The sequence below is a fragment of the Eucyclogobius newberryi genome, unplaced genomic scaffold (assembly GCF_026437365.1).
Source record: "Eucyclogobius newberryi isolate DKJ021-1_F unplaced genomic scaffold, fEucNew1.0.hap1 SCAF_10, whole genome shotgun sequence".
Taxonomy (NCBI): Eukaryota; Metazoa; Chordata; class Actinopteri; order Gobiiformes; family Gobiidae; genus Eucyclogobius; species Eucyclogobius newberryi.
This window is the reverse complement of record NW_027315724.1, coordinates 38,422,556-38,490,059: the sequence shown is the minus strand read 5'-3', so window position 1 is coordinate 38,490,059 and position 67,504 is coordinate 38,422,556. Positions and strand designations below refer to the sequence as shown.

At 49.4% G+C, this 67,504-nt stretch overlaps 1 protein-coding gene across 1 annotated transcript; it reads right to left on the bottom strand.

The window, feature by feature from the left end:
- Window positions 1-18,970: 18,970 nt before the first annotated feature.
- On the bottom strand, window positions 18,971-38,358 carry akap1b (A kinase (PRKA) anchor protein 1b). Its single transcript, XM_072456434.1, has 11 exons — window positions 38,224-38,358; window positions 26,951-28,230; window positions 25,319-25,425; window positions 24,902-25,028; window positions 22,952-23,079; window positions 22,633-22,810; window positions 22,259-22,409; window positions 21,747-21,814; window positions 21,481-21,554; window positions 20,796-20,861; window positions 18,971-20,121 (listed from the first exon to the last, which is right to left on the bottom strand). Exons 2-11 carry the CDS (start codon window positions 28,203-28,205, stop codon window positions 20,059-20,061), a joined length of 2,217 nt encoding a protein of 738 aa, XP_072312535.1. The 5' UTR covers window positions 28,206-28,230; window positions 38,224-38,358; the 3' UTR covers window positions 18,971-20,058.
- Window positions 38,359-67,504: the final 29,146 nt, after the last annotated feature.

The following is a 67,504-nucleotide window of genomic DNA, read 5'->3' as shown; positions in this document are numbered from 1 at the left end:
ATGTCCTAGAGAGTCCCCTGTCCTCAGACACATGTCCCAGAGCACCCCCTGTCCTCAGACACATGTCCCAGAGCGTCCCCTGTCCTCAGACACGTGTCCCAGAGCGCCCCCTGTCCTCAGACACATGTCCTAGAGAGTCCCCTGTCCTCAGACACATGTCCCAGAGCGTCCCCTGTCCTCAGACACATGTCCCAGAGCGTCCCCTGTCCTCAGACACATGTCCCAGAGCGCCCCCTGTCCTCAGACACATGTCCTAGAGAGTCCCCTGTCCTCAGACACATGTCCCAGAGCGTCCCCTGTCCTCAGACACATGTCCCAGAGCGTCCCCTGTCCTCAAACACATGTCCCAGAGCGCCCCCTGTCCTCAGACACATGTCCTAGAGAGTCCCCTGTCCTCAGACACATGTCCCAGAGCGTCCCCTGTCCTCAGACACGTGTCCCAGAGCGCCCCCTGTCCTCAGACACATGTCCTAGAGAGTCCCCTGTCCTCAGACACATGTCCCAGAGCGTCCCATGTCCTCTGACACATGTCCCAGAGCGCCCCCTGTCCTCAGACACATGTCCCAGAGCGTCCCCTGTCCTCAGACACGTGTCCCAGAGCACCCCCTGTCCTCAGACAAATGTCCTAGAGATTCCCCTGGCCTCAGACACATGTCCCAGAGCACCCCCTGTCCTCAGACACATGTCCCAGAGCGTCCCCTGTCCTCAGACACGTGTCCCAGAGCGCCCCCTGTCCTCAGACACATGTCCTAGAGAGTCCCCTGTCCTCAGACACATGTCCCAGAGCGTCCCCTGTCCTCAGACACATGTCCCAGAGCGTCCCCTGTCCTCAGACACATGTCCCAGAGCGTCCCCTGTCCTCAGACAAATGTCCTAGAGAGTCCCCTGTCCTCAGACACATGTCCCAGAGCACCCCCTGTCCTCAGACACATGTCCCAGAGCGTCCCCTGTCCTCAGACACGTGTCCCAGAGCGCCCCCTGTCCTCAGACACATGTCCTAGAGAGTCCCCTGTCCTCAGACACATGTCCCAGAGCGTCCCCTGTCCTCAGACACATGTCCCAGAGCGTCCCCTGTCCTCAGACACATGTCCCAGAGCGCCCCCTGTCCTCAGACACATGTCCTAGAGAGTCCCCTGTCCTCAGACACATGTCCCAGAGCGTCCCCTGTCCTCAGACACATGTCCCAGAGCGTCCCCTGTCCTCAGACACATGTCCCAGAGCGTCCCCTGTCCTCAGACACATGTCCTAGAGAGTCCCCTGTCCTCAGACATTGAAACTTCTCTTGATAATAGATATAGATAATCATGATTATTCACTCGACTCAAATAAAAATATAGCACGATATGAACAAAGCATTTGATGTAAATTGACAATGAAAAGTGATTGAAAAATGGGTCAAATGCAGATTTCCTCAATAAAGGATCAACTTTATTCACCTTTACGCACCGTAACATTTACTGGCTCAGGCCATGTTACAGGTCAGATCTGTGGAAAGGGGACCTTGCTCACAGTGATTCATGTTTTTTCACGAGCAGGTGGTGGACGCTCTTCTAGAATGTTCCATAGTGCACCTTTATGCGTGGAGAATGCTGAATGCCTGAGGGGCGTGGCCCGTCACGGCTCCGTTAATCTGGCTCCTGCTGCAGAGGAAGACAAGTCTCACCTGTGGAAACCTCCGTGAACATTAGTTTTATTAATGAACGCGGCAGTGAAAAGACTTTTATTTGTGCATTAGACCCCAGAGTGCACTCAAGTCACGTATGATGGAGAGAGACCCGGATGCCCTGCAGCCAAACCCGCGGTGATGGCGTTACGTTTCAACATCCAACACAGAATTATTATAGTCAGAATGTTCATTTCAGGCTGGCTCAGAGTGTCCTCTGCACGGGCGGGGACGTGGAGGACAAGCTCCTGTTTACATCTGGTTTAAACGAGTCACATTTCGAGACACGCCCAGCTTTTCATTTCATGGATCATGGATAAATCATATCTCGTCCAGAAACTGTGTGTCCTCTGTGTGTGTCCTCTGTGTGTGTCCTCTGTGTGTGTCCTCTGCGTGTGTCCTCTGTGTGTGTCCTCTGCGTGTGTCCTCTGCGTGTGTCCTCTGCGTGTGTCCTCTGTGTGTGTCCTCTGCGTGTCCTCTGTGTGTGTCCTCTGCGTGTGTCCTCTGCGTGTGTCCTCTGCGTGTGTCCTCTGCGTTTCCTCTGTGTGTGTCCTCTGCGTGTCCTCTGTGTGTCCTCTGCGTGTCCTCTGTGTGTGTCCTCTGTGTGTATCCTCTGTGTGTCCTCTGTGTGTCCTCTGTGTGTGTCCTCTGTGTGTCCTCTGCGTGTTCTCCGTGTGTGTCCTCTGCGTGTCCTCTGTGTGTGTCCTCTGTGTGTGTCCTCTGTGTGTCCTCTGTGTGTCCTCTGTGTGTGTCCTCTGTGTGTCCTCTGCGTGTTCTCTGTGTGTCCTCTCCGTGTCCTCTGTGTGTGTCCTCTGCGTGTGTCCTCTGTGTGTGTCCTCTGTGTGTCCTCTGTGTGTCCTCTGTGTTTGTCCTCTGTGTGTGTCCTCTGTGTGTCCTCTGTGTGTTCTCTGCGTGTCCTCTGTGTGTCCTCTGTGTGTCCTCTGCGTGTCCTCTGTGTGTGTCCTCTGCGTGTCCTCTGTGTGTGTCCTCTGCGTGTATCCTCTGTGTGTGTCCTCTGTGTGTGTCCTCTGTGTGTGTCCTCTGTGTGTCCTCTGCGTGTCCTCTGTGTGTGTCCTCTGCGTGTGTCCTCTGCGTGTGTCCTCTGTGTGTGTCCTCTGCGTGTCCTCTGTGTGTGTCCTCTGTGTGTCCTCTGTGTGTGTCCTTTGTGTGTGTCCTCTGCGTGTCCTCTGCGTGTTCCTCTGCGTGTATCCTCTGTGTGTCCTCTGTGTGTGTCCTCTGTGTGTGTCCTCTGCGTGTCCTCTGTGTGTGTCCTCTGTGTGTGTCCTCTGGGTCTGTCCTCTGGGTGTGTCCTCTGCGTGTCCTCTGTGTGTGTCCTCTGCGTGTGTCCTCTGCGTGTGTCCTCTGTGTGTGTCCTCTGCGTGTGTCCTCTGCGTGTGTCCTCTGCGTGTGTCCTCTGCGTGTCCTCTGTGTGTGTCCTCTGTGTGTGTCCTCTGCTTGTCCTCTGTGTGTCCTCTGCGTGTCCTCTGTGTGTGTCCTCTGTGTGTATCCTCTGTGTGTCCTCTGTGTGTGTCCTCTGCGTGTCCTCTGTGTGTCCTCTGTGTGTGTCCTCTGTGTGTCCTCTGCGTGTCCTCTGTGTGTGTCCTCTGTGTGTCCTCTGTGTGTCCTCTGCGTGTCATCTGTGTGTGTCCTCTGTGTGTCCTCTGTGTGTCCTCTGCGTGTTCTCCGTGTGTGTCCTCTGCGTGTCCTCTGTGTGTGTCCTCTGTGTGTGTCCTCTGTGTGTCCTCTGTGTGTCCTCTGTGTGTGTCCTCTGTGTGTCCTCTGCGTGTCCTCTGTGTGTCCTCTCCGTGTCCTCTGTGTGTGTCCTCTGCGTGTCCTCTGTGTGTGTCCTCTGTGTGTCCTCTGCGTGTCCTCTGTGTGTGTCCTCTGTGTGTGTCCTCTGTGTGTCCTCTGTGTGTCCTCTGTGTGTCCTCTGTGTGTGTCCTCTGTGTGTCCTCTGTGTGTCCTCTGCGTGTCCTCTGTGTGTGTTCTCTGCGTGTCCTCTGTGTGTGTCCTCTGCGTGTATCCTCTGTGTGTGTCCTCTGTGTGTGTCCTCTGTGTGTCCTCTGCGTGTCCTCTGTGTGTCCTCTGTGTGTGTCCTCTGCGTGTTCCTCTGCGTGTATCCTCTGTGTGTCCTCTGCGTGTGTCCTCTGTGTGTGTCCTCTGCGTGTGTCCTCTGCGTGTGTCCTCTGCGTGTGTCCTCTGTGTGTGTCCTCTGCGTGTCCTCTGTGTGTGTCCTCTGTGTGTGTCCTCTGCTCGTCCTCTGTGTGTCCTCTGCGTGTCCTCTGTGTGTGTCCTCTGTGTGTATCCTCTGTGTGTCCTCTGTGTGTGTCCTCTGCGTGTCCTCTGTGTGTCCTCTGTGTGTGTCCTCTGTGTGTCCTCTGCGTGTCCTCTGTGTGTGTCCTCTGTGTGTCCTCTGTGTGTCCTCTGCGTGTCATCTGTGTGTGTCCTCTGTGTGTCCTCTGTGTGTCCTCTGCGTGTCCTCTGTGTGTCCTCTGCGTGTTCTCCGTGTGTGTCCTCTGCGTGTCCTCTGTGTGTGTCCTCTGTGTGTGTCCTCTGTGTGTCCTCTGTGTGTCCTCTGTGTGTGTCCTCTGTGTGTCCTCTGCGTGTCCTCTGTGTGTCCTCTCCGTGTCCTCTGTGTGTGTCCTCTGCGTGTCCTCTGTGTGTGTCCTCTGTGTGTCCTCTGCGTGTCCTCTGTGTGTGTCCTCTGTGTGTGTCCTCTGTGTGTCCTCTGTGTGTCCTCTGTGTGTCCTCTGTGTGTGTCCTCTGTGTGTCCTCTGCGTGTTCTCCGTGTGTGTCCTCTGCGTGTCCTCTGTGTGTGTCCTCTGTGTGTGTCCTCTGTGTGTCCTCTGTGTGTCCTCTGTGTGTGTCCTCTGTGTGTCCTCTGCGTGTCCTCTGTGTGTCCTCTCCGTGTCCTCTGTGTGTGTCCTCTGCGTGTGTCCTCTGTGTGTGTCCTCTGTGTGTCCTCTGTGTGTCCTCTGTGTTTGTCCTCTGTGTGTGTCCTCTGTGTGTTCTCTGCGTGTCCTCTGTGTGTCCTCTGTGTGTCCTCTGCGTGTCCTCTGTGTGTGTCCTCTGCGTGTCCTCTGTGTGTGTCCTCTGCGTGTATCCTCTGTGTGTGTCCTCTGTGTGTGTCCTCTGTGTGTGTCCTCTGTGTGTCCTCTGCGTGTCCTCTGTGTGTGTCCTCTGCGTGTGTCCTCTGCGTGTGTCCTCTGTGTGTGTCCTCTGCGTGTCCTCTGTGTGTGTCCTCTGTGTGTCCTCTGTGTGTGTCCTTTGTGTGTGTCCTCTGCGTGTCCTCTGCGTGTTCCTCTGCGTGTATCCTCTGTGTGTCCTCTGTGTGTGTCCTCTGTGTGTGTCCTCTGCGTGTCCTCTGTGTGTGTCCTCTGTGTGTGTCCTCTGGGTCTGTCCTCTGGGTGTGTCCTCTGCGTGTCCTCTGTGTGTGTCCTCTGCGTGTGTCCTCTGCGTGTGTCCTCTGTGTGTGTCCTCTGCGTGTGTCCTCTGCGTGTGTCCTCTGCGTGTGTCCTCTGTGTGTGTCCTCTGCGTGTCCTCTGTGTGTGTCCTCTGTGTGTGTCCTCTGCTTGTCCTCTGTGTGTCCTCTGCGTGTCCTCTGTGTGTGTCCTCTGTGTGTATCCTCTGTGTGTCCTCTGTGTGTGTCCTCTGCGTGTCCTCTGTGTGTCCTCTGTGCGTGTCCTCTGCGTGTCCTCTGTGTGTGTCCTCTGTGTGTCCTCTGTGTGTGTCCTCTGTGTGTGTCCTCTGCGTGTGTCCTCTGTGTGTGTCCTCTGTGTGTGTCCTCTACGTGTGTCCTCTGCGTGTGTCCTCTGCGTGTCCTCTGTGTGTGTCCTCTGCGTGTCCTCTGCGTGTGTCCTCTGTGTGTGTCCTCTGCGTGTGTCCTCTGTGTGTGTCCTCTGTGTGTGTCCTCTGTGTGTGTCCTCTGCGTGTGTCCTCTATGTGTGTCCTCTGCGTGTGTCCTCTGTGTGTCCTCTGTGTGTGTCCTCTGCGTGTCCTCTGTGTGTGTCCTCTGTGTGTCCTCTGTGTGTGTCCTCTGCGTGTGTCCTCTGTGTGTGTCCTCTGTGTGTGTCCTCTGTGTGTCCTCTGTGTGTGTCCTCTGTGTGTGTCCTCTGTGTGTCCTCTGTGTGTGTCCTCTGTGTGTGTCCTCTGCGTGTCCTCTGTGTGTGTCCTCTGTGTGTCCTCTGTGTGTGTCCTCTGTGTGTGTCCTCTGCGTGTCCTCTGTGTGTGTCCTTTGTGTGTCCTCTGTGTGTGTCCTCTGTGTGTGTCCTCTGTGTGTCCTCTGTGTGTGTCCTCTGTGTGTGTCCTCTGTGTGTCCTCTGTGTGTGTCCTCTGTGTGTGTCCTCTGTGTGTCCTCTGTGTGTGTCCTCTGTGTGTCCTCTACGTGTCCTCTGTGTGTGTCCTCTGCGTGTGTCCTCTGTGTGTGTCCTCTGTGTGTGTCCTCTGCGTGTGTCCTCTGCGTGTCCTCTGTGTGTGTCCTCTGTGTGTCCTCTGCGTGTCCTCTGTGTGTCCTCTGCGTTTCCTCTGTGTGTGTCCTTTGTGTGTCCTCTGTGTGTGTCCTCTGTGTGTGTCCTCTGCGTGTCCTCTGTGTGTGTCCTTTGTGTGTCCTCTGTGTGTGTCCTCTGTGTGTGTCCTCTGTGTGTCCTCTGTGTGTCCTCTGTGTGTCCTCTGTGTGTGTCCTCTGCGTGTGTCCTCTGCGTGTGTCCTCTGTGTGTGTCCTCTGTGTGTCCTCTGTGTGTGTCCTCTGCGTGTGTCCTCTGTGTGTGTCCTCTGCGTGTCCTCTGTGTGTCCTCTGTGTGTGTCCTCTGCGTGTGTCCTCTGTGTGTGTCCTCTGTGTGTGTCCTCTGTGTGTCCTCTGTGTGTGTCCTCTGTGTGTGTCCTCTGTGTGTCCTCTGTGTGTGTCCTCTGCGTGTCCTCTCTGTGTGTCCTCTGTGTGTCCTCTGTGTGTGTCCTCTGTGTGTGTCCTCTGCGTGTCCTCTGTGTGTGTCCTTTGTGTGTCCTCTGTGTGTGTCCTCTGTGTGTGTCCTCTGTGTGTCCTCTGTGTGTGTCCTCTGTGTGTCCTCTGTGTGTGTCCTCTGTGTGTGTCCTCTGTGTGTCCTCTGTGTGTGTCCTCTGTGTGTGTCCTCTGTGTGTCCTCTGTGTGTGTCCTCTGTGTGTCCTCTACGTGTCCTCTGTGTGTGTCCTCTGCGTGTTCTCCGTGTGTGTCCTCTGCGTGTCCTCTGTGTGTCCTCTGCGTGTCCTCTGTGTGTGTCCTCTGTGTGTGTCCTCTGTGTGTCCTCTGTGTGTGTCCTCTGTGTGTGTCCTCTGCGTGTCCTCTGTGTGTGTCCTCTGTGTGTCCTCTGTGTTTGTCCTCTGTGTGTGTCCTCTGCGTGTCCTCTGTGTGTGTCCTTTGTGTGTCCTCTGTGTGTGTCCTCTGTGTGTGTCCTCTGTGTGTCCTCTGTGTGTGTCCTCTGTGTGTCCTCTGTGTGTGTCCTCTGTGTGTGTCCTCTGTGTGTCCTCTGTGTGTGTCCTCTGTGTGTGTCCTCTGTGTGTCCTCTGTGTGTGTCCTCTGTGTGTCCTCTACGTGTCCTCTGTGTGTGTCCTCTGCGTGTGTCCTCTGTGTGTGTCCTCTGTGTGTGTCCTCTGCGTGTGTCCTCTGCGTGTCCTCTGTGTGTGTCCTCTGTGTGTCCTCTGCGTGTCCTCTGTGTGTCCTCTGCGTTTCCTCTGTGTGTGTCCTTTGTGTGTCCTCTGTGTGTGTCCTCTGTGTGTGTCCTCTGCGTGTCCTCTGTGTGTGTCCTTTGTGTGTCCTCTGTGTGTGTCCTCTGTGTGTGTCCTCTGTGTGTCCTCTGTGTGTCCTCTGTGTGTGTCCTCTGTGTGTGTCCTCTGTGTGTGTCCTCTGCGTGTGTCCTCTGTGTGTGTCCTCTGTGTGTGTCCTCTGTGTGTCCTCTGTGTGTGTCCTCTGCGTGTGTCCTCTGTGTGTGTCCTCTGCGTGTCCTCTGTGTGTGTCCTCTGTGTGTCCTCTGTGTGTGTCCTCTGCGTGTGTCCTCTGTGTGTGTCCTCTGTGTGTGTCCTCTGTGTGTCCTCTGTGTGTGTCCTCTGTGTGTGTCCTCTGTGTGTCCTCTGTGTGTGTCCTCTGCGTGTCCTCTGTGTGTGTCCTCTGTGTGTCCTCTGTGTGTGTCCTCTGTGTGTGTCCTCTGCGTGTCCTCTGTGTGTGTCCTTTGTGTGTCCTCTGTGTGTGTCCTCTGTGTGTGTCCTCTGTGTGTCCTCTGTGTGTGTCCTCTGTGTGTGTCCTCTGTGTGTCCTCTGTGTGTGTCCTCTGTGTGTGTCCTCTGTGTGTCCTCTGTGTGTGTCCTCTGTGTGTCCTCTGTGTGTGTCCTCTGTGTGTCCTCTGTGTGTGTCCTCTGTGTGTGTCCTCTGTGTGTCCTCTGTGTGTGTCCTCTGTGTGTGTCCTCTGTGTGTCCTCTGTGTGTGTCCTCTGTGTGTCCTCTGCGTGTGTCCTCTGTGTGTGTCCTCTGCGTGTCCTCTGTGTGTGTCCTCTGCGTGTGTCCTCTGTGTGTGTCCTCTGTGTGTGTCCTCTGTGTGTGTCCTCTGCGTGTGTCCTCTGTGTGTGTCCTCTGCGTGTGTCCTCTGCGTGTGTCCTCTGCGTGTCCTCTGTGTGTGTCCTCTGCGTGTGTCCTCTGCGTGTGTCCTCTGCGTGTGTCCTCTGCGTTTCCTCTGTGTGTGTCCTCTGCGTGTCCTCTGTGTGTCCTCTGCGTGTCCTCTGTGTGTGTCCTCTGTGTGTATCCTCTGTGTGTCCTCTGTGTGTCCTCTGTGTGTGTCCTCTGTGTGTCCTCTGCGTGTTCTCCGTGTGTGTCCTCTGCGTGTCCTCTGTGTGTGTCCTCTGTGTGTGTCCTCTGTGTGTCCTCTGTGTGTCCTCTGTGTGTGTCCTCTGTGTGTCCTCTGCGTGTCCTCTGTGTGTCCTCTCCGTGTCCTCTGTGTGTGTCCTCTGCGTGTGTCCTCTGTGTGTGTCCTCTGTGTGTCCTCTGTGTGTCCTCTGTGTTTGTCCTCTGTGTGTGTCCTCTGTGTGTTCTCTGCGTGTCCTCTGTGTGTCCTCTGTGTGTCCTCTGCGTGTCCTCTGTGTGTGTCCTCTGCGTGTCCTCTGTGTGTGTCCTCTGCGTGTATCCTCTGTGTGTGTCCTCTGTGTGTGTCCTCTGTGTGTGTCCTCTGTGTGTCCTCTGCGTGTCCTCTGTGTGTGTCCTCTGCGTGTGTCCTCTGCGTGTGTCCTCTGTGTGTGTCCTCTGCGTGTCCTCTGTGTGTGTCCTCTGTGTGTCCTCTGTGTGTGTCCTTTGTGTGTGTCCTCTGCGTGTCCTCTGCGTGTTCCTCTGCGTGTATCCTCTGTGTGTCCTCTGTGTGTGTCCTCTGTGTGTGTCCTCTGCGTGTCCTCTGTGTGTGTCCTCTGTGTGTGTCCTCTGGGTCTGTCCTCTGGGTGTGTCCTCTGCGTGTCCTCTGTGTGTGTCCTCTGCGTGTGTCCTCTGCGTGTGTCCTCTGTGTGTGTCCTCTGCGTGTGTCCTCTGCGTGTGTCCTCTGCGTGTGTCCTCTGTGTGTGTCCTCTGCGTGTCCTCTGTGTGTGTCCTCTGTGTGTGTCCTCTGCTTGTCCTCTGTGTGTCCTCTGCGTGTCCTCTGTGTGTGTCCTCTGTGTGTATCCTCTGTGTGTCCTCTGTGTGTGTCCTCTGCGTGTCCTCTGTGTGTCCTCTGTGCGTGTCCTCTGCGTGTCCTCTGTGTGTGTCCTCTGTGTGTCCTCTGTGTGTGTCCTCTGTGTGTGTCCTCTGCGTGTGTCCTCTGTGTGTGTCCTCTGTGTGTGTCCTCTACGTGTGTCCTCTGCGTGTGTCCTCTGCGTGTCCTCTGTGTGTGTCCTCTGCGTGTCCTCTGCGTGTGTCCTCTGTGTGTGTCCTCTGCGTGTGTCCTCTGTGTGTGTCCTCTGTGTGTGTCCTCTGTGTGTGTCCTCTGCGTGTGTCCTCTATGTGTGTCCTCTGCGTGTGTCCTCTGTGTGTCCTCTGTGTGTGTCCTCTGCGTGTCCTCTGTGTGTGTCCTCTGTGTGTCCTCTGTGTGTGTCCTCTGCGTGTGTCCTCTGTGTGTGTCCTCTGTGTGTGTCCTCTGTGTGTCCTCTGTGTGTGTCCTCTGTGTGTGTCCTCTGTGTGTCCTCTGTGTGTGTCCTCTGTGTGTGTCCTCTGCGTGTCCTCTGTGTGTGTCCTCTGTGTGTCCTCTGTGTGTGTCCTCTGTGTGTGTCCTCTGCGTGTCCTCTGTGTGTGTCCTTTGTGTGTCCTCTGTGTGTGTCCTCTGTGTGTGTCCTCTGTGTGTCCTCTGTGTGTGTCCTCTGTGTGTGTCCTCTGTGTGTCCTCTGTGTGTGTCCTCTGTGTGTGTCCTCTGTGTGTCCTCTGTGTGTGTCCTCTGTGTGTCCTCTACATGTCCTCTGTGTGTGTCCTCTGCGTGTGTCCTCTGTGTGTGTCCTCTGTGTGTGTCCTCTGCGTGTGTCCTCTGCGTGTCCTCTGTGTGTGTCCTCTGTGTGTCCTCTGCGTGTCCTCTGTGTGTCCTCTGCGTTTCCTCTGTGTGTGTCCTTTGTGTGTCCTCTGTGTGTGTCCTCTGTGTGTGTCCTCTGCGTGTCCTCTGTGTGTGTCCTTTGTGTGTCCTCTGTGTGTGTCCTCTGTGTGTGTCCTCTGTGTGTCCTCTGTGTGTCCTCTGTGTGTCCTCTGTGTGTGTCCTCTGCGTGTGTCCTCTGCGTGTGTCCTCTGTGTGTGTCCTCTGTGTGTCCTCTGTGTGTGTCCTCTGCGTGTGTCCTCTGTGTGTGTCCTCTGCGTGTCCTCTGTGTGTGTCCTCTGCGTGTGTCCTCTGTGTGTGTCCTCTGTGTGTGTCCTCTGTGTGTCCTCTGTGTGTGTCCTCTGTGTGTGTCCTCTGTGTGTCCTCTGTGTGTGTCCTCTGCGTGTCCTCTGTGTGTGTCCTCTGTGTGTCCTCTGTGTGTGTCCTCTGTGTGTGTCCTCTGCGTGTCCTCTGTGTGTGTCCTTTGTGTGTCCTCTGTGTGTGTCCTCTGTGTGTGTCCTCTGTGTGTCCTCTGTGTGTGTCCTCTGTGTGTCCTCTGTGTGTGTCCTCTGTGTGTGTCCTCTGTGTGTCCTCTGTGTGTGTCCTCTGTGTGTGTCCTCTGTGTGTCCTCTGTGTGTGTCCTCTGTGTGTCCTCTACGTGTCCTCTGTGTGTGTCCTCTGCGTGTGTCCTCTGTGTGTGTCCTCTGTGTGTGTCCTCTGCGTGTGTCCTCTGCGTGTCCTCTGTGTGTGTCCTCTGTGTGTCCTCTGCGTGTCCTCTGTGTGTCCTCTGCGCTTCCTCTGTGTGTGTCCTTTGTGTGTCCTCTGTGTGTGTCCTCTGTGTGTGTCCTCTGCGTGTCCTCTGTGTGTGTCCTTTGTGTGTCCTCTGTGTGTGTCCTCTGTGTGTGTCCTCTGTGTGTCCTCTGTGTGTCCTCTGTGTGTGTCCTCTGTGTGTGTCCTCTGCGTGTGTCCTCTGTGTGTGTCCTCTGTGTGTGTCCTCTGTGTGTCCTCTGTGTGTGTCCTCTGCGTGTGTCCTCTGTGTGTGTCCTCTGCGTGTCCTCTGTGTGTGTCCTCTGTGTGTCCTCTGTGTGTGTCCTCTGCGTGTGTCCTCTGTGTGTGTCCTCTGTGTGTGTCCTCTGTGTGTCCTCTGTGTGTGTCCTCTGTGTGTGTCCTCTGTGTGTCCTCTGTGTGTGTCCTCTGTGTGTGTCCTCTGCGTGTCCTCTGTGTGTGTCCTCTGTGTGTCCTCTGTGTGTGTCCTCTGCGTGTCCTCTGTGTGTGTCCTTTGTGTGTCCTCTGTGTGTGTCCTCTGTGTGTGTCCTCTGTGTGTCCTCTGTGTGTGTCCTCTGTGTGTGTCCTCTGTGTGTCCTCTGTGTGTGTCCTCTGTGTGTCCTCTACGTGTCCTCTGTGTGTGTCCTCTGCGTGTGTCCTCTGTGTGTGTCCTCTGTGTGTGTCCTCTGCGTGTGTCCTCTGCGTGTCCTCTGTGTGTGTCCTCTGTGTGTCCTCTGCGTGTCCTCTGTGTGTCCTCTGCGTTTCCTCTGTGTGTGTCCTTTGTGTGTCCTCTGTGTGTGTCCTCTGTGTGTGTCCTCTGCGTGTCCTCTGTGTGTGTCCTTTGTGTGTCCTCTGTGTGTGTCCTCTGTGTGTGTCCTCTGTGTGTCCTCTGTGTGTGTCCTCTGTGTGTGTCCTCTGTGTGTCCTCTGTGTGTGTCCTCTGCGTGTGTCCTCTGCGTGTCCTCTGTGTGTGTCCTCTGTGTGTCCTCTGTGTGTGTCCTCTGCGTGTGTCCTCTGTGTGTGTCCTCTGTGTGTGTCCTCTGTGTGTCCTCTGTGTGTGTCCTCTGTGTGTGTCCTCTGTGTGTCCTCTGTGTGTGTCCTCTGTGTGTGTCCTCTGCGTGTCCTCTGTGTGTGTCCTCTGTGTGTCCTCTGTGTGTGTCCTCTGTGTGTGTCCTCTGCGTGTCCTCTGTGTGTGTCCTTTGTGTGTCCTCTGTGTGTGTCCTCTGTGTGTGTCCTCTGTGTGTCCTCTGTGTGTGTCCTCTGTGTGTGTCCTCTGTGTGTCCTCTGCGTGTGTCCTCTGTGTGTCCTCTACGTGTCCTCTGTGTGTGTCCTCTGCGTGTGTCCTCTGTGTGTGTCCTCTGTGTGTGTCCTCTGCGTGTGTCCTCTGCGTGTCCTCTGTGTGTGTCCTCTGTGTGTCCTCTGCGTGTCCTCTGTGTGTCCTCTGCGTTTCCTCTGTGTGTGTCCTTTGTGTGTCCTCTGTGTGTGTCCTCTGTGTGTGTCCTCTGCGTGTCCTCTGTGTGTGTCCTTTGTGTGTCCTCTGTGTGTGTCCTCTGTGTGTGTCCTCTGTGTGTCCTCTGTGTGTCCTCTGTGTGTGTCCTCTGTGTGTGTCCTCTGTGTGTCCTCTGTGTGTGTCCTCTGTGTGTGTCCTCTGTGTGTGTCCTCTGTGTGTCCTCTGTGTGTGTCCTCTGCGTGTGTCCTCTGCGTGTGTCCTCTGTGTGTGTCCTCTGTGTGTGTCCTCTGTGTGTCCTCTGTGTGTGTCCTCTGCGTGTGTCCTCTGCGTGTGTCCTCTGCGTGTGTCCTCTGTGTGTGTCCTCTGTGTGTTGTCTCCATGTCTTTTGGACGGTGCTTGTGCTTCACGCTGCCTCAGTCTGATTCATGTTCAGCTGCTTTTCACTTCCACCATTTTATATTATATCACAGTCTCTGTCTTTTCTCCTTTCACACTTTGACACAGATGGAGCCTCACTTCACGAGGACGGGCCAAACCTTTGTCCACTGCAGGAATGTGACGCTCAGGACTTTCCTGTCACTCAAACATTATTGTCTCGAGTTTGAGCCTTAAACTTGTTCAATCCTGTGATTTTTAATGTGACACAAACACAGAAGCTTTTGTACTGCAGTAACAGACGACTACAGTACACACCACTGAGAAGTACAAGTACTGCAACTAATGTTAACTCAATCAAAAGAGAAATACATATGAAAAATAAAAGCATTGTTATTCTTATTATTATCAACTTCACAATAATAATAATAATACGTATTATTATTATTATAAACAATACTACTACTACTAATAATAATAATTATTATTATTAACTTAATAATAATGAATATTATTATTATAAATACTGATAATTTAATTTATTTATTTTTGACTTCGTTTATATGTATTTATTTCATCTTTATCTTTGACTCTTTTTTGATGCGCGTGTGCTGCTGAACACTGCCCTCTGCTGGCCATGTTACTGCAGTGGTGGGAGAAGTACTTCTGAAGTACTTCTGAAGTACTTCTGAAGTACTTCTGAAGTACTTCTGAAGTACTGCGTCTCATTAAAAGTATTGATACATGAACAGAAAAAAGTAAAAGAAAGAAAATCTACTGAGGTAAAAGTACAAATGGTCAAATGTTGTGAACATGACAAAGATTTCACTGATTTGAGAAGAAACTGAATTTGAAATCATTTTTGCTTAAAATATTTGTGTTTATAAAAGTCAAATTTAAAGTATTTAAAAACAAAGCTTCAGCCGAGGCGGGAGCAGGAGGTGTTTACTGTAAACATGTACTTTACATGTAAAGTACATGTACACAGACTCTCTCTGTGTGTCCAGATAACATGACCTCTCTGTGTGTCCAGATAACATGACCTCTCTGTGTGTCCAGATAACATGACCTCTCTGTGTCCAGATAACATGACCTCTCTGTGTCCAGATAACATGACCTCTCTGTGTCCAGATAACATGACCTCTCTGTGTGTCCAGATAACATGACCTCTCTGTGTCCAGATAACATGACCTCTCTGTGTCCAGATAACATGACCTCTCTGTGTGTCCAGATAACATGACCTCTCTGTGTCCAGATAACATGACCTCTCTGTGTCCAGATAACATGACCTCTCTGTGTCCAGATAACATGACCTCTCTGTGTCCAGATACAAGTAAAATTGTCTTGAAAACCCAAACCTAAAATTATATCAGTCAGAAATCCGTTTGGAGCTGAAATGAAGTGTTTGGACTGAGATTGTGGCTGCAATATAAAGTGGTCCACTAGAGGTCAGTGTTGGCCTGTGTGAGGGGCATGGACCCGTTAACCTGTCCTGAGGGGGAATCCTCTCCTGGTTTATCTGTGATTAAATATGACAAGAGTCCATAAACATAATCAAACTGGAAAGTGATTCTTTTTGTGACTTCTTACACGTAGTGATTACTGCTGGACAAAGTCTTCAAGAAGTCCAGCGCCGTCCTGGGCTGTCCTCTGGACTCGGTGCAGGAGGTGGGGGACAGAAGGGTCCTGGCTAAACTCACATCTATGCTGGACCATGAGTGTCGGCCCCTGCAGGACACTCTGTCCCCTGCAGGACACTCTGTCCCCTCTGGAGAGCAGCTTCAGTGACTGATCCACCCTCTGTGTGAAGGAGACGTTTCACTGTCTGTCCTTCTGCTGTCACTCTACAACAAATACTGACATACCCATGTGCAATACTGTCATACCCATGTGAAATACTGTCATACCCATGTGCAATACTGTCATACCCATGTGAAATACTGTCATACCCATGTGCAATACTGTCATACCCATGTGCAATACTGTCATACACATGTGCAATACTGTCATACACATGTGCAATACTGTCATACCCATGTGCAATACTGTCATACCCATGTGCAATACTGTCATACCCATGTGCAATACTGTCATACCCATGTGCAATACTGTCATATCCATGTGCAATACTGTCATACCCATGTGCAATACTGTCATACCCATGTGCAATACTGACATACCCATGTGCAATACTGTCATACCCATGTGCAATACTGTCATACACATGTGCAATACTGAATCTTTGTGTTCAAACTGTTCAACAATAACAGAAATACTAATTTAATAAGATGAGATATATATGAGATAATAAAGGTCAAACACAGTTTACTTTCCATAACTTTTTATTCTTCCCTAATAGATCTGTACAATCAAGAAATCAAACTTTAGAGATGAGCCTAAATATAGCAAAATATGATCTGTACACGACGTCGTTAAATGTAGCCGAAAATACATACATTTAAATGATCAATCAGATGACTTGTCTAGAGCAAAAGAAAAACACTTCAGTCCGGTCCAGTCCAGTCCGGTCCGGTCCAGTCCGGTCCAGTCCGGTCCAGTCCGGTCCGGTCCAGTCCGGTCCACCGGCTCGATAAACACAGATTGAAGCGATGCAATAATGTTCCCTTTGAAATTTGCCCAGTCAAATAGAAAAGTCGTATTTACAGCGACAGAAGCTGAAGGAAACTGACTTTGAATGTGATTCTTTGAGTTTATTTCAAGGTTTTTATGGAGTTGATGGTGTTTGAAGTCAACGTGTTTCAGACGATCGGAGTTTCAGACGGAGGAGAATAAACTTTGAGTGGCATTTGTGACTTTGGCCAATACAAGTAAAAGAGCTTATCCTCATAAACTCACTCAACGTTTTGTTTGTCATGTATTTACATGTTCTATTTGAAAAGATGACCAATTGTTTCCTGAACTTTAAACGGGCTCAGACACGACTCAAATCTGTGTTTTTAATGAAAATGTTGTAAACAATACTTTAAAGCCGCGTTCAATCAGCAAGATTTACCAAAAAGAACAAGTGCATTTTGTTCTCATTCCAAGTGCAATCTCATTTTTGCTTTATTTTCATTTAGAAAATCCTCTTCCACTTCTTATTTTAAGTCATACAAGACGTCCGGTTCTTAAGACAGTCAAAACGGGATAAATACTTCTGATGCCCTCATCTCATCGTGGAGGTCATTTTCTGTTCCTTTTGCGATCTAAACCACAAAACGGTTTATTAATCCATCACCAAAACACTTCATTGTGATTGGTTAACTCCACCTGTCAATCATCCAGAGCGACAGAGGCTCTGCAAAGTCGTAGTCAGTTTTTTTCACGGTTGCAGCTCCATTTTAGACCTAAAGGCATTTCATTTCCCATGATTTTACCTAAATACAACGTCATGTACACTTTATATCTCGTTTCTCGGTCGTTTCTCTCGTCTGAGACTCCAAAACGAACGTCAAAACTAATAATAAATCCACTTTAAACACCAGGAACTCCACAATGACCTCGTCCAAACTGGTCAAAAACGTTTGAATCACGCGTCGGGCTCAGATAAAACGACCATCGAACCGAGGGAAGACAACAACCCGGCGAAAGATAGAACAAAAACAGTTTAAAGTTATGGCTACGTTTCCCAGTCGAGTCCCGTCGCGAGCCGTTGCCGTCGGCGACCGGGAAGGGGCTATACGCCGCGCTTGACCCGCGAAACGGCCTCGCCATCGGCAAAGCGTTACGAGTCAGAATTTAGAAAGTGAAGCGCTCCGACGTCGACGCGGCACGAGCGTCAGAAGAACTGTTGTGTAATGACACGTCCACTAGGGGGAGTAGAGAGTCATTTAAAAGCTAGTCAATGGTAATGCATACAATCATTTTTTATCACTTTTTATAAATATATCAAATGTTTTGGACTGGGAGTTTGTAACGAGGTATTTAACGTCCGTTTTAACCGTTTTCGTGGATTACGGCGCACATATAGCCCCTCCCATTACACACTTCACACACAGTAAAACCAAAATGACCACCAGTTTCCCGTTACCGTATTTTCCAGACTATACGTCGCACTTTTTTTCATAGTTTTGTCCGGGGTGCGACTTATACTCTAGTGCGGCTTATATACGTTTCTTTTCTTCTCTATTATGGATTTTTTGGCTGGTGCGACTTATACTCCGGTGCGACTTTTACTCCGGAAAATACGGTAATCTGCCCGTTTAGCCACGCACGTAGCCACAAACCCTTCCGACCGTTCCTGAGTTGAAAAATATTGACGTTTTGTTCCGTTATTCGTGCGCGAATGGCGGTAAAAATCGCAACGACTTCGAGTTCCCTTTGTACTTCCCGCGCTGCCGTTTTTAAATCGAACAAAAGCTGCCTTATTGCTAACAGAGTGAAGACGACGACGACGAAGAGGCTGTAAAAATGTAGAAACGTTCAGGATTATAACGAAATACTTGAGTGACGAGACTCGCAGTGCAGTTTGTCCGAGAGCGAGATCGACCGGCTTCAAAGCGGACGCCGACAAACACTTTTTAAAAGGGACAGCGGCGGCACGCGGTGGATTTAGCGTCGATATTTGCGGTCGCTAACGGGCGTAAAAGCCGCGCCGTGAGGCTTCGGTGGCGCTCGTCCGTTCCACCGTACGGCATTTAACGCAAGTGCTTTGAATTCTGCTATCAAAAAACACGACCTCTCGCTGCGAACGGCGTCGGCGCTCGCGTTCAAGTGCGACGCGCGAGACTTTCCGCGAACTTTGAACATCAAAAAACGACGAGTCTCACGTACAGATGTGATTTTCCATGTCGTTTTTTTGCACAGATGTGTAGTTAAAAACGTCTTTTCGCAACCGATGATATACTTTTTATTCTCGGACAACAAAGTAGTGTTAGCCGTTCGCATGAAAACTCGCTCCGGCCTCTGGAAGTCGTTCAGTTTGACGTGGACTAGCTCCGTTTTAAGTGCGTTTTTCCCACAGAAATGTCGTGCCGTTCCAGAACTTTCCGAAGCGAAACCAGCTGCAGAAAGTTACAGAGTGCGTCTTTAAAGCAGGAGTGTCCGAACGGCAGAAGAACAAGGACTTCAGCGGCGAGAAGTCGTTTAAACGTAATACTTTGAGCGAACACGGCAGAGGAGCGTTCAGGAGGTTGTGGTTTGATTTATTTAACTTTTCCCGGTGTAAATGTGCGTTTTCTACTCGTTTCACCGACATCCAAGGACAAAAGGTCACGTTCCCAGACGCTCCGTGTTTACACATCGTTTTAAGGCCTTTCCACATGAACAAGGACCTTTTACGTCAACAAACGACACCTTCTTAAACCAGGAAAACACTCGTTAAACACACAGTTCATGAATCTGACCGACATTTATTCACTTCAATCTAAACAAAAAGAATCCGACTCTTAAATAAACGCTAAATAAATAAGATTATTGAGCCCGTTTCCTGCACTGGCAGATAGTCTCGCTCGTTTCACAGACGTTTTGTATTTTTCTAGTTTTAACAAAGTGCAATTTCACCGCGCGTTGAATTTAGACGCAATTTGTTCGATCGAATTCTTTCATCGAGCGAAAAAAAACGAGCGAAAACAGAAAAACAGAAGAAAAAATGCTCAGATTTGACGTCTGACGATCTGAACCCAAGACGGTAGCTCCTCCGCTGCCCTCGTCGCCCTGACAACGGTAGCTCCTCCTCTGCCCTCGTCGCCCTGACAACGGTAGCTCCTCCTCTGCCCTCGTCGCCCTGACAACGGTAACTCCTCCTCTGCCCTCGTCGCCCTGACAACGGTAGCTCCTCCTCTGCCCTCGTCGCCCTGACAACGGTAGCTCCTCCTCTGCCCTCGTCGCCCTGACAACGGTAGCTCCTCCTCTGCCCTCGTCGCCCTGACAACGGTAGCTCCTCCTCTGCCCTCGTCGCCCTGACAACGGTAGCTCCTCCTCTGCCCTCGTCGCCCTGACAACGGTAGCTCCTCCTCTGCCCTCGTCGCCCTGACAACGGTAACTCCTCCTCTGCCCTCGTTGCCCTGACAACGGTAACTCCTCCGCCCTCGTTTGGCGTGTTCAAATGTGACGCGTTTGGACACTTCTGCTTTAAAAGTGAACGTCTGAGCTGGAGTTCGTCTGCCGCTTGTAGTGTCATTCCAGAGCCCCGCCCCCATCCAGAGCCCCGCCCCCTCCTTCCAGAGCCCCGCCTCCTCCTTCAAGATTTCCAGGACCTTTTTCAGTCTACGAGACACGAGTGGCTCCTCTAGCGACGCGTGAAACCGTTTTACACACAAACACCACAAAAGTCAAACAAAAGTCCCATTTGTCACGAGCCAGAGCACGATTTCACGTACGATTTCACGTACGATTTGCGACGGAGACCACGCACGTTTCGCAGGAGCCTTTCGCTGGACGTTTTCACTAAAGGTCCAGGACTAAAAACAGACCCGAGACGAGCACGTCGAAGAGCGAATGAGAATCGGACACAAATCGATGAGAACTTCAGCGCTGCTCGTTTAATCAAGCATCGATGCTGGAAAATGGGACGTTTTCTGAAGCGTTTTAGAACGTTCTAGATCTTCAGACTTTCATTATGGGATGGAACTCATTATTGAGACTTTTCCTTCATATCAAGATCGAGTTTTAAACGTTGAAGCGTAAAGTAGCGAGCTAAAAGACGAGCTCCGTCACATCGAGTCCAAAATCGTGTCTATTTCGTGACAAATGGGAGCGTGTGGATTCGAACAACTTCAAGCTTTTACATTTCTTTTCTCAAACATTCTCCCGTTGGTGTTTTCCTCGTTTCTCAGCCGCGAAACGCCCAGATCGATGCCGTTTTGGAGCCCAGTTTGGCCTCTTCCCCGGACAAAGCGTGCGGCGGCGTGGAGCTTCCCGAAGCGCGCGGAGCTTCCGTGGATTCGCCGCTTTAAAACTCAAAATGTATGAAATGACGTGGACGAGAACATGATTTCTGGCGGTGGAGATTCCTTTTCGAGTCACGTGCAGAGTTCCACGAGCGGCTGACGATGTGGGGGAGGAAAAAATATCGTTGGAACCTTTATTTACTTACAATATAGACTTTTTCTTTTTAAAAATGTACAAGTCTCTCTTCTGGCTGGACCCCCGGGTGGTCTCGCGCAGACTGAAGCCATGTGCCAGGATTACCTGCAAATCATTCTCATTGGTTGAAGTTTCAGGATATAGGGCAAAACGGTGAAACAAAAAAGCAGAAAACAAAACAAAAACAAATCCTCCTTAGATCCAGTGGGGGGCGCCAACACCCGGGCGGGTCCAAATCTGATGCGACTTTAGAAGCTTTCCACCCAAACGCCCAGCCCCCGCTCAGCCAGCGTGCGGTTCACCGAGACCACCTGCAGGGGGAGACGGAGCGCCGTTAGCCACATGTCTGTGTGATACATGAGGCCTACAAGCCCACCTGTCCTACAAGCTCACCTGTCCTACAAGCCCACCAGGCCTACAAGCTCACCCGTCCTACAAGCTCACCTGTCCTACAAGCCCACCAGGCCTACAAGCCCACCAGGCCTACAAGCCCACCTGTCCTACAAGCCCACCTGTCCTACAAGCCCACCTGTCCTACAAGCCCACCCGTCCTACAAGCCCACCTGTCCTACAAGCCCACCCGTCCTACAAGCTCACCTGTCCTACAAGCCCACCTGTCCTACAAGCTCACATGTCCTACAAGCCCACCAGGACCTACAAGCCCACCTGTCCTACAAGTCCACCTGTCCTACAAGTCCACCTGTCCTACAAGTCCACCTGTCCTACAAATCCACCTGTCCTACAAGTCCACCTGTCCTACAAGTCCACCTGTCCTACAAGTCCACCTGTCCTACAAAGAGGCGTCGTTCTCAGTGGTTTTGACCCGGTTTAAATACAAGTTAAAAATGAATAAAGTAATAACGCCATTTTGTCGTTTGTCGCAGCCAAACGGGCCTGAAACTTGAACCTTCTAAATGAAACTGGATGAGTCTGTGCTTTGTCTGGAGTTTGCTTGATGTCGCACTTGATGTCGCACCGTACAAACCTCATCTCCGACCATGTTCCACAGATGCACCAGGGGGAGCCCCGTGTTGTTGTCATAGTTTGAGACCTGAACACAGACCAGAGGGTTAGAGCCCAGAAGGACACAGACACCGACACACGAGCATTTTCACGAGGACGCACCCACGCCAACCGATACTGATACCGATACTGATATATTCTCACAAGGTTCTGATCATAGTTTAATGCTTCATGTGTTTGTGGTTTATGTGCAGTGTGCTGTGCCACTTTAAGTACTACAGTGAGTTTGGACCAGGACCAGGACCAGGACCAGGACCAGGACCTAGTATCGGTGCATCCCAACATTTTAAAAGAACAACATTGTACATGGAAAGTACATTCTGATAAACATTTGTAAAAAGAGAAGTGAACAGAAGTGAACCTGCTGCAGAGTGTTTCTTTTTGTCACATGTGGAACTCTTCTGGAGCCACAGCCAGGGACAAACAGACTACAGCGCCCTCTGCTGGGAAGGTAATCGACTGCACTTTCATCTCTGCAGGAAGCCACCCCCCCTTTTTTTCGTATAAATTAAAATGTTTTTCTTTACTCATTGTTCATTGTTTTATGTTGCACCAGGACAAGTTCCTATGTTTGTGAATTATTTCCATTGACACTGAGAAAAACCTTTTCTGATTCTTTGTATTTAGTGACTAAAGTGTAACCTAACCTGTGCCAGAAGTGCCACTCCTCTGGTCAGCTCCTCCAGGGCAGTCGTGGCTTCAGCCGAGAAACGGTCCTCGCCTGAAACACACGAGTCAAACAGACACGAGTCAAACAGACACGAGTCAAGCGCACACACGAGTCAAGCGCACACACGAGTCAAGCGCACACACGAGTCAAGCGCACACACGAGTCAAGCGCACACACGAGTCAAGCGCACACACGAGTCAAGCGCACACACGAGTCAAGCGCACAAGAGTCAAACGTTCTCACCTGGAAGTGGTGCGATGTTGTCCAGCAGAACTTCTGCTCCTTGAAACGGGAGCGTCACAAAGTCAGATCTGGACAGAGAAAGGTCAAGGATTCAGTTAATCCACCACCAGGGGGCTCCAGCAGGGGGCTCCACGCTGAGGTTATAGTGGAGTGAGTGGATAGAACTCTATTGTCCCAGAGGAGAGACTTTTACTTATGTCACATGGACACGGACGTTACCCTGGAAACCCTCTGCACAACACGGGGCCCTTTCTCACCCAAACAGGAACCATCAAGCTCCTGGGGGTCCCCAGTGTGGGTCCTGGGGGGTGCCCTGTGTGGGCCCCCAGTGTGGGTCCTGGGGGGTGCCCAGTGGGGTCCAGTATGAACTATGACGCACTTATTTACAGTCAAATCAACCTTAGAAGAATCGGGTAGTATTTAATCTATTTGAGCCCGGGACAGTTTCTACTATAGAATAAGTCAAGTCTCTTTCCCCAACAGTTTACGGTCACCGCGGCGACGGGACGCACCTGATCTGCCGCAGCGTGTCGATCTTGACACGATCGTATCCCCCGTAGTCCACGTATCGGATCTCCACTTCACTCGAGTCTTTGTAGAACGTGATGACCTGCGCTCGCCACCAGACGCCTTCACCGGCCGGTGCCGCACAGATCACGCCGACTGCACACGGGACGCACACTTTAAAAACGTTTTTCCAGGAGCTCATGAAGAGTATTAGTGTTTAAACTTGATAAAAGTGAGAATACAGTCGGATTAAACATGTCAAACTGCAAACGTAAATGCAACGGTCTCGTTTCTAACCCTCTTTCCAACACGTTTAAACTGAGCACGACAGGACACACGTGGATGAACGGGGCGTGGTCAAACGGGGGCGTGGCCTTACTTTCAGCAGGCGAGGGCAGGGCCGGCGTCCCGGGCTGAGAGTAGCAGAGCGCCATCTGCTGGTCGAGGCTCCTCAGCGCGTGGTACGTGGGGTGCGTGTGCTGCTGGACGAACACGTGACCGGCCGAGACAATGTTCACCACGATGACCTCCACAGTGACGCCGCTCGGCAACAGCAACTGCCAAGAGACAACGAGAGGACAGGGCGAGGTTTAGAGACGAGACGAGGAGCTGGACACTGAGGAGGACACAGGAAAGGGCTCTGGAGACTGAGGAGGACAAAGGTCTGATACGGGGAGAACAAGCAAACCCGTTCTCACCCAGGACGTCATGGGCAGCGAGGGCAGCGTGAGGGGCGGGGCTTGTGGCGCGTACAAGTTGGTCAGGTCCAAATCTTTGAACTTCTTCCCGATCAGAGCGAGAGCTTTGTCCACTTGCTGCTGCGCTCCTGAAAGAGACAAGAGGACAGTTACGAGTCGGATCATGCTGCTGCGCAAAAAGCAATTTTATTTTTAATTCTTGGCTAAATTTGCGGCTTCGCCGCACAGAGACTGTAGCTCTTAGAATAAAATGTTGATAACTTTTGATGGTCCGCCCCTGAAGATGAGTCTCAACAAATTTCACGTTAATAGGGCTAACGCCCCAGGAGGAGTTTGTGAAAGTCTAAAGTGTCAGCATGTTTTCCAATTGCAAATTTCAGAGATCTGGCGATTTCCCCATTGGAATAACATGGGAGGTTTCCGTCATCGCTACGGCTACGCCGTAACAATTATGACATGGGTCCCATTGACTTTTTGGATCAGGATGGCAAAATGGAATTGTGTGTCAAATTTAATACAAATTAAAAAATAACATTTTATTTCACTCTATAGGGGGCGCTATCGTACCAAATGAATTTGTTTAACTTCAAGTAGGTTCAGGTTAAACAGTTGATTCAAATGTGACTTTATCTGCGCAATCAGAAGCAACTTTAACATTTGGGAATTTCTGAAATTCTCGCTACAGTTTACAGCTTCGCCGCACAGAAAGATATCAAAGTCATTTGAATAACTTGACTTTTTCCCCCCAACACCATTTTTACCAAATTTCAGCTGTTTCAGGCAAACGCCCTGGGAGGAGTTCGTAAAAGTATGACATATGGAAAAACTCCCGAGTCATGCTTAGCAAATTTTGATCCGATATGGCCGACATTTGGTTGGGTGGACGGCGTTGCTGTAATAATATTTTTTACTTCTCTTGTCACCATCTACCTCTGCGCCAAATTTCATGATTCTACGATCAGATTTTTTTGGGCCATTTCCTATCTCACGTGCCAATTTTTTAAATTATAGAAAAGGAAGATAGCCAGAATGTAGAGAGGCACAATTTTATGTGCCTCTCTAATGTGCAATTTTTTTTTGTCTTTTCGTAAATGTTCACTGGGTGAAAAATAGGGGGGCTGGTCCCAAGAAGAAGAATATTCCGAAGCGAAAACAATGTTTCCCATTTTTTAAAAATATCATAAACTATACATTTTCGGAAAGTGCTTGCGCCGTCCTACCTCATGGTGTAGTTCCCTGATCACTGACGGGTACTTTCGTTAATTTTGAGTGGGTTCCGCCCACTTCGTGTTATTGGCCCTCAAGTGGGCGGAGCCAACTCAACCCCACTATTACTGTATAGACTATACAGTTAAATTTGAGAATTATGTTTATTTGCACGAACATGCAAGAGATGGGGAACGTATTCGTGAGCTACTTAGTTTAGTGCGCACTTTTGCACAGGCTTCGCCCGTTTACAACGGTAATGTTCCATTTTCCTACTACTAATTAGTCTGCACGGGGCGTGCATGAGTGGAGGAGTGCGTTAGTGAGTGTTTGGAAGTGGGCGGGCGCTTCGCGCTTGATTTCGTGCTTCGCACGGCCTTACGGAACTAATAGGCCTCTCGCCAGCTTGTGGCGCTCGGGCCTAACAATAAAAATACTGCAAAACAGTGAAAAAAATAAACTATTTAAAATAAAATAAAAACAAAAATGTCTGTGTAATCCCTCAATCGCCCAGGAGTGTTTCGCAAAACAGTGAAAAAAATAATTTTAAATAAAAAATATATGAAAATAAATATATTGCAAAACAGTTGGGGAAAAAAAGACAAACTATAATAAATAAAAGAACAAAAAGGTCCTTTTGAGGATTGTTTGCTTCTCTTACAAAAGGACATTCGCTCTTCTGGTTTGGCACATTTGCTACGCTGGCATTGCGCTGGATAACGAGGATCTGACACACACACTGACCCTCGATGTGGCAGATCTGGAACTCCTGCGTGTAAGGCAACGTGGAGATGTAGATCTTTGCTCCGGAGCTCTGCTTCAGGAAACTCACGTATCTGCCCTGTTTCCCGATCAGGCGCCCGACCAAGTGCTGCAACACAACACAAGCCTCATTTACACTTTCATTTCCATCTAACACACAGAAATAATGCACAAACGTCTCACATCAGAGCTCAATTAAACTAAGGCTGAACGCTTTCAAGACTTTTGTTTTTTTGTGCAGATAAAACGGGTAAAACCACATTTAATTACAGACCCACGACGTCTCCGCAGTTCATATCATATTCATTGTTTACAGAAAATAAAACGCTCTTTGTGACTGTGCGTGCGCCGTAGCCCCTCCCCCGGCTCGAGCGTTTGGCAGTGCCACGCCAGCGTTACCTTTGGCACCTCGATCTCCCAGACGACCACCTCGGAACTGGACGAGCTGTGGTTGCTCTCGCCGATGCAGCCGCTGTCCACAGAGTCCATGCTGTTCACGTCCGAGCCTGTGACCACAAACAGCGGTCAGAACACCAAGACCGCCGTGTTTTTACTATAAATAATCCATAATATCATAATGAGTCAGTAGAATCACACAAACACATTTCACGCTGACAGATGTACAAATAGAGCGAGGGTTTCTCAGGAGAGTTTTCTTCAGGTCGGGTCCTTCCCACTCCGAGACAGCAGGGGGCGACGGGGGACACTTCAAACCCCCCGAAAACACGTCACATCACAGGAACTTAAAGACTTTACTAAGATGAAAATGCTACTTAGTTTGTCTTTAAAGCGTTCTTTTCAGGAGCGTGTGCAGCTCCCACTTTCATTCACTGACAAAACTTCTTTGATTAAACAGTTCAGTGCTTGATTTGTCAGAAATGTGTCTCTAGCATTGTTCACGGAGCGGTCATCGTGCCCGCCGACGCTGCCCATCCGCAATTTGGGCACAAAGAATGAGCACCGTTCTCGTTGGGGCGAGTAAAAACGGGTTAACTGCCTCAAACTCGCACGGCAGCGGTGGAATCGTACGTTAAAAAGAGACGGTTTATGATTGGACATGTCGGACTCACTGTGAAAATCCAACGTGTTTTTAAGTCTTGTGAAGATGATGTAGATGCAGTTGAAAACAGTCTCTAGAACCGCTCAGACTCAACAAAATGTACCGTATTTTAAGAAGTATAAGTCGCACCAGCAAAAAAATGCATAATGGAGAAGAAAAAAAACATATATAAGTCGCACTGGAGTATGAAATGCGGTTGCAAGTGTGAAAATAACAAATAATATCGCATAAGTCGTTCCGGAGTATAAGTATAAGCATATAAGTATAAATATAAGTAAGTCACACCCCGGCCAAAACTATGAAAAAAGGTGCAACTTATAGTCCGGAAAATACGATATTCGAGCGATAAAGTGACGTGAATAAGTTAATAATACTCTACAAACATACAGGGATACTTTTACATAGAAATACAAGTATGAAGTGAACAGACTTATTTTGTACGATTATATTCTGACCTCGACACGCCTTTAAGCGACCAGTTTTATTAAACGTAACTTGACATTTGCTTCCAAAACAGTCACCGTTCTGGTTACATTTTGAATAATAATGCGGCGAGCGTGCAGTACCGCCCCTTGCTTCAGTCACATTTAAGTATAATAATGCGGCGAGCGTGCAGTACCGCCCCTCGCCTCCGTCACATTTTGTAAGGATAAGTACCCCGTCACATTTTGTAAGTATAAGTAATAATGCGGCGAGCGTGCAGTACCGCCCCTCGCCTCCGTCACATTTTGTAAGGATAAGTACCCCGTCACATTTTGTAAGTATAAGTAATAATGCGGCGAGCGTGCAGTACCGCCCCTCGCCTCCGTCACATTTTGTAAGGATAAGTACCCCGTCACATTTTGTAAGTATAAGTAATAATGCGGCGAGCGTGCAGTACCGCCCCTCGCCTCCGTCACATTTTGTAAGGATAAGTACCCCGTCACATTTTATAAGTATAAGTAATAATGCGGCGAGCGTGCAGTACCGACCCTCGCCTCCGGACTGGTCTGTCTCCGCGTCCGTGCCGTGAGCTCCGTTGCCCAGGCTCGTCCCGTTCAGCCTCTTCAGGTCGCACACGCCCTCCACGGACCCGTCCTCGCTCGGTGCCCTCTGCCCCGCCCCGTCGCCCGCCGCTGTCTCCGCCCGCGACTCCTCCTCCTCCTGCGCCGACAGGTCCGTCACCTGGATGTGGTCGGTCGGGTGCAGGTCGTCACTGCTGACCTCCGAGTGGCACGTGCTTCCAGCTAAATCCTCCTCTAGAACCTGCCCCTCCTCTAGAACCTGCCCCTCCTCTAGAACCTGCCCCTCCTCTAGAACCTCCCCCTCGGTGCCCGGCTTCGTCTGCCCCGAACAGTTTGACCGCTGCGACGCACTGTCCACGACCGTATCGGCGCCGCGTCCGTTCGAAACCACAGGCTCCGGTTCCTCGACCTCCGCCCTCGTTCTGGAGAGCGACTCGAGCTCAGTTTTGTCTATTTCTGGCGAGCAGATTCTGGTGCTTTCCGACAGCGGGCAGCCGGCGTCGGCCATGATTTCCTGCGTCGCTGCGGAGATGACCTCGGTTATCAAACCCGCCGCGAGGAGCTCCAGATCCGATTCGACTTCCTTCGGCTTGAACATCTCGCGGGCGAACTCGCGCGCCGCCGCGGGCGAACACGCCGGCGGCGACGGCGTGCTCGTCAGGATGTTCTGCTGGAAATCCTGCAACAAAAGAGGCGTTTCCGCTTGGATTCGCGGCGCCGCCCTTTGCAGCGGGCTGACCGCGCAGACTGCCGCCACCTCGCCCTCCGGATCAGGCCTTTCTTCCTCCGAGATATTGGGATCCAGGACTTTGGCGAGCTGCGCGGACAAAACCGTCTCCCGCTTCGACTCGCAAACGTCCAATTCAGGCGAGCGCACTTCGCCCGGCGTCTCGTCCTTTAAACTCCGCCCCGCGTCCTCGTCCACTCGTATCGTCGCGTCCCCGTTGTCCCGGGCGCGCGGGTCCTTGTCACGGTCGAGTGTTCTCGCTGTCGCGTTGGGCCTCGCCGTCTCATCCGCGGGGGAGGAGCCGGTGCCATTCTCGATCACGCCGTTGCTGCCCTCAGTGGGTGTGGTCCGGAGGCCGGCGGTGGGAGGCGGCCTCTTGGGTTCCCCGTTGTCCAGAGGGCGGTCTTTCTTTCGGGAGATGTACCACCACCAGCCGATCAGGGCGAGGACTCCGGGCAGCGTGTAGGGCACGACCGAGCGAAACCTCAGCGGCATTTCCACAAGACACTAACGGCTAAACCTGCAACACAAGAACATAGACCAGTGAGTGAAACGCTTCGACTGAAGCTTCATCTAACCGACTGAAGCTTTATCCGCGACTGAGTAGTTAGTTTTAAGTACAAAATGAACCAAAAAAGGAACAAACGAGTGCATTTATGGAACGATCTCGACAAAGAAAATCAAAGAATTAAGATCCGTTTAAGAAATGAAACGTTATAAGTTTGAAAAAGGAGAAATGACGAGGATTCTGTCGTTTAGTGGAAAAAGAGAATAAACGTGCTTTTCTTCCTGCTGCTTTTCTATCTGTGTTTAATTGTGTCACTAATCATGTATTTTATATGTTATGAAATAAAATAAATACAAAAAATACATAATACAAAATACATTATACACATATATATATATATATATATGTGTATATATATGTATACATATATATACACATATATATATATATATGTGTATATATATGTATATACACATATATATATATATACACATATATATATATATACATATATATATATATATATATATATATGTACACACACACACACACACACACACACACACACACACACACACACACACACACACACACACACACACACACACACACACACACACACACACACACACACACACACACACACACACACACACACACACACACACACACACACACACACACACACACACACACACACACACACACACACACACACACACACACACACACACACACACACACACACACACACACACACACACACACACACACACACACACACACACACACACACCGAATCTTTCCTTTTGCCTTTGGTGTGAATCATTTCTTATCCTAAAGATTTCAGACATTAGGTTCATTCTTCATGTTGTCTGAAGCAAAGGATCATGGTCCATGTAGTTCTCTTCGTTTAGCCGCCGTTTGACATAGTGACATCATATGATAGAAACAATATCACTGCATTTCAACTCAAACCAGAGAAGACTGGTTCATTATAATAAAAACCCTGATGCAACTGCTTTTGGAGAAAAATAAAATGTTGCCGATACGTTTCCTCTGACGACTCCAGCGTGGCGTAACCGACCGCTGCGATGACCGCTGCGATGACCGCTGCGATGACCGCTGCGATGACCGCTGCGATGACGGCTCCATCAGTGACGTTCAAACAAAGTCCAGGCAGTCGCTTGACTGACGCGTCGCCAACTCGAGCGGCGGCGGCGACCTCTGAACTTTCTGTGCCCGAGTCGCCGGTGTTAAAAAAAGGTTTGCAAGCGCATGCCTTTCCTTAACGGAGCTATGAGGCCATGTGCCACACGTGACCATGGCAACGGGCCAGGCTCGCTCTGGCAGCTGCTCGCTCACAAACCACCGCCTATATTTACACCCACGGCCAGCGAAAGGCCCCGACCACGGCCGCCAATAGTGCAGACGCAGTCAAAGTACAGTTACTAAGATTAAAAAGTACTGTGATGTACTTAAAGAATGAATTATGTGGGGAAAAAATACATCTCAAAGTACTTTTAACGCATTCTTAGTCTGATTTTAGCTGCATCGGTGGTGAACAGCTGAGCTCAAACGGGGCGGGGCGTCTGGAGCATGGGCGTGTTCCTGGTGGGCCGGCCATCGTCAGCGCCTGTGGGCAGGCCGCGAAATAGACGGGGGCCCGGGGCCCGTAAGCACTCAAATCTCCGGCAGGCCCGGGGCTTGAATAAGGAGGGGCCCCGGGCCCCTGTATCTAAATTACTCGAAAAAAAATCAAGATTTAACTAGTAATTTGTCCATATTCGGGGCATTTTCATCGCTTAAGTTTCGTTTTGACAGACATGCCCACTTCGCAGTCTTCTCGCTTCTCATTGGCCGAGCGGTGCCCGTGATCTAATTTAGATGAAAGCGGGCATCTGATTGGCCGCTGCGTTCGTGTCGCGTTCATGTGTCCTCGGAAATGCCCGCTCTAACTTTGCGGCAAAAGTGAAGACTGAATAGCAACTGAGTAAAGTTGTTTACAACAAAAACTGTGTCGATGTGGAAGTACCACCCCCCCACCCAAAAGACAAGAAATTACAGAAGAACAGAAGAAAAAAGAAAAAAATGAGAAGACTGAAAGGGACAGACAGTATATGGAGCGGTGGGACAGACAGTATATGGAGCGGTGGGACAGACAGTATATGGAGCGGTGGGACAGACAGTATATGGAGCGGTGGGACAGACAGTATATGGAGCGGTGAGACAGACAGTATATGGAGCGGTGAGACAGACAGTATATGGAGCGGTGAGACAGACAGTATATGGAGCGGTGGGACAGACAGTATATGGAGCGGTGGGACAGACAGTATATGGAGCGGTGGGACAGACAGTATATGGAGCGGTGGGACAGACAGTATATGGAGCGGTGGGACAGACAGTATATGGAGCGGTGGGACAGACAGTATATGGAGCGGTGGGACAGACAGTATATGGAGCGGTGGGACAGACAGTATATGGAGCGGTGGGACAGGCAGTATATGGAGCGGTGGGACAGGCAGTATATGGAGCGGTGGGACAGGCAGTATATGGAGCGGTGGGACAGACAGTATATGGAGCGGTGGGACAGACAGTATATGGAGCGGTGGGACAGACAGTATATGGAGCGGTGGGACAGACAGTATATGGAGCGGTGGGACAGACAGTATATGGAGCGGTGGGACAGACAGTATATGGAGCGGTGGGACAGACAGTATATGGAGCGGTGGGACAGACAGTATATGGAGCGGTGAGACAGACAGTATATGGAGCGGTGAGACAGACAGTATATGGAGTGGTGGGACAGACAGTATATGGAGTGGTGGGACAGACGGTATATGGAGTGGTGGGACAGACGGTATATGGAGCGGTGGGACAGACGGTATATGGAGCGGTGAGACAGACAGTATATGGAGCGGTGGGACAGACAGTATATGGAGCGGTGAGACAGACAGTATATGGAGTGGTGAGACAGACAGTATATGGAGCGGTGGGACAGACAGTATATGGAGCGGTGGGACAGACGGTATATGGAGCGGTGGGACAGACGGTATATGGAGCGGTGAGACAGACAGTATATGGAGCGGTGAGACAGACAGTATATGGAGCGGTGAGACAGACAGTATATGGAGTGGTGGGACAGACAGTATATGGAGTGGTGGGACAGACAGTATATGGAGCGGTGGGACAGACGGTATATGGAGCGGTGGGACAGACGGTATATGGAGCGGTGGGACAGACGGTATATGGAGCGGTGGGACAGACGGTATATGGAGCGGTGGGACAGACAGTATATGGAGCGGTGGGACAGACAGTATATGGAGCGGTGGGACAGACAGTATATGGAGCGGTGAGACAGACAGTATATGGAGCGGTGAGACAGACGGTATATGGAGCGGTGAGACAGACGGTATATGGAGTGGTGGGACAGACAGTATATGGAGTGGTGGGACAGACAGTATATGGAGTGGCGGGACAGACAGTATATGGAGTGGTGAGACAGACAGTATATGGAGCGGCGGGACAGACAGTATATGGAGTGGTGGGACAGACAGTATATGGAGTGGTGAGACAGACAGTATATGGAGCGATGGGACAGACAGTATATGGAGCGGTGAGACAGACAGTTTATGGAGCGGTGAGAAAGACAGTATATGGAGTGGTGAGACAGACAGTATATGGAGCAGTGGGACAGACAGTATATGGAGTGGGACAGACAGTATATGGAGCGGTGAGACAGACAGTATATGGAGCGGTGAGACAGACAGTATATGGAGTGGTGGGACAGACAGTATATGGAGCGGTGGGACAGACAGTATATGGAGCGATGGGACAGACAGTATATGGAGTGGTGGGACAGACAGTATATGGAGTGGTGGGACAGACAGTATATGGAGCGGTGGGACAGACAGTATATGGAGCGATGGGACAGACAGTATATGGAGTGGTGGGACAGACAGTATATGGAGCGGTGGGACACACCTGTCCCCTGCATCAGTCTGACAGGAGCAGGATTATTGTACTGCACAGGTATTTATTTGACAAGCTTTGGTATTTAACAGAACTCTAACAGTTTCTATTTTAACAATATTGATACTTGATTTGTTCCTGACAAGATTATGATTCAGAATATTTATTATAAAACATGTCGGTGTAATCCCTCATTGGTCCAGGCGTGTTCCATAGTAGAAAAAGCTTCAGTTGTTTCATCTGGACTCAGTTAGAAAAAATAGACGTTTCGACTCTCATCCAAGAGTCATTGTCAATAACAGAATTTAGGTCGAGAACTCCGATATTAATACTGTTCTGTGGTAAGACCCGCCCATTGGGCGGAGCCTTCCTGAAGTAGAAGGAGTTGTTTGTTTCAACAGAAACTCCCCCTTGTATCTACCGAGCCTATTCAGAATCTTAATGGCCTATTAGAATCCTCTTTGTCTTTGTGAGACCCTGGCTCAACCACCCTGAGGACCTGATTAGCATCTAAATGTCCTGGTCCTGGTCCTCTACCTTTCCAGGGGTTCAGTAACCCATTATAAATAACAGGAAGATTAAACCTTAGCCCTCCATTTCTGTTTAAAGAAGGTCTTTCTTTTTTAACAAAAATAGCTTCCTTAACTCCTCTTTCAAACCATCTTTTCTCCTGCTTAAAACAAGTTGCCGACTCAAAAACAGAGTAATGTAGTTTATTCGATCCAATGCAGTGAAGAAAGCTGTAAAGAACGGTACATAGGTGAGACGAAACAGCCTCTACACAAGAGGCTTTATCAGCACAGAAGAAATACAAGTTCAGGACCTCAGAGTGCCGTGCATCTCCATCTTGAAGCCTCTAATCACTCGTTTGAAGATGGTGAGGTGAAGGTCTTAAGCATTAATGTCGGGCATTAAACCAGGCTGCGAAATAGACGGGGGCCCGGGGCCCGTAAGCAGTTGAATCTCCGGCGGGCCCGCGGTTTGAAATAGGAGGGGGCCCGCCGTGCCCCTCCTTAAAATTGAACTAGTAATTTGTTCATATTCAGGGCATTTTCCTCTCTTAAGTTTCGTTTTGACAGACATGCCCACTTCGCACGTCTTCTCGCTTCTCATTGGCCGAGCGGTCTCCGTGATGTAATCTGATTGGCCGCTGCGTTCGTGTTGCGTTCACGTGTCCTCGGAAATGCTCGGTCTAATTTTCGGGGCAATGTATATATGTTAGTTTATTTTGTAGGCTGTGATTTTATATATTCCACACGATCTCCTTGTGTCAAATGCTGTAAACAGTATTTATTTTGTATCTAAGAAACATTATTATATTAAATTAAACAGTTTTAAACATCATGAACTCTGGTTTATATGATTCACTATTTGTGCTCTTCATATCAAATAACAGATAAAAGTACTTTAAAATTGTTTTACATGCTAATAACCAGGTTTAAAACAACACATTTATCTTGTTCTTATGACGCCGCGATGTCGCGTGTGCTTGTGGGCCCCTGAAATTGCTTGGGGGCCCCTAACTTTGAAAATCTATTTCTCAGCCTGTAAACGTGTGCATCGTTTAGTCCACAGATCTGACCAGTAACGTGTCCGGCTCGCTGTCTTCGTGAGTTAGTTTAATGCCACAATGTGAAACACTCAAGTTGAGGGAAACTGCTCTGGAATGTTCCGCAGTGCAACTTAACTCCAGATAACGCGTGTAATTATTTACGCTTTGATCAAATACAGAGCGATCCCTGCACGTCGCACCAACACCACAGAAAACACACAATGCTACAGGGAAGACCCAATTTAGAAACGTGGAGAAGGAAGTGTTTGGATAAAAACATATATACACATATACACAACAAAAATAAATTAAAAATATAGCCGCAAGCGGCAATGATCGGCCCTCGCCACGCCGCCGCGCCACGCCGCAAGAGGAGGGGGCACTAACGCGCCCCAATTGTCCTTTTATTACTCCTACTGCTGAATCTGTGACGCTGTCACATCTTCTCCCCTTTGTTTTACCATCAAAAAGCAATTTTATTTTGAATTCTTGGCAAAATGTGCGGCTTTGCCGCACAGACACCGTGACTCTTTGAATAAAAATGTGGATAACTTTTACCCCTGAAGATGAGTCTCACCAAATTTCAGGTTAAACGGGCTAACGCCCTGGGAGGAGTTTGTGAAAGTCTAAAGTGTAAACATGTTCTGGCGATTTCCCCATTGGAATAACATGGGAGGTTTCGGTCATCGCTACGGCAACGCCATAACAATTATGACATGGGTCTCATTGACTTTTTTGATGGGGCCAAAATTGAGTTGTGTGTCAAATTTCATATAATTTCGCAAAACTAAACATTTAACCTCCATATAAAATCTGTAGGGGGCGCTGTGGCGCCAAATTAATTTATTTCACTTCAAGTAGGTTTAGGGCAAAGAGTTTAACAATATATTTAAATATGGGAGATTTCTGAAATTCTAGCTACAGTTTGCGGCTTCGCCGCACAGAGACCGTGAGAGGTATCAATGTAATTTGAATAACTTTTGATGTCCCACTCCTCAGTAGCATTTTCACCAAATTTCAGCTTTTTAGAGCCAACGCCCTGGGAGGAGTTCGTAAAAGTACGACGTTTGGAAAAACTCCCGAGTCATGTTTAGCCATTTTTGAAGCAATATGGCCGACATTTGGTTGGGTGGACGGCGTTGCCGTAATAATATTTTTTACTTCTCTTGTCACCATCTACCTCTGCGCCAAATTTCATGATTCTACGATCAGATTTTTTTTGGGTCATTTCCTATCTCTCAATGCATTTTTGGTACATTTGGGGGCGGTGACGCGGCAATTTTTTTTATTTTAGAAAAGGGAAATAGCCAGAATGTAGAGAGGCACGATTTTTAGAGGTGTGAACATTTTTGTGACTTTTCGTCAATGTTCACTGGGTGAAAAATAGGGGGGTAAGAAGAAAGAATAATATTCCGATGCGAAAACAATGTTTCCCATTTATCAAATATCATAAGCTCGCGCTTTCCTACCTCATGGTGTGGGTCCCTGGTCACTGACGGGTACTTTCGATAATTTTGAGTGGGCTCCGCCCACTTTGTGTTTTTGGCCCTCTATACAGTAATAATGTTACATTTTTGCATTACATGTTTATATGCACGGAACATGCAAGAGATGGGGAACGTATTCGTGAGCTACTTAGCGCAAATGAGTGCTTTATATGGGGATATGTAAAGTGCTCGTTTAGTGCGCACTTTTGCACGGGCTTCGCCCGTTTACAACGGTAATGTTCCATTATCCTACAGCTAATTAGTATGCACGGGGCGTGCGTGAGTGGAGGAGTGCGTTAGTGAGTGTTTGGAAGTGGGCGAGCGCTTCGCGCTCGATTTCGTGCGCACTACGCGCACTTCGCACGGCCTTACGAGACTAATAGGCCTCTCGCCAGCTTGTGGCGCTCGGGCCTAAAAAAAAAAGAACCATAAAACCATTTGAACCAAAACACCAGATTTATGGCCAAATATTCCTCTCACTTATACATCGTGAGTACATAATACACAAGAGTTAGTTAAAGAACACGTGTTGGCGTGCGACCAGCGCCACCTACAGTCAGCGGTGGACTTTGGCGTTCACGGTGCCGTTTACAGACTGTGATACTACTACCACTACCACTACCACCACTACCACTACTACTTACGTATACACACAACTGGCAACACTGACACATGGTTATACTGCCACTTACTCCAGACGTACGGCAGTAACGCGCCCGCACCGCAGAAACGCGCCCGCACCGCAGTAACGCGCCCGCACCGCCGTAACGCGCCCGCACCGCAATAACGCGCCCGCACCGCAGAAACGCGCCCGCACCGCAGTAACGCGCCCGCACCGCAGTAACGCGCCCGCACCGCAGTAACGCGCCCGCACCGCCGTAACGCGCCCGCACCGCCGTAACGCGCCCGCACCGCAGTAACGCGCCCGCACCGCAGAAACGCGCCCGCACCGCAGAAACGCGCCCGCACCGCAGTAACGCGCCCGCACCGCCGTAACGCGCCCGCACCGCAGTAACGCGCCCGCACCGCAGAAACGCGCCCGCACCGCAGAAACGCGCCCGCACCGCAGTAACGCGCCCGCACCGCCGTAACGCGCCCGCACCGCAGTAACGCGCCCGCACCGCAGAAACGCGCCCGCACCGCAGAAACGCGCCCGCACCGCAGAAACGCAGTAACGCGCCCGCACCGCCGTAACGCGCCCGCACCGCAGTAACGCGCCCGCACCGCAGTAACGCGCCCGCACCGCCGTAACGCGCCCGCACCGCAGTAACGCGCCCGCACCGCAGTAACGCGCCCGCACCGCAGTAACGCGCCCGCACCGCAGTAACGCGCAAGCACCGCAGTAAAGCGCCCGCACCGCAGTAACGCCAAAATGGAAAAGGCCCCGGGAAAACCAAGTGGCGCTTGGTATACTTCACTACCAAAAGGAGGAAACAATGGCAACAATCGATTAATAGTTTGAGGTTTAGCTGCAAGATTCAGATCAAACAGGACGATATTGCACTGCCCAATACGTACAGATATTGGGGAGATATTTTGTCTTCAGTGCGAGTTCTTATGGTCATAGTCCAAACAATTAACATTAGTTCATGAAAAACATCATGGGTCATGTAGTTCCCCGGTTTTTAGCCGCTGCTGCAACAACACAACGAATTAAGACGAGGACGATTATTATGATACGTTTTCACAGCCCACAATAAAGTGGACGTTTGTCAGCGTTACACATTTATCCTCTCTATTGGCTGAACTTTAAGGCTGCAGTCAGTTCTGTAGCACATTGGGACTTTTTAAATACATTATCAATCAAATAAAAGGTTCAAATGTGATGAATAAAGTGCATTATTTATGAAAAGCAAATAGTGTTACATTAATTATATAAATTTTTTTGACATTTCGATTTAATAGCACAGATGTCTTGGTTATAAAGGTCCAAACACCACCACGACTATGATTACGACCATGATTAATCGTTGCATCCCCACTCAACATCAGGCTGTGCTTCTCTGAGCTGTGACGACACAAAGCTCAGACAAAGACACACAAAGCTCAATAATAAGACCACGTGGGCTCAGAACACGTAAACGCCGCTGGTGGTCATGGGGGGTTAAAAGGACGTTCGTAGTCGGACTGTCGCTGCCCGATCTGCGTCGCTGCACGATTCGTCTCACAGAGTGCTCCGCGCATGCGTAATATCGGCTACGGCAGCTGCACTTGGACAAACACCGGTAAAAGTCACCGCGAACACTCACAATGTGGTCATCGGGAGCACGCGTTTGTACAAACCGGAGACTTTTACGGTGACTAACGGTGAAAGTCGCAGTGACAGGCGCGTGCGTTACGTTACACACACGCGGAGCTCGTGAGGCGCGTGCTCGCCGTCAGGTCACGCGGGGGACGCACGGTTTAAACCTACAACCGTTTCCACAGTAACAAAGTACAGCGCGTTATCCCGAGGGGGAAACGGGCTTTTGGCGCACGCAAATGTGCAGGAAAGCGGCATGTGTGACGCAAATCGGGTAATGACACGGGCCTCAGACCGTCACGTTAGCCGCTTAGCTAGCCGGGTCTGTCCGACTACAACAAACACACTTTCACTGAATAAACGCGCGCGGGCTGCTCCATTTACGCACTTCAGGTCATGAAAAGCGCGTGTGTTTGTTGTGTAAAGTGTGTTATGTTCGGATCATTGCCTCGCGCGTGTTTCGTAAGTTACACAACGTCGCCAGGTTAGCTCAAGTTGAATGTATGGACGGTTCAATGACATGGCTGTGCTGCGTGGTGCTGCGTGAAGCCTCGTGAAGCCCCGCGAAGCCCCGCGGCGCGGCGCGAACACGCGTGGCAAAGCACGGCTCACGCACGCTTCACTGTGCGTTTAGGACGAGCTGCGGGGCACGGAAACCCGCACGTTCGAACCCGCCGCGAGCCCGTGTTCCGCTGCTACAAACTAGCCCGAGCTGCCGCGGGGGTCCACGCGCGGGCACCGGGGGAACTTACGGTGTTTCGCGGTCCTCGGCGGCGCCACGGTGAAAGTAGCAGTGAAGTAACGTCAGAACGCAAGTGTTTCGCTCCGTGTCCCCGTGGGAAGCGTGGAAAGTCACTCTCCTCCCCACGTGCTCACCGACTAGCATCAAAAACACACACAGACTAAACAGCTGAGCAAGTCTCGCGATACTTCCAGCGACGGAGCCGCGGCGCGGGACCGTAAGTCTCGCGATAGCTGCGCGCGGCGTGTTTGAGCATTCGCAGCCGGAAGTTTGGATTTATTTTTAAATTTGACTTTTTAACCTCCTGACGTCACGGCGTGGTCTCTGCTGCTTCTTGCGCTCAAACATCATATATATTGTATTTTATAGTTGTATCGCCTCATTGTTCTGTGTTACCGTTTTACTTTCATTATTTAAAAAAAAAAAGTGTTGGGTTTTGAGTCCTAAAAATGAGAGAGAGAGAGAAAAGGGTACGACTTAACAGGAAGGGCCAACTAAAAAGTCTGAGGGCCGCATTTGGTCCCAGGGCCACAGTTTGGACACCCTCTAAACACAAATGGAGGTTTAAGGTTTAGTTCAATTCAATTCAATATATTATATTAATAATAATATAATACATATATTGTATTAATAATATATTGACAACAGCACTTTCCTCGAAGGTGACAGTGAAAACAGATGAAATCAGCCTTAACCCTGTGAGAAAGGAGAACCCTGCAGGAGAACCACATTCAGATGTTAATCAGGAACTCATCAGTGATAAATGTCCCAGTTCTCAGAGCAGCAGATTGACAATGACTTTAGGATGAAAGTCAAAATGTCTCGCTTAAATAAACAGTGTCCAGAGGATAAAACTGCATTATCTACATTATGTTTAGTGCAGTGTCGTCGTTTGTTTTTACTTGACATTAGTGGAATGCTCCTGAAAGACATGTGCAGTACTGTTTTGACCACTAGAGGGCAGCAAATATCTGAGACCATCCAAGCACAGAGGTCACACGTCACCTCCTGTGCCACATCTGACTTCCACCAGGGGGCAGTGTGTCATGGCAAACTGTAAAAGTTACAGCACAAACACTTCTCCTTTAACGCAATAAAAGAAACAATCTGCATCTGAAGAAAAGGGTCAAACTGTTCAACATTCTCACCATGTGGAACTTACAAAGTGGTTTTGGAACAATTGTTAGAACTATTAAACTAACTTTTAATTAACAATTGTTGTGTGTTTGGGTCAGCGGACACACACAGTGGAATGTGTTTGCTCTGTAGTCTTTCTCCAGGTCAGTCGGGGGCTTCAGATGGAGCTGCAGATGCTTCATTCTGGTGCAGATGCTTCTTTCCGGTGCAGAGACTTAATTCTGGTGCATATGCTTCATTCACATGCAGATGCTTCATTCTGGTGCAGATGCTTCATTTAGGTGCAGATGCTTCATTCTGGTGCAGAGGCTTCATTCTGGTGCAGATGCTTCATTTAGGTGCAGATGCTTCATTCTGGTGCAGAGGCTTCATTCAGATGCTTAATTCTGGTGCAGATGCTTCATTCTGGTGCAGATGCTTCATTCAGGTGCAGATGCTTAATTCTGGTGCATATGCTTCATTCACATGCAGATGCTTCATTCTGGTGCAGATGATTCATTTAGGTGCAGATGCTTCATTCTGGTGCAGATGCTTCATTCTGGTGCAGATGCTTCATTCTGGTGCAGAGGCTTCATTCAGATGCTTCATTCTGGTGCAGATGCTTCATTCTGGTGCAGAGGCTTCATTCTGGTGCAGAGGCTTCATTCTGGTGCAGATACTTCATTCTGGTGCAGAGGCTTCATTCTGGTGCAGAAGCTTCATTCGGTTGCAGATGCTTCATTCTGGTGCAGAGGCTTCATTCTGGTTCAGAGGCTTCATTCTGGTGCAGAGGCTTCATTCTGGTGCAGAGGCTTCATTCTGGTGCAGAGGCTTCATTCTGGTGCAGATGCTTCATTCTGGTGCAGATGCTTCATTAAGGTGCAGAGGCTTCATTCTGGTGCAGATGCTTCATTCTGGTGCAGATGCTTCATTCTGGTGCAGATGCTTCATTCTGGTGCAGAAGCTTCATTCGGTTGCAGATGCTTCATTCTGGTGCAGAGGCTTCATTCTGGTTCAGAGGCTTCATTCTGGTGCAGAGGCTTCATTCTGGTGCAGAAGCTTCATTCTGGTGCAGATGCTTCATTCAGATGCTTCATTCTGGTGCAGATGCTTCATTCACGTGCAGATAATTCATTCTGGTTCAGATGCTTCATTCTGGTGCAGAAGCTTCATTCGGTTGCAGATGCTTCATTCTGGTGCAGAGGCTTCATTCTGGTTCAGAGGCTTCATTCTGGTGCAGAGGCTTCATTCTGGTGCAGAAGCTTCATTCTGGTGCAGAGGCTTCATTCAGATGCTTCATTCTGGTGCAGATGCTTCATTTAGGTGAAGCTGCTTCATTCTGGTCCAGATGCTTCATTCTGGTGCAGAGGCTTCATTCTGGTGCAGAGGCTTCATTCTGGTGCAGATGCTTCATTCAGTTGCAGATGCTTCATTCGGATGCTTCATTCTGGTGCAGATGCTTCATTTAAGTGCAGATGCTTCATTCTGGTGCAGAGGCTTTATTCTGGTGCGGATGCTTCATTCTGGTGCAGATGCTTCATTCTAGTGCAGAGGCTTCATTCTGGTGCTGATGCTTCATTCTGGTGCAGATGCTTCATTCACGTGCAGATAATTCATTCTGGTCCAGATGCTTCATTCTGGTGCAGAGGCTTCATTCAGATGCTTCATTCTGGTGCAGATGCTTCATTTAGGTGCAGCTGCTTCAATCTGTTTCAGATACTTTATTCTGGTGCAGAGGCTTCATTCAGTTGCAGATGCTTCATTCAGATGCTTCATTCTGTTGCAGATGCTTCATTCTTGTGCAGAAGTTTCATTCAGGTGCAGATTCTTCATTCTGGTGCAGATGCTTCATTTTGGTGCAGAGGCTTCATTCTGGTGCAGATGCTTCATTCAGGTGCAGATGCTTCATTCTGGTGCAGAGGCTTCATTCGGTTGCAGATGTTTCATTACGGTGCAGATGCTTCATTCTGGTGCAGAGGCTTCATTCTGGTGCAGAGGCTTCATTCTGGTGCAGATGCTTCATTCTGGTGCAGATTCTTCATTCTGGTGCAGATGCTTCATTCTGGTGCAGATGCTTCATTCTGGTGCAGATGCTTCATTAAGGTGCAGATGCTTCATTCAGGAGCAGAGGCTTCATTCTTGTGCAGAGGCTTCATTCAGATGCTTCATTCTGGTGCAGATGCTTCATTTAGGTGCAGCTGCTTCATTCTGGTTCAGATGTTTCATTCTGGTGCAGAGGCTTCATTCTGGTTCAGATGTTTCATTCTGGTGCAGAGGCTTCATTCTGGTGCAGATGCTTCATTCAGTTGCAGATGCTTCATTCAGATGCTTCTTTCTGGTGCAGATGCTTCATTCTGGTGCAGAAGCTTCATTCAGGTGGAGATGCTTCATTCCAGTGCAGAGGCTTCATTCAGGTGCAGATGCTTCATTCAGGTGCAGAGGCTTCATTCTGGTGCAGATGCTTCATTCTGGTGCAGATGCTTCATTCACGTGCAGATACTTCATTCTGGTGCAGATGCTTCATTTAGGTGCAGATGCTTCATTCAGGTGCAGATGCTTCATTCTGGTGCATATGCTTCATTCACATGCAGATGCTTCATTCTGGTGCAGATGCTTCATTCTGGTGCAGAGGCTTCATTCAGATGCTTCATTCAGTTGCAGATGCTTCATTCAGATGCTTCTTTCTGGTGCAGATGCTTCATTCTGGTGCAGAAGCTTCATTCAGGTGGAGATGCTTCATTCCAGTGCAGAGGCTTCATTCAGGTGCAGATGCTTCATTCAGGTGCAGAGGCTTCATTCTGGTGCAGATGCTTCATTCTGGTGCAGATGCTTCATTCAGGTGCAGATGCTTCATTCAGGTGCAGATGCTTCATTCTGGTGCATATGCTTCATTCACATGCAGATGCTTCATTCTGGTGCAGATGCTTCATTCTGGTGCAGAGGCTTCATTCAGATGCTTCATTCTGGTGCAGATGCTTCATTCTGGTGCAGATGCTTCATTCTGGTGCAGATGCTTCATTCTAGTGCAGAGGCTTCATTCTGGTGCTGATGCTTCATTCTGGTGCAGATGCTTCATTCACGTGCAGATAATTCATTCTGGTCCAGATGCTTCATTCTGGTGCAGAGGCTTCATTCAGATGCTTCATTCTGGTGCAGATGCTTCATTTAGGTGCAGCTGCTTCAATCTGTTTCAGATACTTTATTCTGGTGCAGAGGCTTCATTCAGTTGCAGATGCTTCATTCAGATGCTTCATTCTGTTGCAGATGCTTCATTCTTGTGCAGAAGTTTCATTCAGGTGCAGATTCTTCATTCTGGTGCAGATGCTTCATTTTGGTGCAGAGGCTTCATTCTGGTGCAGATGCTTCATTCAGGTGCAGATGCTTCATTCTGGTGCAGAGGCTTCATTCGGTTGCAGATGTTTCATTACGGTGCAGATGCTTCATTCTGGTGCAGAGGCTTCATTCTGGTGCAGAGGCTTCATTCTGGTGCAGATGCTTCATTCTGGTGCAGATTCTTCATTCTGGTGCAGATGCTTCATTCTGGTGCAGATGCTTCATTCTGGTGCAGATGCTTCATTAAGGTGCAGATGCTTCATTCAGGAGCAGAGGCTTCATTCTTGTGCAGAGGCTTCATTCAGATGCTTCATTCTGGTGCAGATGCTTCATTTAGGTGCAGCTGCTTCATTCTGGTTCAGATGTTTCATTCTGGTGCAGAGGCTTCATTCTGGTTCAGATGTTTCATTCTGGTGCAGAGGCTTCATTCTGGTGCAGATGCTTCATTCAGTTGCAGATGCTTCATTCAGATGCTTCTTTCTGGTGCAGATGCTTCATTCTGGTGCAGAAGCTTCATTCAGGTGGAGATGCTTCATTCCAGTGCAGAGGCTTCATTCAGGTGCAGATGCTTCATTCAGGTGCAGAGGCTTCATTCTGGTGCAGATGCTTCATTCTGGTGCAGATGCTTCATTCACGTGCAGATACTTCATTCTGGTGCAGATGCTTCATTTAGGTGCAGATGCTTCATTCAGGTGCAGATGCTTCATTCTGGTGCATATGCTTCATTCACATGCAGATGCTTCATTCTGGTGCAGATGCTTCATTCTGGTGCAGAGGCTTCATTCAGATGCTTCATTCAGTTGCAGATGCTTCATTCAGATGCTTCTTTCTGGTGCAGATGCTTCATTCTGGTGCAGAAGCTTCATTCAGGTGGAGATGCTTCATTCCAGTGCAGAGGCTTCATTCAGGTGCAGATGCTTCATTCAGGTGCAGAGGCTTCATTCTGGTGCAGATGCTTCATTCTGGTGCAGATGCTTCATTCAGGTGCAGATGCTTCATTCAGGTGCAGATGCTTCATTCTGGTGCATATGCTTCATTCACATGCAGATGCTTCATTCTGGTGCAGATGCTTCATTCTGGTGCAGAGGCTTCATTCAGATGCTTCATTCTGGTGCAGATGCTTCATTCTGGTGCAGATGCTTCATTCTGGTGCAGAGGCTTCATTCTGGTGCTGGTACTTCATTCTGGTGCAGATGCTTCAATCTGGTGCAGATGTTTCATTCAGGTGAAGATGCTTTATTCTGGTGCAGAGGCTTCATTCAGATACTTCATTCTGGTGCAGATACTTCATTCTGGTGCAGATGCTTCATTCTGGTGCAGATGCTTCATTCTGGTGCAGAGGCTTCATTCAGATACTTCATTCTGGTGCAGATGTTTCATTCAGGTGAAGATGCTTTATTCTGGTGCAGAGGCTTCATTCAGATACTTCATTCAGGTGCAGATACTTCATTCTGGTGCAGATACTTCATTCTGGTGCAGATGTTTCATTTTGGTGCAGAGGCTTCATTCTGGTGCAGAGGCTTCATTCTGGTGCAGATGCTTCATTCTGGTGCAGATGCTTCATTCTGGTGCAGATGCTTCATTCTGGTGCAGAGGTTTCATTCTGATGCAGAGGCTTCATTTTGGAGCAGAGGCTTCATTCTGGTGCAGATGCTTCATTCAGGAGCAGTGGCTTCATTAAGGTGCAGATGCTTCATTCTAGTGCAGATGCTTCATTCAGATGCTTCATTCTGGTGCAGATGCTTCATTTAGTTGCAGCTGCTTCAATCTGGTTCAGATACTTCATTCTGGTGCAGAGGCTTCATTCAGTTGCAGATGCTTCATTCAGATGCTTCATTCTGTTGCAGATGCTTCATTCTTGTGCAGAAGTTTCATTCAGGTGAAGATTCTTCTTTCTGGTGCAGATGCTTCATTTTGGTGCAGAGGCTTCATTCTGGTGCAGATGCTTCATTCAGGTGCAGATGCTTCATTCTGGTGCAGATGCTTCATTCAGATGCTTCATTCTGGTGCAGATGCTTCATTCACGTGCAGAGGCTTCATTCAGATGCTTCATTCTGGTGCAGATGCTTCATTTAGGTGCAGCTGCTTCAATCTGGTTCAGATGCTTCATTCTGGTGCAGAGGCTTCATTCAGTTGCAGATGCTTCATTCAGATGCTTCATTCTGTTGCAGATGCTTCATTCTTGTGCAGAAGTTTCATTCAGGTGCAGATTCTTCATTCTGGTGCAGATGCTTCATTCAGGTGCAGATTCTTCATTCAGGTGCAGATTCTTCATTCTGGTGCAGATGCTTCATTTTGGTGCAGAGGCTTCATTCTGGTGCAGATGCTTCATTCAGGTGCAGATGCTTCATTCAGGTGCAGATACTTAATTTAGATGCTTCATTCTGGTGCAGATGCTTCAGACAACGGACCACGGTGAGCGCCAGGACCACGGTGAGCGCCACGACCACGGTGCAGATGCTTCATTCTGGTGCAAATGCCTCATTCAGGTGCAGGTGCTTCATTCAGATGCTTCATTCTGGTGCAGATGCTTCATTCTGGTGCAGAAGCTTCATTCAGGTGCAGCTGCTTCATTCCGGTGCAGAGGCTTCATTCAGGTGCAGATGCTTCATTCAGGTGCATATGCTTCATTCACATGCAGATGCTTCATTCTGGTGCAGATGCTTCATTCTGGTGCAGAGGCTTCATTCTGGTGCAGATAATTCATTCTGGTCCAGATGCTTCATTCTGGTGCAGATGTTTCATTCAGTTGCAGATGCTTCATTCAGATGCTTCATTCTGGTGCAAAGGCTTCATTCTGGTTCAGAGGCTTCATTCTGGTGCAGATTCTTCATTCTGGTGCAGATGCTTCATTCTGGTGCAGATGCTTCATTAAGGTGCAGATACTTCATTCAGGAGCAGAGGCTTCATTCTGGTGCAGATGCTTAATTCACGTGCAGATAATTCATTCTGGTCCAGATGCTTCATTCTGGTGCAGAGGCTTCATTTAGATGCTTCATTCTGGTGCAGATGCTTCATTTAGGTTCAGCTGCTTCATTCTGGTTCAGATGTTTCATTCTGGTGCAGAGGCTTCATTCTGGTTCAGATGTTTCATTCTGGTGCAGAGGCTTCATTCTGGTGCAGATGCTTCATTCAGTTGCAGATGCTTCATTCAGATGCTTCATTCTGGTGCAGATGCTTCATTCTGGTGCAGAAGCTTCATTCAGGTGGAGATGCTTCATTCCAGTGCAGAGGCTTCATTCAGGTGCAGATGCTTCATTACGGTGCAGATGCTTCATTCTGGTGCAGAGGCTTCATTCTGGTTCAGATGTTTCATTCTGGTGCAGAGGCTTCATTCTGGTGCAGATGCTTCATTCAGTTGCAGATGCTTCATTCAGATGCTTCATTCTGGTGCAGATGCTTCATTCTGGTGCAGAAGCTTCATTCAGGTGGAGATGCTTCATTCCAGTGCAGAGGCTTCATTCAGGTGCAGATGCTTCATTACGGTGCAGATGCTTCATTCTGGTGCAGAGGCTTCATTCTGGTGCAGAGGCTTCATTCTGGTGCAGAGGCTTCATTCTGGTGCAGATGCTTCATTCTGTTGCAGATGCTTCATTAAGGTGCAGATGCTTCATTCAGGAGCAGAGGCTTCATTCAGGAGCAGAGGCTTCATTCAGATGAAGAGTTCTTCATTCAGATGCTTCATTCTGGTGCAGATGCTTCATTCACGTGCAGATAATTCATTCTGGTCCAGATCCTTCATTCTTGTGCAGAGGCTTCATTCAGATGCTTCATTCTGGTGCAGATGCTTCATTTAGGTGCAGCTGCTTCATTCTGGTTCAGATGTTTCATTCTGGTGCAGAGGCTTCATTCTGGTTCAGATGTTTCATTCTGGTGCAGAGGCTTCATTCTGGTGCAGAGGCTTCATTCTGGTGCAGAGGCTTCATTCTGGTGCAGATGCTTCATTCTGGTGCAGATGCTTCATTAAGGTGCAGATGCTTCATTCAGGAGCAGAGGCTTCATTCAGGTGAAGATGCTTCATTCAGATGCTTCATTCTGGTGCAGATGCTTCATTCACGTGCAGATAATTCATTCTGGTCCAGATGCTTCATTCTTGTGCAGAGGCTTCATTCAGATGCTTCATTCTGGTGCAGATGCTTCATTTAGGTGCAGCTGCTTCATTCTGGTTCAGATGTTTCATTCTGGTGCAGAGGCTTCATTCTGGTTCAGATGTTTCATTCTGGTGCAGAGGCTTCATTCTGGTGCAGATGCTTCATTCAGTTGCAGATGCTTCATTCAGATGCTTCATTCTGGTCCAGAAGCTTCATTTTGGTGCATATGCTTCATTCACATGCAGATGCTTCATTCTGGTGCAGATGCTTCATTCTGGTGCAGAGGTTTCATTCAGATGCTTCATTCTGGTGCAGATGCTTCATTCTGGTGCAGATGCTTCATTCTGGTGCAGATGCTTCAATCTGGTGCAGATGTTTCATTCTGGTGCAGATGTTTCATTTTGGTGCAGAGGTTTCATTCTGGTGCAGAGGCTTCATTCTGGTGCAGATGCTTCATTCTGGTGCAGAGGCTTCATTCTGGTGCAGAAGCTTCATTTGGTTGCAGATGCTTCATTCTGGTGCAAATGCTTCATTCTGGCGCAGAGGCTTCATTCTGATGCAGAGGCTCCATTTTGGTGCAGAGGCTTCATTCTGTTGCAGATGCTTCATTCAGATGCTTCATTCTGGTGCAGATGCTTCATTCACGTGCAGATAATTCATTCTGGTCCAGATGCTTCATTCTGGTGCAGAGGCTTCATTCAGATGCTTCATTCTGGTGCAGATGCTTCATTTAGGTGCAGCTGCTTCAATCTGGTTCAGATACTTCATTCTGGTGCAGAGGCTTCATTCAGTTGCAGATGCTTCATTCAGATGCTTCATTCTGTTGCAGATGCTTCATTCTGGTGCAGATGCTTCATTCAGATGCTTCATTCTGGTGCAGATGCTTCATTCACGTGCAGAGGCTTCATTCAGATGCTTCATTCTGGTGCAGAGGCTTCATTCAGATGCTTCATTCTGGTGCAGATGCTTCATTTAGGTGCAGCTGCTTCAATCTGGTTCAGATGCTTCATTCTGGTGCAGAGGCTTCATTCAGTTGCAGATGCTTCATTCAGATGCTTCATTCTGTTGCAGATGCTTCATTCTGTTGCAGATGCTTCATTCTTGTGCAGAAGCTTCAATCAGGTGCAGATTCTTCATTCTGGTGCAGATGCTTCATTTTGGTGCAGAGGCTTCATTCTGGTGCAGATGCTTCATTCAGGTGCAGATGCTTCATTCATGTGCAGATACTTCATTTAGATGCTTCATTCTGGTGCAGATGCTTCAGACCACGGACCACGGTGAGCGCCAGGACCACGGTGAGCGCCAGGACCACGGTGAGCGCCACAACCACCGTGCAAATGCTTCATTCTGGTGCAGATGCCTCATTCAATTGCAGATGCTTCATTCAGATGCTTCATTTTGGTGCAGATGCTTCATTCTGGTGCAGAAGCTTCATTCAGGTGCAGCTGCTTCATTCTGGTGCAGAAGCTTCATTCAGGTGCAGATGCTTCATTCTGATGCAGATGCTTCATTCAGTTGCAGATGCTTCATTCAGATGCTTCATTCTGGTGCAGATGTTTCATTCTGGTGCAGATGCTTCATTATGATGCTTTATTCTGGTGCAGATAATTCATTCTGGTCCAGATGCTTCATTCTGGTGCAGAGGCTTCATTCAGAGGCTTCATTCAGATGCTTTATTCTGGTGCAGATGTTTCATTTAGGTGCAGCTGCTTCATTCTGGTTCAGATGTTTCATTCTGGTGCAGAGAGTTCATTCTGGTGCAGATGCAGAATTCAGTTGCAGATGCTTCATTCAGATGCTTCATTCTGTTGCAGATGCCTCATTCTGGTGCAGAAGCTTCATTCTGGTGCAGAAGCTTTAATCCGGTGCAGAAGCTTCAATCCGGTGCAGATGCTTCATTCAGGTGCAGATGCTTCATTCTGGTGCAGATACTTCATTCTGGTGTGGAGGCTTCATTCTGGTGCGGATCCTTCACTCTGGTGCAGATGCTTCATTCTGGTGCAGAGGCTTCATTCTGGTGCAGATGCTTCATTCTGGTGCAGATGCTTCATTCTGGTGCAGATGCTTCATTCAGGTTTAGATGCTTCATTCCGGGGCAGATGATTCATTCTGGTGCAGATGCTTCAGACCACGGACCACGGTGAGCGCCAGGACCACGGTGAGCGCCAGGACCACGGTGAGCGCCAGGACCACGGTGAGCGCCAGGACCACGGTGAGCGCCAGGACCACGGTGAGCGCCAGGAACACGGTGAGCGCCAGGACCACGGTGAGCGCCAGGACCACGGTGAGCGCCAGGACCACGGTGAGCGCCAGGACCACGGTGAGCGCCAGGACCACGGTGAGCGCCAGGACCACGGTGAGCGCCAGGGCCACGGTGAGCGCCAGGACCACGGTGAGCGCCAGGGCCACGGTGAGCGCCAGGACCACGGTGAGCGCCACAACCACCGTGAGCGCCACGACCACGGTGCAAATGCTTCATTCTGGTGCAGATGCTTCATTCAATTGCAGATGCTTCATTCAGATGCTTCATTCTGGTGCAGATGCTTCATTCTGGTTCAGAAGCTTCATTCAGGTGCAGCTGCTTCATTCTGGTGCAGAAGCTTCATTCTGGTGCAGATAATTCATTCTGGTAAAGATGCTTCATTCAGTTGCAGATGCTTCATTTAGATGCTTCATTCTGGTTCAGATGTTTCATTCTGGTGCAGAGGCTTCATTCAGGTGCAGATGCTTCATTCTGGTGCAGATTCCTCATTCAGGTGCAGATGCTTCATTCTGATGCAGATAATTCATTCTGGTCCAGATGCTTCATTCTGGTGCAGAGGCTTCATTCAGATGCTTCATTCTGGTGCAGATGCTTCATTCTGGTGCAGAGGCTTCATTCAGAGGCTTCATTCAGATGCTTCATTCTGGTGCAGATGTTTCATTTAGGTGCAGCTGCTTCATTCTGGTTCAGATGTTTCATTCTGGTGCAGATGCAGAATTCAGTTGCAGATGCTTCATTCAGATGCTTCATTCTGTTGCAGATGCCTCATTCTGGTGCAGAAGCTTCATTCTGGTGCAGAAGCTTTAATCCGGTGCAGAAGCTTCAATCCGGTGCAGATGCTTCATTCAGATGCTTCATTCTGGGGCAGATGCTTCATTCTGGTGTGGAGGCTTCATTCTGGTGCGGATCCTTCACTCTGGTGCAGATGCTTCATTCTGGTGCAGAGGCTTCATTCTGGTGCAGATGCCTCATTCAGATGCTTCATTCTGGGGCAGATGCTTCATTCTGGTGTGGAGGCTTCATTCTGGTGCGGATCCTTCACTCTGGTGCAGATGCTTCATTCTGGTGCAGAGGCTTCATTCTGGTGCAGATGCTTCATTCTGGTGCAGATGCTTCATTCTGGTGCAGATGCTTCATTCAGGTTTAGATGCTTCATTCCGGTGCAGATGATTCATTCTGGTGCAGATGCTTCAGACCACGGACCACGGTGAGCGCCAGGACCACGGTGAGCGCCAGGACCACGGTGAGCGCCAGGACCACGGTGAGCGCCAGGACCACGGTGAGCGCCAGGACCAAGGTGAGCGCCAGGACCACGGTGAGCGCCAGGACCACGGTGAGCGCCAGGGCCACGGTGAGCGCCAGGGCCACGGTGAGCGCCAGGACCACGGTGAGCGCCAGGACCACGGTGAGCGCCACAACCACGGTGCAAATGCTTCATTCTGGTGCAGATGCCTCATTCAGGTGCAGATGCTTCATTCAGATGCTTCATTCTGGTGCAGATGCTTCATTCTGGTGCAGAAGCTTCATTCAGGTGCAGCTGCTTCCTTCCGGTGCAGAGGCTTCATTCAGGTGCAGATGCTTCATTCTGGTGCAGATGCTTCATTTTGGTGCAGATGCTTCATTCAGGTGCAGATGCTTCATTCAGGTGCAGATGCTTCATTCAGGTGCAGATGCTTCATTCAGATGCTTCATTCTGGTGCAGATGCTTCATTCAGGTGCAGATAATTCATTCTGGTCCAGATGCTTCATTCTGGTGCAGAGGCTTCATTCAGATGCTTCATTCTGGTGCAGATGCTTCATTTAGGTGCAGCTGCTTCAATCTGGTTCAGATGCTTCATTCTGGTGCAGAGGCTTCATTCAGTTGCAGATGCTTCATTCAGATGCTTCATTCTGTTTCAGATGCTTCATTCTTGTGCAGAAGCTTCATTCAGGTGCAGATTCTTCATTCAGGTGCAGATTCTTCATTCTGGTGCAGATGCTTCATTTTGGTGCAGAGGCTTCATTCTGGTGCAGATGCTTCATTCTGGTGCAGATGCTTCATTCTGGTGCAGATGCTTCATTTTGGTGCAGAGGCTTCATTCAGGTGCAGGTGCTTCATTCAGATGCTTCATTCTGGTGCAGATGCTTCTTTCTGGTGCAGAAACTTCATTCAGGTGCAGCTGCTTCAGTCCGGTGCAGAGGCTTCATTCAGGTGCAGATGCTTCATTCAGGTGCATATGCTTCATTCACATGCAGATGCTTCATTCTGGTGCAGATGCTTCATTCTGGTGCAGAGGCTTCATTCCGGTGCATAGGCTTCATTCTGGTGCAGATGCTTCATTATGATGCTTTATTCTGGTGCAGATAATTCATTCTGGTCCAGATGCTTCATTCTGGTGCAGATGTTTCATTCTGGTGCAGATGCTTCATTCTGGTGCAGAAGCTTCATTCTGGTGCAGAAGCTTTAATCCGGTGCAGAAGCTTCAATCCGGTGCAGAGGCTTCATTCAGGTGCAGATGCTTCATTCTGGTGCAGATACTTCATTCTGGTGCAGATGCCTCATTCAGATGCTTCATTCTGGGGCAGATGCTTCATTCTGGTGTGGAGGCTTCATTCTGGTGCGGATCCTTCACTCTGGTGCAGATGCTTCATTCTGGTGCAGAGGCTTCATTCTGGTGCAGATGCTTCATTCTGGTGCAGATGCTTCATTCTGGTGCAGATGCTTCATTCAGGTTTAGATGCTTCATTCCGGTGCAGATGATTCATTCTGGTGCAGATGCTTCAGACCACGGACCACGGTGAGCGCCAGGACCACGGTGAGCGCCAGGACCACGGTGAGCGCCAGGACCACGGTGAGCGCCAGGACCACGGTGAGCGCCAGGACTACGGTGAGCGCCAGGACCACGGTGAGCGCCAGGACCAAGGTGAGCGCCAGGAACACGGTGAGCGCCAGGACCACGGTGAGCGCCAGGACCACGGTGAGCGCCAGGACCACGGTGAGCGCCAGGACCACGGTGAGCGCCAGGACCACGGTGAGCGCCACAACCACCGTGCAAATGCTTCATTCTGGTGCAGATGCCTCATTCAATTGCAGATGCTTCATTCAGATGCTTCATTCTGGTGCAGAAACTTCATTCAGGTGCAGCTGCTTCATTCTGGTGCAGAAGCTTCATTCAGGTGCAGATGCTTCATTCTGATGCAGATGCTTCATTCTTGTGCAGAAGCTTCATTCAGGTGCAGATTCTTCATTCTGGTGCAGATGCTTCATTCAGGTGCAGAAGCTTCATTCAGGTGCAGATGCTTCATTCTGGTGCAAATGCCTCATTCAGGTGCAGAGGCTTCATTCAGATGCTTCATTCTGGTGCAGATGCTTCATTCTGGTGCAGATGCTTCTTTCTGGTGCAGAAACTTCATTCAGGTGCAGCTGCTTCAGTCCGGTGCAGAGGCTTCATTCAGGTGCAGATGCTTCATTCAGGTGCATATGCTTCATTCACATGCAGATGCTTCATTCTGGTGCAGATGCTTCATTCTGGTGCAGATGCTTCATTCAGTTGCAGATGCTTCATTCAGATGCTTCATTCTGGTGCAGATGTTTCATTCTGGTGCAGATGCTTCATTATGATGCTTTATTCTGGTGCAGATAATTCATTCTGGTCCAGATGCTTCATTCTGGTGCAGAGGCTTCATTCAGAGGCTTCATTCAGATGCTTTATTCTGGTGCAGATGTTTCATTTAGGTGCAGCTGCTTCATTCTGGTTCAGATGTTTCATTCTGGTGCAGAGAGTTCATTCTGGTGCAGATGCAGAATTCAGTTGCAGATGCTTCATTCAGATGCTTCATTCTGTTGCAGATGCCTCATTCTGGTGCAGAAGCTTCATTCTGGTGCAGAAGCTTTAATCCGGTGCAGAAGCTTCAATCCGGTGCAGATGCTTCATTCAGGTGCAGATGCTTCATTCTGGTGCAGATACTTCATTCTGGTGCAGATGCCTCATTCAGATGCTTCATTCTGGGGCAGATGCTTCATTCTGGTGTGGAGGCTTCATTCTGGTGCGGATCCTTCACTCTGGTGCAGATGCTTCATTCTGGTGCAGAGGCTTCATTCTGGTGCAGATGCTTCATTCTGGTGCAGATGCTTCATTCTGGTGCAGATGCTTCATTCTGGTTCAGAAGCTTCATTCAGGTGCAGCTGCTTCATTCTGGTGCAGAAGCTTCATTCTGGTGCAGATAATTCATTCTGGTAAAGATGCTTCATTCAGTTGCAGATGCTTCATTTAGATGCTTCATTCTGGTTCAGATGTTTCATTCTGGTGCAGAGGCTTCATTCAGGTGCAGATGCTTCATTCTGGTGCAGATTCCTCATTCAGGTGCAGATGCTTCATTCTGATGCAGATAATTCATTCTGGTCCAGATGCTTCATTCTGGTGCAGAGGCTTCATTCAGATGCTTCATTCTGGTGCAGATGCTTCATTCTGGTGCAGAGGCTTCATTCAGAGGCTTCATTCAGATGCTTCATTCTGGTGCAGATGTTTCATTTAGGTGCAGCTGCTTCATTCTGGTTCAGATGTTTCATTCTGGTGCAGATGCAGAATTCAGTTGCAGATGCCTCATTCTGGTGCAGAAGCTTCATTCTGGTGCAGAAGCTTTAATCCGGTGCAGAAGCTTCAATCCGGTGCAGATGCTTCATTCAGATGCTTCATTCTGGGGCAGATGCTTCATTCTGGTGTGGAGGCTTCATTCTGGTGCGGATCCTTCACTCTGGTGCAGATGCTTCATTCTGGTGCAGAGGCTTCATTCTGGTGCAGATGCCTCATTCAGATGCTTCATTCTGGGGCAGATGCTTCATTCTGGTGTGGAGGCTTCATTCTGGTGCGGATCCTTCACTCTGGTGCAGATGCTTCATTCTGGTGCAGAGGCTTCATTCTGGTGCAGATGCTTCATTCTGGTGCAGATGCTTCATTCTGGTGCAGATGCTTCATTCAGGTTTAGATGCTTCATTCCGGTGCAGATGATTCATTCTGGTGCAGATGCTTCAGACCACGGACCACGGTGAGCGCCAGGACCACGGTGAGCGCCAGGACCACGGTGAGCGCCAGGACCACGGTGAGCGCCAGGACCACGGTGAGCGCCAGGACCAAGGTGAGCGCCAGGACCACGGTGAGCGCCAGGACCACGGTGAGCGCCAGGGCCACGGTGAGCGCCAGGGCCACGGTGAGCGCCAGGACCACGGTGAGCGCCAGGACCACGGTGAGCGCCACAACCACGGTGCAAATGCTTCATTCTGGTGCAGATGCCTCATTCAGGTGCAGATGCTTCATTCAGATGCTTCATTCTGGTGCAGATGCTTCATTCTGGTGCAGAAGCTTCATTCAGGTGCAGCTGCTTCCTTCCGGTGCAGAGGCTTCATTCAGGTGCAGATGCTTCATTCTGGTGCAGATGCTTCATTTTGGTGCAGATGCTTCATTCAGGTGCAGATGCTTCATTCAGGTGCAGATGCTTCATTCAGGTGCAGATGCTTCATTCAGATGCTTCATTCTGGTGCAGATGCTTCATTCAGGTGCAGATAATTCATTCTGGTCCAGATGCTTCATTCTGGTGCAGAGGCTTCATTCAGATGCTTCATTCTGGTGCAGATGCTTCATTTAGGTGCAGCTGCTTCAATCTGGTTCAGATGCTTCATTCTGGTGCAGAGGCTTCATTCAGTTGCAGATGCTTCATTCAGATGCTTCATTCTGTTTCAGATGCTTCATTCTTGTGCAGAAGCTTCATTCAGGTGCAGATTCTTCATTCAGGTGCAGATTCTTCATTCTGGTGCAGATGCTTCATTTTGGTGCAGAGGCTTCATTCTGGTGCAGATGCTTCATTCTGGTGCAGATGCTTCATTCTGGTGCAGATGCTTCATTTTGGTGCAGAGGCTTCATTCAGGTGCAGGTGCTTCATTCAGATGCTTCATTCTGATGCAGATGCTTCATTCAGGTGCAGCTGCTTCAGTCCGGTGCAGAGGCTTCATTCAGGTGCAGATGCTTCATTCAGGTGCATATGCTTCATTCACATGCAGATGCTTCATTCTGGTGCAGATGCTTCATTCTGGTGCAGAGGCTTCATTCCGGTGCATAGGCTTCATTCTGGTGCAGATGCTTCATTATGATGCTTTATTCTGGTGCAGATAATTCATTCTGGTCCAGATGCTTCATTCTGGTGCAGATGTTTCATTCTGGTGCAGATGCTTCATTCTGGTGCAGAAGCTTCATTCTGGTGCAGAAGCTTTAATCCGGTGCAGAAGCTTCAATCCGGTGCAGAGGCTTCATTCAGGTGCAGATGCTTCATTCTGGTGCAGATACTTCATTCTGGTGCAGATGCCTCATTCAGATGCTTCATTCTGGGGCAGATGCTTCATTCTGGTGTGGAGGCTTCATTCTGGTGCGGATCCTTCACTCTGGTGCAGATGCTTCATTCTGGTGCAGAGGCTTCATTCTGGTGCAGATGCTTCATTCTGGTGCAGATGCTTCATTCTGGTGCAGATGCTTCATTCTGGTTTAGATGCTTCATTCCGGTGCAGATGATTCATTCTGGTGCAGATGCTTCAGACCACGGACCACGGTGAGCGCCAGGACCACGGTGAGCGCCAGGACCACGGTGAGCGCCAGGACCACGGTGAGCGCCAGGACCACGGTGAGCGCCAGGACTACGGTGAGCGCCAGGACCACGGTGAGCGCCAGGACCAAGGTGAGCGCCAGGAACACGGTGAGCGCCAGGACCACGGTGAGCGCCAGGACCACGGTGAGCGCCAGGACCACGGTGAGCGCCAGGACCACGGTGAGCGCCAGGACCACGGTGAGCGCCACAACCACCGTGCAAATGCTTCATTCTGGTGCAGATGCCTCATTCAATTGCAGATGCTTCATTCAGATGCTTCATTCTGGTGCAGAAACTTCATTCAGGTGCAGCTGCTTCATTCTGGTGCAGAAGCTTCATTCAGGTGCAGATGCTTCATTCTGATGCAGATGCTTCATTCTTGTGCAGAAGCTTCATTCAGGTGCAGATTCTTCATTCTGGTGCAGATGCTTCATTCAGGTGCAGATGCTTCATTCAGGTGCAGATGCTTCATTTAGATGCTTCATTCTGGTGCAGATGCTTCAGACCACGGACCACGGTGAGCGCCACGACCACGGTGCAGATGCTTCATTCTGGTGCAAATGCCTCATTCAGGTGCAGAGGCTTCATTCAGATGCTTCATTCTGGTGCAGATGCTTCATTCTGGTGCAGATGCTTCTTTCTGGTGCAGAAACTTCATTCAGGTGCAGCTGCTTCAGTCCGGTGCAGAGGCTTCATTCAGGTGCAGATGCTTCATTCAGGTGCATATGCTTCATTCACATGCAGATGCTTCATTCTGGTGCAGATGCTTCATTCTGGTGCAGAGGCTTCATTCCGGTGCATAGGCTTCATTCTGGTGCAGATGCTTCATTATGATGCTTTATTCTGGTGCAGATAATTCATTCTGGTCCAGATGCTTCATTCTGGTGCAGATGTTTCATTTAGGTGCAGCTGCTTCATTCTGGTTCAGATGTTTCATTCTGGTGCAGAGTTCATTCTGGTGCAGATGCAGAATTCAGTTGCAGATGCTTCATTCAGATGCTTCATTCTGTTGCAGATGCCTCATTCTGGTGCAGAAGCTTCATTCTGGTGCAGAAGCTTTAATCCGGTGCAGAAGCTTCAATCCGGTGCAGAGGCTTCATTCAGGTGCAGATGCTTCATTCTGGTGCAGATACTTCATTCTGGTGCAGATGCCTCATTCAGATGCTTCATTCTGGGGCAGATGCTTCATTCTGGTGTGGAGGCTTCATTCTGGTGCGGATCCTTCACTCTGGTGCAGATGCTTCATTCTGGTGCAGAGGCTTCATTCTGGTGCAGATGCTTCATTCTGGTGCAGATGCTTCATTCTGGTGCAGATGCTTCATTCTGGTGCAGATGCTTCATTCCGGTGCAGATGATTCATTCTGGTGCAGATGCTTCAGACCACGGTGAGCGCCAGGACCACGGTGAGCGCCAGGACCACGGTGAGCGCCAGGACCACGGTGAGCGCCAGGACCACGGTGAGCGCCAGGACCACGGTGAGCGCCAGGACCACGGTAAGCACCAGGATTACGGACCACGGTGAGCGCCAGGACCACGGTGAGCGCCAGGACCACGGTGAGCGCCAGGACCACGGTGAGCGCCAGGACCACGGTAAGCGCCAGGATTACGGACCGCGGTGAGCGCCAGGACCACGGTGAGCGCCAGGACCACGGTGAGCGCCAGGACCACGGTGAGCGCCACAACCACGGTGAGCACCACAACCACGGTGAGCGCCACGACCACGGTGCAAATGCTTCATTCAGGTGCAGATGCTTCATTCAGGTGCAGCTGCTTCATTCCGGTGCAGAGGCTTCATTCAGGTGCAGATGCTTCATTCTGGTGCATATGCTTCATTCAGATGCAGATGCTTCATTCTGGTGCAGATGCTTCATTCTGGTGCAGATGCTTCATTCTTGTGCAGATGCTTCATTCTGGTGCAGAGGCTTCATTCAGATGCTTCATTCTGGTGCAGGTACTTCATTCTGGTGCTGATGCTTCATTCTGGTGCAGATGCTTCATTCTGGTGCAGAGGCTTCATTCAGATACTTCATTTTGGTGCAGAGGCTTCATTCTGGTGCAGATGCTTCATTCTGGTGCAGAGGTTTCATTCTGGTGCAGAAGTTTCATTTGGTTGCAGATGCTTCATTCTGGTGCAGATGCTTCATTCTGGTGCAGAGGCTTCATTCTGGTGCAGATGCTTCATTATGGTGCAGAGGCTTCATTCTGGTGCAGATGCTTCATTCAGGAGCAGAGGCTTCATTCAGTTGCAGATGCTTCATTCAGGAGCAGAGGCTTCATTCAGGTGCAGATGCTTCATTCTGGTGCAGGTGTTTCATTCAGATGCTTCATTCTGGTGCAGATTCTTCATTCACGTGCAGATAATTCATTCTGGTCCAGATGCTTCATTCTGGTGCAGAGGCTTCATTCAGATGCTTCATTCTGGTGCAGATGCTTCATTTAGGTGCAGCTGCTTCAATCTGGTTCAGATGCTTCATTCTGTTGCAGATGCTTCATTCTTGTGCAGAAGCTTCATTCAGGTGCAGATTCTTCATTCTGGTGCAGATGCTTCATTTTGGTGCAGAGGCTTCATTCTGGTGCAGATGCTTCATTCTGGTGCAGAGGCTTCATTCAGATGCTTCATTCTGGTGCAGATGCTTCATTTAGGTGCAGCTGCTTCAATCTGGTTCAGATGCTTCATTCTGTTGCAGATGCTTCATTCTTGTGCAGAAGCTTCATTCTGGTGCAGATGCTTCATTTAGGTGCAGATGCTTCATTCAGGTGCAGATGCTTCATTCTGGTGCAGATGCTTCATTCAGGTGCAGATGCTTCATTCTGGTGCAGATGCTTCATTATGATGCTTCATTCTGGTGCAGATAATTCATTCTGGTCCAGATGCTTCGTTCTGGTGCAGAGGCTTCATTCTGGTGCAGATGCTTCATTCAGATGCTTCATTCTGTTGCAGATGCTTCATTCTGGTGCAGAAGCTTCATTCAGGTGCAGCTTCAATCCGGTGCAGAAGCTTCATTCAGGTGCAGATGCTTCATTCTGGTGCAGATGCTTCATTCTGGTGCAGATGCTTCATTCTGGTGCAGCTTCAATCCGGTGCAGAAGCTTCATTCAGGTGCAGATGCTTCATTCTGGTGCAGATGCTTCGTTCTGGTGCAGATGCTTCATTCTGGTGCAGATGCTTCATTCTGGTGCAGATGCTTCATTCTGGTGCAGATGCTTCATTCAGGTGCAGATGCTTCAGACCACGGACCACGGTGAGCGCCAGGACAACGGTGAGCGCCAGGACCACGGTGAGCGCCAGGACCACGGTGAGCGCCAGGACCACGGTAAGCACCAGGATTACGGACCACGGTGAGCGCCAGGACCACGGTGAGCGCCAGGACCACGGTGAGCGCCAGGACCACGGTGAGCGCCAGGACCACGGTGAGCGCCACAACCACGGTGAGCGCCACGACCACGGTGCAAATGCTTCATTCTGGTGCAGATGCCTCATTCAGGTGCAGATGCTTCATTCAGGTGCAGCTGCTTCATTCCGGTGCAGAGGCTTCATTCAGGTGCAGATGCTTCATTCTGGTGCATATGCTTCATTCACATGCAGATGCTTCATTCTGGTGCAGATGCTTCATTCTGGTGCAGATGCTTCATTCTGGTGCAGATGCTTCATTCTGGTGCAGAGGCTTCATTCAGATGCTTCATTCTGGTGCAGATGCTTCATTCTGGTGCAGATGCTTCATTCTGGTGCAGAGGCTTCATTCTGGTGCAGGTACTTCATTCTGGTGCTGATGCTTCATTCTGGTGCAGATGCTTCATTCTGGTGCAGAGGCTTCATTCAGATACTTCATTTTGGTGCAGAGGCTTCATTCTGGTGCAGATGCTTCATTCTGGTGCAGAGGTTTCATTCCGGTGCAGAAGTTTCATTTGGTTGCAGATGCTTCATTCTGGGGCAGATGCTTCATTCTGGTGCAGAGGCTTCATTCTGGTGCAGATGCTTCATTATGGTGCAGAGGCTTCATTCTGGTGCAGATGCTTCATTCAGGAGCAGAGGCTTCATTCAGGTGCAGATGCTTCATTCTGGTGCAGGTGTTTCATTCAGATGCTTCATTCTGGTGCAGATGCTTCATTCACGTGCAGATAATTCATTCTGGTCCAGATGCTTCATTCTGGTGCAGAGGCTTCATTCAGATGCTTCATTCTGGTGCAGATGCTTCATTTAGGTGCAGCTGCTTCAATCTGGTTCAGATGCTTCATTCTGTTGCAGATGCTTCATTCTTGTGCAGAAGCTTCATTCAGGTGCAGATTCTTCATTCTGGTGCAGATGCTTCATTTTGGTGCAGAGGCTTAATTCTGGTGCAGATGCTTCATTCTGGTGCAGAGGCTTCATTCAGATGCTTCATTCTGGTGCAGATGCTTCATTTAGGTGCAGCTGCTTCAATCTGGTTCAGATGCTTCATTCTGTTGCAGATGCTTCATTCTTGTGCAGAAGCTTCATTCTGGTGCAGATGCTTCATTTAGGTGCAGATGCTTCATTCAGGTGCAGATGCTTCATTCTGGTGCAGATGCTTCATTCAGGTGCAGATGCTTCATTCTGGTGCAGATGCTTCATTATGATGCTTCATTCTGGTGCAGATAATTCATTCTGGTCCAGATGCTTCATTCTGGTTCAGATGTTTCATTCTGGTGCAGAGGCTTCATTCTGGTGCAGATGCTTCATTCAGATGCTTCATTCTGTTGCAGATGCTTCATTCTGGTGCAGAAGCTTCATTCAGGTGCAGCTTCAATCCGGTGCAGAAGCTTCATTCAGGTGCAGATGCTTCATTCTGGTACAGATGCTTCATTCTGGTGCAGATGCTTCATTCTGGTGCAGCTTCAATCCGGTGCAGAAGCTTCATTCAGGTGCAGATGCTTCATTCTGGTGCAGATGCTTCGTTCTGGTGCAGATGCTTCATTCTGGTGCAGATGCTTCATTCTGGTGCAGATGCTTCATTCTGGTGCAGATGCTTCATTCAGGTGCAGATGCTTCAGACCACGGACCACGGTGAGCGCCAGGACCACGGTGAGCGCCAGGACCACGGTGAGCGCCAGGACCACGGTGAGCGCCAGGACCACGGTGAGCGCCAGGACCACGGTAAGCACCAGGATTACGGACCACGGTGAGCGCCAGGACCACGGTGAGCGCCAGGACCACGGTGAGCGCCAGTACCACGGTGAGCGCCAGGACCAAGGTGAGCGCCAGGAACACGGTGAGCGCCAGGACCACGGTAAGCGCCAGGATTACGGACCACGGTGAGCGCCAGGACCACGGTGAGCGCCATGACCACGGTGAGCGCCAGGACCACGGTGAGCGCCACAACCACGGTGAGCGCCACGACCACGGTGCAAATGCTTCATTCTGGTGCAGATGCCTCATTCAGGTGCAGATGCTTCATTCAGGTGCAGCTGCTTCATTCCGGTGCAGAGGCTTCATTCAGGTGCAGATGCTTCATTCTGGTGCATATGCTTCATTCACATGCAGATGCTTCATTCTGGTGCAGATGCTTCATTCTGGTGCAGAGGCTTCATTCAGATGCTTCATTCTGGTGCAGATGCTTCATTCTGGTGCAGATGCTTCATTCTGGTGCAGAGGCTTCATTCTGGTGCAGGTACTTCATTCTGGTGCTGATGCTTCATTCTGGTGCAGATGCTTCATTCTGGTGCAGATGCTTCATTCTGGTGCAGAGGCTTCATTCAGATACTTCATTTTGGTGCAGAGGCTTCATTCTGGTGCAGATGCTTCATTCTGGTGCAGAGGTTTCATTCTGGTGCAGAAGTTTCATTTGGTTGCAGATGCTTCATTCTGGTGCAGATGCTTCATTCTGGTGCAGAGGCTTCATTCTGGTGCAGAGGCTTCATTCTGGTGCAGATGCTTCATTATGGTGCAGAGGCTTCATTCAGGAGCAGAGGCTTCATTCAGTTGAAGATGCTTCATTCAGGAGCAGAGGCTTCATTCAGGTGCAGATGCTTCATTCTGGTGCAGGTGTTTCATTCAGATGCTTCATTCTGGTGCAGATGCTTCATTCACGTGCAGATAATTCATTCTGGTCCAGATGCTTCATTCTGGTGCAGAGGCTTCATTCAGATGCTTCATTCTGGTGCAGATGCTTCATTTAGGTGCAGCTGCTTCAATCTGGTTCAGATGCTTCATTCTGTTGCAGATGCTTCATTCTTGTGCAGAAGCTTCATTCAGGTGCAGATTCTTCATTCTGGTGCAGATGCTTCATTTTGGTGCAGAGGCTTCATTCTGGTGCAGATGCTTCATTCTGGTGCAGAGGCTTCATTCAGATGCTTCATTCTGGTGCAGATGCTTCATTTAGGTGCAGCTGCTTCAATCTGGTTCACATGCTTCATTCTGTTGCAGATGCTTCATTCTTGTGCAGAAGCTTCATTCTGGTGCAGATGCTTCATTTAGGTGCAGATGCTTCATTCAGGTGCAGATGCTTCATTCAGGTGCAGATGCTTCATTCTGGTGCAGATGCTTCGTTATGATGCTTCATTCTGGTGCAGATAATTCATTCTGGTCCAGATGCTTCATTCTGGTTCAGATGTTTCATTCTGGTGCAGAGGCTTCATTCTGGTGCAGATGCTTCATTCAGTTGCAGATGCTTCATTCAGATGCTTCATTCTGTTGCAGATGCTTCATTCTGGTGCAGAAGCTTCATTCTGGTGCAGCTTCAATCCGGTGCAGAAGCTTCATTCAGGTGCAGATGCTTCATTCTGGTGCAGATGCTTCATTCTGGTGCAGATGCTTCATTCTGGTGCAGCTTCAATCCGGTGCAGAAGCTTCATTCAGGTGCAGATGCTTCATTCTGGTGCAGATGCTTCGTTCTGGTGCAGATGCTTCATTCTGGTGCAGATGCTTCATTCTGGTGCAGATGCTTCATTCTGGTGCAGATGCTTCATTCAGGTGCAGATGCTTCATTCTGGTGCAGGTGTTTCATTCAGATGCTTCATTCTGGTGCAGATGCTTCATTCAGGTGCAGATGCTTCATTCTGGTGCAGATGCTTCATTCAGATGCTTCATTCTGGTGCAGATGCTTCATTTATGTGCAGCTGCTTCATTCTGGTTCAGATGCTTCATTAAGGTGCAGATGCTTCATTCAGGAGCAGAGGCTTCATTCAGGTACAGATGCTTCATTCTGGTGCAGATGCTTCATTCAGATGCTTCATTCTGGTGCAGATGCTTCATTTATGTGCAGCTGCTTCATTCTGGTTCAGATGCTTCATTCAGTTGCAGATGCTTCATTCAGATGCTTCATTCTGGTGCAGATGCTTCATTCACGTGCAGATGCTTCATTCTGGTGCAGAGGCTTCATCCTGGTGCAGATACTTCATTCTGGTGCAGATGCTTCATTCTGGTGCAGATGCTTCATTCAGGTGCAGATGCTTCATTCAGGTGCAGATTCTTCAGACCACGGACCACGGTGAGCGCCAGGACCACGGTGAGCGCCAGGACCACGGTGAGCGCCAGGACCAAGGTGAGCGCCAGGACATCGGTGAGCGCCACAACCACGGTGCAAATGCTTCCTTCTGTTGCAGATGCCTCATTCAGGTGCAGATGCTTCATTCAGATGCTTCATTCTGGTCCAGATGCTTCATTCTGGTGCAGAAGCTTCATTCTGGTGCAGAAGCTTCATTCTGGTGCAGAAGCTTCATTCCGGTGCAGAGGCTTCATTCCGGTGCAGATGCTTCATTCCGGTGCAGATGCTTCATTCTGGTGCATATGCTTCATTCACATGCAGATGCTTCATTCTAGTACAGATGCTTCATTCTGGTGCAGAGGCTTCATTCAGATGCTTCATTCTGGTGCAGATGCTTCATTTAGGTGCAGATGCTTCATTCTGGTGCAGAGGCTTCATTCTGGTGCAGGTACTTCATTCTGGTGCAGATGCTTCATTCTGGTGCAGATGCTTCATTCTGGTGCAGATGTCTCATTCAGGTGAAGATGCTTCATTCTGGTGCAGAGGCTTCATTCTGGTGCAGGTACTTCGTTCTGGTGCAGATGCTACATTCTGGTGCAGAGGCTTCATTCAGATGCTTCATTCTGGTGCAGAGGCTTCATTCTGGTGCAGAGGCTTCATTCTGGTGCAGATACTTCATTCTGGTGCAGATGCTTCATTCAGGTGCAGATACTTTATTCTGGTGCAGATGTTTCATTTTGGTGCAGAGGCTTCATTCTGGTGCAGATGCTTCATTCTGGTGCAGAGGCTTCATTCTGGTGCAGATGCTTCATTCTGGTGCAGATTTTTCATTCAGGTGCAGATACTTCATTCAGGAGCAGATGCTTCATTCTGATGCAGATGCTTCATTCACGTGCAGATGCTTCATTCACGTGCAGATAATTCATTCTGGTCCAGATTCTTCATTCTGTTGCAGATGCTTCATTTAGGTGCAGCTGCTTCATTCTGGTTCAGATGGTTCATTCTGGTGCAGAGGCTTCATTCTGGTGCATATGCTTCATTCAGTTGCAGATGCTTCATTCAGATGCTTCATTCTGTTGCAGATGCTTCATTCTGGTGCAGATGCTTCATTCTGGTGCAGATACTTCATTCTGGTGCAGATGCTTCATTCTGGTGCAGATGCTTCATTCTGGTGCAGAGGCTTCATTCTGGTGCAGGTACTTCATTCTGGTGCAGATGCTTCATTCTGGTGCAGATGCTTCATTCTGGTGCAGATGTCTCATTCAGGTGAAGATGCTTCATTCTGGTGCAGAGGCTTCATTCTGGTGCAGGTACTTCGTTCTGGTGCAGATGCTACATTCTGGTGCAGAGGCTTCATTCAGATGCTTCATTCTGGTGCAGAGGCTTCATTCTGGTGCAGAGGCTTCATTCTGGTGCAGATACTTCATTCTGGTGCAGATGCTTCATTCAGGTGCAGATACTTTATTCTGGTGCAGATGTTTCATTTTGGTGCAGAGGCTTCATTCTGGTGCAGATGCTTCATTCTGGTGCAGAGGCTTCATTCTGGTGCAGATGCTTCATTCTGGTGCAGATTTTTCATTCAGGTGCAGATACTTCATTCAGGAGCAGATGCTTCATTCTGATGCAGATGCTTCATTCACGTGCAGATGCTTCATTCACGTGCAGATAATTCATTCTGGTCCAGATTCTTCATTCTGTTGCAGATGCTTCATTTAGGTGCAGCTGCTTCATTCTGGTTCAGATGGTTCATTCTGGTGCAGAGGCTTCATTCTGGTGCATATGCTTCATTCAGTTGCAGATGCTTCATTCAGATGCTTCATTCTGTTGCAGATGCTTCATTCTGGTGCAGATGCTTCATTCTGGTGCAGATACTTCATTCTGGTGCAGATGCTTCATTCTGGTGCAGATGCTTCATTCTGGTGCAGAGGCTTCATTCTGGTGCAGAGGCTTCATTCTGGTGCAGATGCTTCATTCTGGTGTAGATGCTTCATTCTGGTGCAGAGGCTTCATTCTGGTGCAGAGGCTTCATTCTGGTGCAGATGCTTCATTCAGATGCTTCATACTGGTGCAGATGCTTCATTCACGTGCAGATAATTCATTCTGGTCCAGATGCTTCATTCAGTTGCAGATGCTTCATTCAGATGCTTCATTCTGTTGCAGATGCTTCATTCTGGTGCAGATGCTTCATTCTGGTGCAGATGCTTCATTTAGGTGCAGATGCTTCATTCTGGTGCAGATGCTTCATTCCGGTGCAGAGGCTTCATTCTGGTGCAGAGGTTTCATTCTGGTGCAGAGGCTTCATTCTGGTGCAGAGGCTTCATTCTGGTGCAGATGCTTCATTCAGGTTTAGATGCTTCATTCCGGTGCGGATGCTTCATTCTGGTGCAGATGCTTCATTCAGGTTTAGATGCTTCATTCCGGTGCGGATGCTTCATTCTTGTGTATATTCTTCATTCAGGTGCAGATTTTTAATTCTGGTTAAGATGTTTCATTAAGGTGCAGATGCTTCATTCAGGAGCAGAGGCTTCATTCAGATGCTTCATACTGGTGCAGATGCTTCATTCACGTGCAGATAATTCATTCTGGTCCAGATGCTTCATTCTGGTGCAGAGGCTTCATTCAGATTTTTCATTCTGGTGCAGATGTTTCATTTAGGTGCAGCTGCTTCATTCTGGTTCAGATGCTTCATTCTGGTGCAGAGGCTTCATTCTGGTGCAGATGCTTCATTCAGTTGCAGATGCTTCATTCAGATGCTTCATTCTGTTGCAGATGCTTCATTCAGTTGCAGATGCTTCATTCAGATGCTTCATTCTGTTGCAGATCCTTCAATCCGGTGCAGAGGCTTCATTCAGGTGCAGATGCGTCATTTAGGTGCAGATGCTTCATTCCAGTGCAGAGGCTTCATTCTGGTGCAGAAACTTCATTCTGGTGCAGATGCTTCATTCAGGTGCAGAGGCTTCATTCTGGTGCAGAGGCTTCATTCTGGTGCAGAGGCTTCATTCTGGTGCAGATGCTTCATTCTGGTGCAGATGCTTCATTCTGGTGCAGAGGCTTCATTCTGGTGCAGATGCTTCGGACCACGGACCACGGTGAGCGCCAGGACCACGGTGAGCGCCAGGACCACGGTGAGCGCCTGGACCACGGTGAGCGCCAGGACCACGGTGAGCGCCAGAACCAGGGTGAGCGCCACAACCACGCTGACCGCCACGTACACGGTGCAAATGCTTCATTCTCGTGTAGATGCCTCATTCAGGTGCAGATGCTTCATTCAGGTGCAGCTGCTTCATTCAGGTGCAGCTGCTTCATTCTGGTGCATATGCTTCATTCTGGTGCAGAGGCTTCATTCAGATGCTTCATTCTGGTGCAGATGCTTCATTTAGGTGCAGATGCTTCATTCTGGTGCAGATGCTTCATTCAGATGCTTCATTCTGGTGCAGATGCTTCATTTAGGTGCAGATGCTTCATTTTGGTGCAGAGGCTTCATTCAGATGCTTCATTCTGGTGAAGATGCTTCATTTAGGTGCAGATGCTTCATTCTGGTGCAGATGCTTCATTCTGGTGCATATGCTTCATTTTGGTGCAGATGCTTCATTCTGGTGCAGAGGCTTCATTCTGGTGCAGAGGCTTCATTCTGGTGCAGAGGCTTCATTCTGGTGCAGATGCTTCATTCTGGTGCAGAGGCTTCATTCTGGTGCAGAGGCTTCATTCTGGTGCAGATGCTTCGGACCACGGATCACGGTGAGCGCCAGGACCACGGTGAGCGCCAGGACCACGGTGAGCGCCTGGACCACGGTGAGCGCCAGGACCACGGTGAGCGCCAGAACCACGGTGAGCGCCACAACCACGCTGACCGCCACGTACACGGTGCAAATGCTTCATTCTCGTGTAGATGCCTCATTCAGGTGCAGATGCTTCATTCAGGTGCAGCTGCTTCATTCAGGTGCAGCTGCTTCATTCTGGTGCATATGCTTCATTCTGGTGCAGAGGCTTCATTCAGATGCTTCATTCTGGTGCAGATGCTTCATTTAGGTGCAGATGCTTCATTCTGGTGCAGATGCTTCATTCAGATGCTTCATTCTGGTGCAGATGCTTCATTTAGGTGCAGATGCTTCATTTTGGTGCAGAGGCTTCATTCAGATGCTTCATTCTGGTGAAGATGCTTCATTTAGGTGCAGATGCTTCATTCTGGTGCAGATGCTTCATTCTGGTGCATATGCTTCATTTTGGTGCAGATGCTTCATTCTGGTGCAGAGGCTTCATTCTGGTGCAGAGGCTTCATTCTGGTGCAGAGGCTTCATTCTGGTGCAGATGCTTCATTCTGGTGCAGAGGCTTCATTCTGGTGCAGAGGCTTCATTCTGGTGCAGATGCTTCGGACCACGGATCACGGTGAGCGCCAGGACCACGGTGAGCGCCAGGACCACGGTGAGCGCCAG

Excerpts from the sequence above, each read along its gene's own strand:
- akap1b (XM_072456434.1), bottom strand. The coding sequence starts at position 28,205 with ATGCCGCTGAGGTTTCGCTCGGTCGTGCCCTACACGCTGCCCGGAGTC. Across the intron at positions 25,426-26,950 it reads AGACCAGTCCGGAGGCGAGG|GCTCGGACGTGAACAGCATG; the intron begins GTCGGTACTGCA and ends TTGTGGTCACAG. Across the intron at positions 23,080-24,901 it reads CCAGATCTGCCACATCGAGG|GAGCGCAGCAGCAAGTGGAC; the intron begins GTCAGTGTGTGT and ends TGTCTCTTTCAG.